The 72,089-nt window shown below is 34.0% G+C and overlaps 4 protein-coding genes across 5 annotated transcripts in view; 3 read left to right on the top strand and 1 right to left on the bottom strand.

Annotated features, from left to right (window-relative positions):
* Nucleotides 1-30,689: 30,689 nt before the first annotated feature.
* LOC133801862 (cyanidin 3-O-galactoside 2''-O-xylosyltransferase FGGT1-like) lies at nucleotides 30,690-32,658 on the bottom strand. Its single transcript, XM_062240091.1, has one exon. The coding sequence runs from the start codon at nucleotides 32,342-32,344 to the stop codon at nucleotides 30,902-30,904; it is 1,443 nt and encodes a 480-aa protein (XP_062096075.1). The 5' UTR covers nucleotides 32,345-32,658; the 3' UTR covers nucleotides 30,690-30,901.
* An 11,941-nt stretch (nucleotides 32,659-44,599) lies between these two features.
* Nucleotides 44,600-47,802, top strand: LOC133800654 (wall-associated receptor kinase 2-like). Its single transcript, XM_062238682.1, has 3 exons — nucleotides 44,600-45,253; nucleotides 45,621-45,770; nucleotides 46,399-47,802. The coding sequence occupies exons 1-3, from the start codon at nucleotides 44,608-44,610 to the stop codon at nucleotides 47,538-47,540; spliced, it is 1,938 nt and encodes a 645-aa protein (XP_062094666.1). The 5' UTR covers nucleotides 44,600-44,607; the 3' UTR covers nucleotides 47,541-47,802.
* Nucleotides 47,803-62,119: 14,317 nt separating this feature from the next.
* Nucleotides 62,120-65,505, top strand: LOC133801535 (wall-associated receptor kinase 2-like). The gene is made up of 3 exons (XM_062239771.1): nucleotides 62,120-63,168; nucleotides 63,314-63,463; nucleotides 64,093-65,505. The coding sequence occupies exons 1-3, from the start codon at nucleotides 62,259-62,261 to the stop codon at nucleotides 65,379-65,381; spliced, it is 2,349 nt and encodes a 782-aa protein (XP_062095755.1). The 5' UTR covers nucleotides 62,120-62,258; the 3' UTR covers nucleotides 65,382-65,505.
* Nucleotides 65,506-66,929: 1,424 nt separating this feature from the next.
* LOC133801097 (disease resistance protein RPM1-like) overlaps nucleotides 66,930-72,089 on the top strand; it is a 5,229-nt gene continuing 69 nt past the window's right edge. The window contains exons 1-2 of one of the 2 annotated variants that reach the window (XM_062239244.1): nucleotides 66,930-70,301; nucleotides 71,522-72,089. The exon at nucleotides 71,522-72,089 is cut by the window's right edge and continues 69 nt beyond it. In XM_062239244.1, the coding sequence (XP_062095228.1) occupies nucleotides 67,507-69,573 (2,067 nt within the window). In that variant the 5' untranslated portion in view covers nucleotides 66,930-67,506 and the 3' untranslated portion in view covers nucleotides 69,574-70,301; nucleotides 71,522-72,089. Of the gene's footprint in view, nucleotides 70,302-71,518 lie in introns of both variants that reach the window. The other variant, XM_062239243.1, reaches the window with a different exon arrangement.

Raw genomic sequence — 72,089 nt, 5'->3', positions numbered from 1 at the left:
CAGGGAAAAAAGAGTGGCGGATAACCAGAAAAGGTAACTTTGGGTATCGTGTACCTGTCAAAGCCAAGGTTTTATACCCGATATCTTGGTGTACAAGAAACGTCTTTTAAAAAATTTAAAACCCAGAAAATAGAAATCTTGCTCAAACATCAAAACTGGATATGAACCAGTGATGTAAACCCAGTATGGAAACTTAAAACGTAAAAGCCTATCAGACAAAAATTCCCTAACGTATTGTGCTATGAGAATGAACCAGTACATTCAAAGACATAGCAAGAACAATATGAACAAAAACTGAGATAAGGGAAAACAAAGATTGGACACTTACACAATAATGGCGATTGCAGAGAAATCGCTGACTGAAGAAGAGGTTGCAAATATGAGCTCACGAACTCGAACAAACCGGAGGTCCTTTGTTTTTTTGGCTGAGAGAACATGCACGAGAAAGAGGTTCTCTGGGATGGCCTCTGGTTTCGTCCTTTCCTTTCTTTTGTCTCTGATGCGTGTAAAATAAGAAGAAGAAGAAGATCGTGAATATATAAAGGGAGAAAAGTGATAAAAAGGATTAGTCTGGGCCATTGGCCAGAATCCTCATGAAATCCAACGGTCAGGGGTCAATGACATGATGGTACCAAAAAGGTGGCAGATGAATGATCGTGGGCAGGTTTCCAAGGTACTCAAGTACCATAAATGAGCAATACCCAAATGACGCATGTCCATTTTCAAGCATATGACGGTACGGTTCCCGAAGAAAGTAGTTCAAAAGTTTCCTTCTCTTAGGGTTCGAACAAATACTTTTGAGGGGGCAAGATGTTATACCCAGATTTCGAGCCATGTTAAATGTGACCTCGAAAGCTGGATTCGCAGCGAATGAATTCGTAAAGTCTGAAGTATGTTCCAAGACTAGACATCGAGCTTGCAAAGCTGAGACGACTTCGAATATGTTGGCCTCGAGATCCACACGATCTCGAAGGGGAGCTCCCGAGATGCATCTATCCTCAGGGATGATCTCGGGTCAGGGGTTCCGAGCCTGACGCGCGTATGATCTCGAAAGCCATGTGACCTCGGGATATGTTATTAGCTCGAAACTTGATGTGAGACCTGGGAGAATAAGGCCTTGAAGATATGTGATAATAACTTTGAATTTATACAAGTGTTGTCCATAAGAGACGTGGTCTACATTTATTAATGTAAATCCCCTAAAATCATGGGATATTATTTGATTAGTTATACGCTCCCTGGTCTACAGGGAACGTTTCCTTTTATATCGGATTATGGGCATTTAAAGCCATTTGATTTTTTTGCAAATAAAGAGTAACTACCCAAAATATGTGGGATAGTATTCTGCATTCTTCTCTATAAATAGAGAGGTCATGCACCATTGTAAAGGACGGAATTTCTGATTCTTGAGAGAAAACTCTGAAGAATTCATCCTTGAAGAATTTTCAGAGATCATCTTGAGCTTAATAAAAAAGACTCGTGGACTAGGCAGATTTAACTGCTGAATCACGTAAAAATCGTGTTTAGTGTTATCATATTTATATTGGCCATCACTGTTTATTGTTTACGTGCTCTTCTTTCACTGTTGACGAAAAACGGCGTCAACAAAAACAGTGTGTCTGAAAGAAAAAAACAGATATGTTATGGAGACAGCAAGAGCTATGCTCATGGAGAAGGGTCTGCCAAAAAGATTTTGGGCAGAGGCAGTAAGCACTGCAGTCTACTTGCTCAACAGATGTCCAAGCAAAGCTGTGCAAGATAAGACACCGATTAAAGCTTGGAGTGGACGAAAGCCATCAGCAAAGCATCCCAAAGTATTCGACTGCATATGCTACTCACATATTCCAAAAGAGAAAAGAGGCAAGCTAGATGAGAAGACTGAGAAAGGAATTTTCTTAGGGCTATAGTACTAAATGAAAAGGCTATCGAGTCTATAGCTTAGGAACGAAGAAGCTCATAATCAGCCGAGGGCAAGCTAGATGAGAAGACTGAGAAAGGAATTTTCTTAGGCTATAGTACTAAATAAAAAGGCTATCAAGTCTATAGCTTAGGAACGAAGAAGCTCATAATCAGTCGAGACATACAATTCGACGAAGATTTTTCACACAATTAGGAGATAGAAGAAGTTGAAAGAAAGACTGTCAACATTCCTCTATTGCCGAGGCAAGAACTTGATCAAAATGATGTTCCAACTCAACCAACCACGGAGGAGCTGACACAAGTCATGGAATCCCCACTAGGCTCACCACCACTGTGAACATGATCTTTAGCAGAGATCTACGAGACATGCAACTTAGCGCTTATGGAGCCAGAAAGCTTCGAAGCATCCCAACAACAAGAAGTATGGAGAAAAGCTATGAATGAAGAAATAAAGATGATTGAGAAGAATGAAACATGAGAGCTTGTAGATCTTCCGCAAGAAAAAGACACTATAGGAGTCAAGTGGGTTTACAAGACAAAGCTCAACCAAGATGTCTCGATTCAAAAGCATAAAGCAAGGTTAGTCACTAAAGGATACTCACAACAACATGGAGTAGACTACAATGAGACATTTGCTCTAGTTTCACGACTGGACACAATAAGGGCCTTAATTTCTCTAGCTGCACAAAAGAAATGGCAGATTTTTCAGCTAGACGTAAAATCAGCATTCCTCAACGGCTACCTTGATGAGGAAATATATGTAGAGCAACCTCAAGCTCAAACAGATTCTCAAATTAAAAAAAAGCTTTATACGGCCTGAAGCAAGCTCCACGATCCTGGTACAACAGGATTGATAGCTACTTCACTATACAAGGAATCAGGAGGAGCAAAAGTGAGCCAACACTCTATATCAAGACTTAAGGTACGAGTGAAACACTTCTTGTCTCTCTCTCTATATGTTGATGATCTCATCTATACAGGCAACAATAAGGAGATGATCAAGAAATTCAAAGAAGACATGATGAAGAGTTTTGAGATGACAGATTTGGGCTTAATGCACTACTTTCTCAGGATTGAAATAACTCAAAAAGAATATGGGATCTTTATTTCACAAAAGAAGTATATAGAGACATTATTGAAGAAGTTCAAAATGGAGGGATGTAAGACAATATCAACTCCACTAGACAACAACAACAAAGCTCTCAAGAAAGAGGACGGCTCACCAAAAGCCGATGAATCGAAGTTTCGAAGTTTAATTGGCAACTTACTCTATCTGATAGCTACAAGACCAGACATTATGTATGCAGTCAGTCTCCTATCAAGATTCATGGACGGTCCAAGTCAAGTTCACTACGAAGCAGCCAAGAGAGTCCTTAGTTACTTGCAAGGGACCAAGAACTACAGAATATGGTATGGAGTCATGCAAGAGTCAAAACTCATTGGCTACACAGACAGTGACTGGGTAGGATCACTAGACGATATGAAAAGCACGACAGGATATGCCTTCACAATTGGATCAGGGATATTTTCCTGGGCATCAAAGAAATAAGCGACAGTTGCACAATCATCAGCTGAAGCAGAGTATATTGCCATAGCAATGACTACAAGCCAAGCTATATGGCTGAAAAGAATACTTGAAGACATGGGAGAATCACAAGACGAAGCTACAAAGATCTACTGCGATAGCAAATCAGCTACCAAAAATCTTGTATTTCACAGCAGAACGAAGCATATAAGCATCAAGTATCATTTCATCAGAGAAGCTGAAACAAACAAAGAAATAGAATTCAAGCACTGCAGGACTGAAGAACAGTTAGCAAATATATTCACAAAGGCATTACCAAGAGGAAAGTTCGAGCTACTACGAGACATGATTGGAGTTACTGAAATGTGTACCAATGAGGAGTATTAGAAGTTGCTACACATTTCTTGAATACTTTAGAATATTTTAGACATTTGTAGAATACTTTACTCAAGAATTTTCTAGATATTTGTAGAATAGAAGAACTTTAGAAATTAATTCTCTATGCATTTGTCTTGACTCAGTGTCAATTTCAGTTTCTTCTTTCCTTATTCTTTTTAAATGAAAGAACAAAAGTATGAGAACGGGTCTTGTATGGGAAGGTTTAAACACCATGGATTTAATTATGTTGATTTAAATGGCCTTCACGCAGCCGTAATATTACCTGGGAGTAGTAGTTCTCTCATAGCTTTACTAATCTCTGTTCGCAGAAATTATGCCTCAAATTCTATTATTTTACTTAATGCGCAATGTATGTGTTATTGCTTTTACTTATTGGGCCTTTGTTATGATTGTGAAGTTAGTCCAGATATTTTTTGTCAAGGGCAGTAAAGGATAGTGGAAAAAGATTTTAAAGAGTTACGTGCTATAGAAAGTTTGGGGCCTATCTTGAGTAACCAAAAAAAGGAATAATGAAGTTTTGGTTTCTTTTTTTAAGACATTTGATAAAGAGGAGTATTGGAAGTTGCTACACATTTCTTGAATACTCTAGAATATTCTAGACATTTGTAGAATACTTTACTCAAGAATTTTCTAGATATTTGTAGAATAAAAGAACTTCAAAGACATTTTCTAGAATACTTTATAGTCTAGAACTTCCTAGAAGCTATATGCTTAAATAGTCTAGACTCTTTATTGTGTAGATTAATCTAGAAGTTGTATTTGTAAATCAAATACACTAGAAGACTCTAGAACAAATAATTCTAGCCACAAATGTAAAGTGAGCTAGCCACTATAAATACCCCATCATGGGTAGCAAATGGTGTAACTAGAAACTAAAAACCATCAATAAAATTCTACTACTTTCTACTATCTTTTACTCTCTAAAACATAAACCTTACTCCTCCAAACCCAAATTTCTTCACTTGTCCACTCAACAACATCAACTATAATATCATAACCCATCATTACTCTATCAACTACTACTACTCATCAAATATTCTAAACTACAACAAATCATCACTATTTTTATTATCCCAAATTCACAAACCATCAGTGGTACCAGAGCCTCGTTTGATCTCAACGCTGGGCGTAATCTTTGCTACTCATCATGAGTACTGAATCCAGCCATTCATCTCTACCTCTTCCAATTTTCCATGGAGAAAACTATGATTTTTGGTCTATAAAAATGAAGACCTATTTTCGATCACAAAATCTATGGAAAATTGTTGAAGTAGGATTTACTATTCTGGAAGACACTTCGTCTTTCCTGGAAAAGCAAAAGAAGGCCATGGAGGAGAATCAACAAAAATATTCTCAAGCGTTATTCTGCTTGTAGCAAGCTATGGCAGATGATATATTTCCATGGATTATGGGCACATCAACTGCGAAAGAAGCATGTGACACGTTGCAGGAGGAGTTCCAAGGAACAGTCAAGGTATGCACTGTTAAACTACAGAAGCTAAAAAGAAATTTTGAAAATCTTAAAATGAAGGATAATGAGACTGGGAAAGACTACTATTCTAGAATTAGAGAAATAGTAAATAAGATGAGAGCCTATGGAGAAATAATTTATGACAAGAAAATAGTAGAAAAAAATACTAATTTCTTGTATAGAAAAATATGATGCAATAATTTCTGTGATAGTGGAAACAAAAGATTTAGAAACACTATCACCAATTGAACTAATGGGCTATCTTGAAGCCTATGAAAGTAGGCGAGAAAGGCATAATGAAAATTCAACTGAAAATTCCTTTCAATCTAAATTAAATTTGCAGTCTCAGAAATTTAAAGCTGATGGGAGAAAATCACAAGAAAATTTTAAAAACAAGAATCATTTAGAAAAACAAAATAACGACAAGTATTCTCCATGTGGTATTTGTAAAAGGAAAAGCCACTTGTAGAAAGATTGTTGGTTTAAAGGAAAACCACAATGCCAAAATTGTAAAAAAAATGGCCACATTAAAAAAACTTGTTGTTAGAATAAATCCCATCAAGCTAATTTTTTAGAAGAGAAAAATGATGAAAATAATATCTTCTATGTCTGCCAAGCTACATCAGAAGAAAAAGATACTTGGTATCTAGACAGTGGTTGTAGTAACCACATGACAAAAAATTAAAGCATCTTTTGTAGTCTTGATAAATCCAAGACTAAAGTCAAAATTGGTAATGGTGACTTCATGGAAACAGTTGGCAAAGGCACCATTGTCATTGACACTAAAAAAGGCAAGAGATACATTAATGCTGTACTTTTGGTACCCAACATCGATTAGAACCTACTCAGTGAAAAAAGGTATCCTTTGCATTTTGAAGAAGATTCTTGCACAATTTATGAAAAGCAAGACAAATCCTTTGAAATTGCAAAAATAAAAATGAAAGAAAACAGATGCTTTCCTTTACAATGGAGATACGCAAGCAATGTCGCAATGCAAGTGCAAGTAGATGAATCATGGCTATGGCATAGAAGGTTCTGGCATTTCAATTTCCACTGGCTAAAGATCCTCCAGCAAAAGAATATGATGCGAGACCTCCCACCAATCAAGGAGCTCAACACAGTCTACAAAGGGTGCATGCTCGGGAAGAAACATCGACAATCTTTTCCATTCGACAAAGCTTGAAGAGCCAATGAGCCACTGAAGTTAATCCACACAAACGTTTGCGCGCCTATGCGTACTCCATATAATGATCAAAACAAGTACTTTATTCTCTTTATCGATGACTTTACTAAAATGACATGGGTTTATTTTTTGCGACAAAAATCGCAAGTTTTCGATATTTTCAAGAAATTCAAAATTCGTGTCGAAAAGCAAAGTGTTCGCAACATCAAGACAATAAGAAATGATAGAAGCAAATAATAAACTTATAATGAATTCAAAAAGTTCTGCAAAGATGAAGGCATGCAGCATCAACTCATACTTGGATACGCACCAGAACAAAACGGTGTGTCTGAAAGAAAAAACAGATCTGTGATGGAGACAGCAAGAGCTATGCTCATGGAGAAGGGTCTTCCAAAAAGATTTTGGGCAGAGGCAGTAAGCATTGCAATCTACTTGCTCAACAGATGTCCAAGTAAAGCTGTGCAAGATAAGAAACCGATTGAAGCTTGGAGTGGACAAAAGCCATCAGCAAAGCATCTCAAAGTATTCGGCTGCATATGCTACTCACATATTCCAAAAGAGAAAAAGGGCAAGCTAGATGAGAAGACTGAGAAATGAATTTTCTTAGGCTATAGTACTAAATCAAAAGGCTATCAAGTCTATAGATTAGGAACGAAGAAGCTCATAATCAGCCGAGACATACAATTTGACGAAGATGCGACACACAATTTGGAGACAGAAGAAGTTGAAAGAAAGACTGTCAACATTCCTCTACTTCCGAGACAAGAACTTGATCAAAATGATGTTCCAACTCAACCAACCACGGAGGAGTCGACACAAGTCATGGAATCCCCGCCAGGCTCACCACCACTGCGAACAAGTTCTTTAGCAGAGATCTACGAGACATGAAACTTAGCGCTTATGGAGCCAGGAAGCTTCGAAGCAGCCCAACAACAAGAAGTATGGAGAAAAGCTATAAATGAAGAAATAAAGATGATTGAGAAGAATGAAACATGGGAGCTTGTAGATCTTCCACAAGACAAAGAAACTATAGGGGTCAAGTGGGTTTACAAGACAAAGCTTAACCCAGATGGCTCGATTCAAAAGCATAAAGCAAGGTTAGTCGCTAAAGGATACTCACAACAACATGGAGTAGACTACAATGAGACATTTGCTCCAGTTGCATGACTGGACACAATAAGGGCCTTAATTTCTCTAGCCGCACAAAAGAAATGGCAGATTTTTCAGCTAGATGTAAAGTCAGCATTCCTCAACGGCTACCTTGATGGAGAAATATATGTAGAGCAACCTCAAGGGTTCATGGTGCAAGGACAAGAAGACAAAGTTCTCAGATTAAAAAAGGCTTTATACGACCTAAAGCAAGCTCCACGAGCCTGGTACAACAAGATTGATAGCTACTTCACTGAACAAGGATTCAGGAGGAGCAAAAGTGAGCCAACACTCTATATCAAGACTCAAGGTACGAGTGACACATTTCTTGTCTCTCTATATGTTGATGATCTCATCTATATAGGCAACAACACGGAGATGATCAAGAAATTCAAAGAAGACATGATGAAGAGTTTTGAGATGACTGATTTGGGCTTAATGCACTACTTTGTCGGGATTGAAATAACTCAAAAAGAATATGGGATCTTTATTTCACAAAAGAAGTATATAGAGACACTATTGAAGAAGTTCAAAATGGAGGGATGTAAGACAATATCAACTCCACTAGACAACAACAACAAAGCTCTCAAGAAAGAGGACGGCTCACCAAAAGCCGATGAATCAAAGTTTTGAAGTTTAATTGGCAGCTTACTCTATCTGACAGCTACAAGACCAGACATTATGTATGCAGTCAGTCTCCTATCAAGATTCATGCACGGTCCAAGTTAAGTTCACTATGGAGAAGCCAAGAAAGTCCTTAGATACTTGCAAGGGACAAAGAACTACGAAATATGGTATGGAGTTACGCAAGAGTCAAAACTCATTGGCTACACAGATAGTGACTGGGCAGGATCACTAGACAATATGAAAAGCATGACAGGATATGCCTTCACAATTGGATTAGGGATATTTTCCTGGGCATCAAAGAAATAAGCGACAGTTGTGCAATCATCAGCTGAAGCAAAGTATATTGACGCAGCAATGACTACAAGCCAAGCTATATGGCTGAAAAGAATACTTGAAGACATGGGAGAATCACAAGACGAAGCTAAAAAGATCTACTGCGATATCAAATCAGCTATTGCAATGGCCAAAAGTCCTGTATTTCACAGCAGAACGAAGCATATAAGCATCAAGTATCATTTCATCAAAGAAGTTGAAACAAACAAAGAAATAGAACTCAGGCACTGCAGGATTGAAGAACAGTTAGCATATATATTCACAAAGGCACTACCAGAGGAAATTTCGAGCTACAACGAGACATGATTGGAGTTACTGAAATGTGTACCAAGGAGGAGTATTAGAAGTTGCTACACATTTCTTGAATACTCTAGAATATTCTAGACATTTGTAGAATACTTTACTCAAGAATTTTCTAGATATTTGTAGAATAGAAGAATTTCAAAGATATTTTCTAGAATACTCTATAGTCTAGAACTTCCTAGAAGCTATATGCTTAAATAGTCTAGACTCTTTATTGTGTTGATTAATCTAGAAGTTGTATTTGTAAATCAAATACACTAAAAAACTCTAGAACAAATAATTATAGCCACAAATGTAAAGTGAGCTAGCCACTATAAATACCCCATCATGGGTAGCAAATGGTGTAACTAAAAACTACAAACCATCAATAAAATTTTACTACTTTCTACTATCTTTTACTCTCTAAAACATAAACCTTACTCCTCCAAACCTAAATTTCTCCACTTGTCCACTCAACAACATCAACTATAATATTATAACCCATCATTACTCTATCAACTACTACTACTCATCAAATATTCTAAACTACAATAAATCATCACTATTTTCATTATCCCAAATTCACAAACCATCAAGGAGCAGTTGAAGATGTACCTTAACTTGGTCAGTAGGCTTTTTATGTTTATTACTAAGATGATGACTGAGAGTTGTCCATATTCTCATCCCTGCTACAGTATTTGGCTCAACTACTAATTTAATTTTAACCAAAGCACATCATAATTTAGCAGTTTACAAGAACTTCAGATAATAAGTCACCTGTGCAGTTGCAGGTGAAGGTGATTGTTTTGGTTTTGGAGAAGCACATAATAATAGCCTTTTGGTTGTGTGATAAAATATCTCTGCTAAAATTAAATGCAAACTGAATGTATTGGATTGTTGGTCAGCTTAGAAAGCTTTCTTTTTCAATTTCATTAATTTCTCACTCCACTATCAAAGAAGTTACATGTTTACAATTTGTTGAACTCTTAATCTCATTGATACTATTGTAACTTGTAAGTTTTGTATTTCTTTAGTTATTTTTGAGTATTATTCATGTTGTTTCAATATGCTTTCTTGTTTGTGTTCTATTATGGGCTGAAATTAAGACATCTTTGTTCAACATAAATCTTGTACTTTCTTCACTATCTTTCTGAAGCCATACGATCTTCTTCAAAGATAATTGCTACTCTTTTTCAGTTGCTGCCATAGTATTTGTTAAACTGGCGAAATCACCTAAATTGAAGATCATTTGCCAATTTGTTATTCATATGAATATTCTTCTTCTTCTTTATTGTATCCCTTCGATGTGTGCTGTAGAATTCAATGTGGGGTACGAGTCGAAATATTTAGTAGATGATTGAGTAACAACCTCAGCGGTTTGTAAAAGCATCATCACTTTTTGTTGTTTTTGTGCTACTTTTGATGTAACTCCATATATTGATGGATCCATCAACATAAGGTCTCACTTGAATAATTTGTGCTTGACAAATGAAAGATTGAAGTTTGTTATCCCAACAGTAACAGTCTGTTTTTATGATGGAGAATTTGTATTTTATTTATCTTGGAAATATCAAAATTTATTAGACATGCACTTATTTAATCATAATCTTTATCATTCATTTATTTGGACTTTGGATGATAGTTCTTGGAACACAGATTCGCAAGAGCAAGAATCAACTAGCGAAAGAGTTGGTTGTTGCCATATAAGGAAGGATTAAAAAAAGATGACTCGAGCGAAGGCACATCTGATTTGGATTACAAGAGTAGAATAGGCATTGGTTAGCCAATCGACGTTGTTCACCTATGACTAAGTCTATGGCATTGCAATTTAGAATATTAACTAAGCCATTTTCTTTGTTTGTTGCTTTTCAGACCAAACCAAATATTTTAAAATGAATACACTTCAAATATTAGATTGTAAATCAATCTCAGCTATTTATTTTTCAGAGAAGAGAAACAAGACTACTTGTTAATTCCCCTAGAAAAGATTTCTAATTAACTTTGGCAACAAGCAAACTTTAAAAATTAATATAAGAAAAACTAAAGAGACATTTGAATGAATAAGTTTTCAATTGGAAAACTAGAAAGAGAAAGTGAAACTAATAACTAATGATCAATCTAATCTGATTTAATCTAAACTAAACTAGTTATCATCACTACATACTTCCTCCAACCTTTTGTTTCTTGTCTATTGATCTCTTATCTGTTTGTCGATCCAATTTAGACCCAACACGCATTCAAGGAGATCAAAAACAAGCATACCATCATCATCGTCGTCGTCCTCAATGCGCTTCAAAATCCCTTCCAAATCTATAATGAGCCAACAAAATTTATAAACCAGGTTATAATGATCACGAGCTCTAGTGGTAGGGGCAGCAGTACTTGTAGCTGGTCTTTTTTTGGTCAATAACTCATTCAACAATGCCAAGAAGATCTTGTTGGCCACCCTAACCTTCACTGGCTTTCGCAATTTTGGCTTTAGAATAGATTTGAATAGAATAAAGATCTCGCCTACTTCTCTCCTGTCGCTGTTGGAAAATAAAGAAAAGAAATCAAACAATAGAAGAGAGAGCCTGGTGATTGTTAACTTAACGGCTTGCCCAATACTACTATCTGCAGCAGCAGAAGTAGTAGTAGTAGTAGTAGTAGTAGTGCTCATCATCGTTTGTTTCTCTATCTGGTAAGTAACAATTTTGATTAGTAGGATATGAGAAAATGTGGGAAAGAAAGATGCATAGAACTACTGAAGAGAACTGAGAGAGATTAATAAGATTTTTTTTTGTGTTTGGTAGAATAAATATAACACGTATCTGTTGAACACCACAACACGTGAAAACGTAATTACTTTATTATTACAAAAGTAATTACACCAAGACTTGAATACAATATTTTATCACAACACACTCTAAATACTTACACACTTTGTTTTGGAGCACTCACTTAATAACTTCTCTCACACTCTTTTTAGACACACTTATATAGTACTCACTTAGACTCACTTTTGGGACACTCACTTTGCTACAACCTTGGACACACATTGCATTTGTATTTATAGGCTACAAATGAAACATCCAAATCTTTCTAGAATTTTCTAACTTTATAATTTATTTAACTACTTTCTACATTTTTCTAAATGTTTATAGAACTCTATATATTGTTTAATTAGTTCTAAGTTTCTTCAAGAATTTTATAGAATGTTTTATGTTCTTCCTAGTATATTTTAGAACATTCTAGAACTCTAGAGCATTCTAGATACGGTAATGACTTTTAACACTCCCCCTCATTACCAAATCTCTAAGCTTCTTCTCATTTGACGAGGTTTAGTTGAGTTCTGAATTTTGAAAACTTGATTGTGTTTAGTCCTTTGGTGAATATGTCATTAACTTGATCATCTGTGTTGATTTGTCGCATCTCTATTTCTTCTTGAAGCACTTTTTTTCTCAAAAAATTATAATGCACTTCCACGTGCTTTGTCCTTGCATGAAATTCTAGATTTTCTGCTAAGCGAATAGCAGACTGATTATCGCAATAAAGCGGTATTGCATTGTCTGTAGATTGGTGTAGATCCTTCATTAGTTGCATTAACCACGTACTTTCCTGAGCTGCCAGTGCTTTTGCTCTATATTCTGCTTCAGTGGTTGACAAAGACACCATTGGTTGCCTTTTGATACACCAAGATATAGCTCCAGATCCAAACTTGAATACATACCCAGTAGTTGATCGACGGGTATCATGATCTCCAGCATAATCAGAATCATAGTATCCAACTATCTTAACCTCGTCACCTTTCTTATATAAGAGGCCATAGTTAATGGTATCTTTGACATACCTCAGCATTCGTCGCATTGCTTCCAACTGAGGTTTCTTTGGGTGTTGCATATATCGACTTGCTACACCAACTTCATACGAGATATTTGGTCGAGTCAATGTTAGATAAATTAGACTACCAACCAGTTGTTGGTACATTGCTCCATCTTGCAAGTCCTTCCCTTCATGTGCGCATAACTTGGCATTAGCTTCCATAGGTGTTGAGATGGGCTTGGACTCGAGCATTCCAAACCTTTGCAATAAATCTCTTGCGTACTTTTGTCGACAGAGAAATATGTTGGATTAGCTTATACATGATCTTTATTTATTTTCATGTATATCTAATATTAAAAAAATTAATACGAGATAGCCTAAAACATGTTGATAAAATTGAATTCAAAGAGAAACAAAGAATAGAATACTTACAGTATACGCAGCGGAATTAAGAGTCCTTCCTTCAGTTTCTCTAACTCTTGTATCCTTTCTGTCGCAGAGTATTATCAAGAAACTGAACCGATCTTATATTTTCTTCACAATCTTCCAATGTATCCTTAGAACCACCTAGACTAGTGTGGGCAATTCTCAACACATGAGATAGATATAGAGAGAAGAAGAGAAAATAACAAAGTGGCTTATAAAAAGACTTGTGTTTAGAGAGAATCTAAAACTATTAGAAAATCTGACTTGTGACTTATCAAACTTATTTTTTGACTTCTCTCTAAGCACTTCTTTTATAGACTCAATTAGGCCATTTAATTTAATTAAAAAATCAATAAAATAATAGCCATTTTGAAGCCCTAGGTCGAAATTATCATGGGCTATAGGCCCGTGAAATTTCTCATTTGATTATAAGCCCATTGGACTTAAAATCAAGGCTTGTATTATTTTCTATTGATTTAATTAATTAAATAATTATTTAAATCATTTATCAAATTAATTATTTATAATTTGAACCTTGATTTAAATTTATTTATTAATTTAGATACCAATTTATTTTAATTAATAAATCTGCCATAATTTCTCTTTTCTTCTCAAAATTACACAACTCTGTAAAACTATCAAAAATTGACCTGGTCAACTTTGATAATTCTAATTGATGATTAAATCAATTAATTGAGACTATCTAGATGATTTTATCCAAGGTACAATGGGGACCATGGGCCTATGAAATCAAGCTCCAATAAGTTACCATAAATCTAACAAATAAATTTACTAACTTATTAATTCATCGTGACTCCACTATAGACTTGGAATTGCACTCTTGAATTCATAGAACGCTCTATAACAAATATAGATACGCTATTAATTATCCATTGTTACAACCATAATTGTCACTCAATCCTCTATGGATGGTTTACAATGAGATAGGACTAAAATATCGTTTTACCCCTCATTGTATTTTATCCTTAAAACACTTAGTTCCTTGTAAATGATATTTTAGTAAACTAATTTAATTACTGAAATGAGATCTCTATCATTTAACACCTTGAACCAAACTAAAAGGAAATCATCGTTTCACTTCTTCATCAGAAGCTATAGATGTCCATATCTATGATTAACACTCCCACTCAATTATACTACCGAGTTCCCAAGATGCAAGTATGGGCTAGTCCGTAGGGTAAGCTGGTAACGAACAAGTCAAAGAACTCAAATGATACAATCAGTTAGAATACTAACCACTCAGAATTGAGATTGAATTGACTTATGGTTAACTATATGATATGACTAGAATAGATAATAACAGTATGTTTACTTATCTTATCAACTGTCAATATCGGTCCAGTCCGATGTAACAAATACATCTGATCTTATCTACTTTGCTAATGTTCTGGAAAGAACATAACACTATAATGTGTAAGTAGATCATATCGTAGATTGGCAAGTCAGTGTAAATCCGGTGCACTGACTAATCTTAGGACTAACTTATTTTGAACATATAATCATATTTATATTCTACTGTGATTACGTCACTATAAATAAGATTAGCTATATGCTCGAGATTTAATAGAAGTTTGTATTAAAAAAATAATCATGAAAATAAAACATATGAGCAAAGTGATTGACCAAGTAAAAAAATGATTTCTATTCTTTTATTGATAATAAAATGAGATTACAAAGAATTTGGGTTTTAATTAGGGCATAAAACCCCAACAAAATAAACCTTCCTTAGTTCAGTCAACTTCTAATCTAAGGAAGTGTTTCAATTCTCCAAGTTCCTTCATTTGAAAGCGAACTGACAGGTTCTCCTTTGTTTGGCAAATTTATGCTTCATCATCGCCAGTGATGATGAGATCATCAACATATATATATATATATACCAAAACAACTGCGATCTTTGCTTCCTTTACTTTAACAAATAAGCTTGAATCTGCATGTGTCATGACATATCCACTCTCCACTAAGAACTCAGCAATTTTTCCATACCATGCTCTTGGAGCCTGCTTCAATCCATAGAGCGCCTTTTTCAGTTTACAAACATACTCAGGTTGGAGTTTATCCTCAAATCCTCTTGGTTGGACCATGTATATTTCTCGATCTAGTTTTCCATGTAGAAAGGCGTTCTTCACATCCATCTTCCAATAGTCTCTAGTCTTTATATGCTGCAACCGCCAGCAGGACTCATACGGTTGTAATCTTGGCAACTAGGATGAATGTCTCATCATAGTTTAGCCCATACTATTGAGAGAATCCACGAGCTACTAACCGGGATTTATATCTCTCAATCGATCCATCAGGACGAGTTTTTACCTTGTATACCCATTTGCAGGAAATGGGTTTTACTTCCTTTGGCTTTGCCACCAGCTCCCAAGTTTGATTCTTCTCTAGTGCACTTATTTCTTCTATCCATTTGATATTCTGGGACGCTTCTTCATATGTTTCTGGTTCTCTGAACTTTTCTTCTTCGGCTACAACAACATTGGCATACTTAGGATTCAACTTCTGTGCTCTTGTTGATCTTCGAGGTTGTGGGCTTACTTCTTCAGGTTGATATCACTTGCATCGTCTACTGCTCTTTGATGCACTCCTGTTTGCCAGGGACTTTGTGTTGCCTCTTTGTTGTCTTCCTCACTTTGTTTTTCTTCATCCATTTCTGGTGTCGAATGTAGCTCAATAATTTGCTCCCCCATCTTCTTTTGCAAATTTTCTTCTATTTCTTTAGAATCTGGCAACTCTTCCTTTTGTGGTGACCACCATGATGAGGCTTCATCAAATACCACATTCCTTGACGTATAACATTTTCCAGTATTAGGATCGCAGCACTTCCACCATGTCCTTTGGCTATCGTATCCCACAAAGATACATCGAATTGCCTTCTTGTCAAATTTGTTGCGTAGATGACTTGGCACTAACACATAGCATACACAGCCAAACACTCGAAAGTGACTTACTGCAGGTTTACAACCCCACCGTTTCTCAAAGGGTGAAATGAACCCTAACTTTGCTTGGGGAAGTCTATTGATCACATGAGCTGCTGTCTTCATACCTTCTGCCCAAAATCTTCTTGGAACATTCTTCGCATGTAGCATGCTTCAACATGTCTTTGCAAGGTGTCGATTCTTCCTCTCAGCTCTCCATTTTATTGTGGTATATTGGCACATGTGAATTGATGGTGTATGCGGCACTCTCATAGGTACTAAGCAAATTCATCTAATGTGTCTTCACCACCATTGTCTATTCGTAGACATTGAATTTTCTTGCCAACTTCTCCTTCGACTATTTCTTTGAATTCTTTAAATTTTGAAAAAGTTTCAGACTTTTCTTTTATAAAGAACACCCATACGTACCGTGAGAAGTCGTCAATGAATGTAACCATGTACCGCATGCCGCTGATCGATAGTTGCTTGACTCGCCCGAATACGTCAGAATGGACTAGCTCCAACGGTGCTTTGGCTTTGAACTTTGAGTCTTCATACGGTAATTGATGTGCCTTACCGTATTGGCAGCTAGCACATACAGTCTCTGTTCTAACTTCGAGGTGAGGAAGAATCTTCATCATAGATTTCTTCATCATCACCTTGAGTTTATGATAGCTGACATGTCCTAGCCTTGCATGCCACAAATCTGTTGTTTCGTTCTTTCGAGTCTTGTCTACATAAGCCGACTCTGCTGACATTACATAGACAGACTCTAAACGTTGCCCTTTCATCGTCGGTGTTCCATAGATCTTAAGGTCTTGATATATCTTGACATCATGAGGACCGAATACAACGTGGTATCCTGATGTCGTAAGTTGCACTATTGACAATAAGTTTTTCTTCATTCCAAGTACATGGTAGACATCCTGGAGTGATACTTCCTTTGTACTGAATCATGGCACTGTTTTTGTTTTACCGATATAGGCAATCGGTAATCTTGAGTTGTTTGCTGTCACTACCACGCGACCACCTTTGTACTCAGTCATGCTTTGCAACTTCTCTTTGTTCCCTGTCATATGATTTGAGCAGCCAGAGTCAATTATCCAATCATTATTGTAGTCGATTGGTCCAGGAACAGTAACTGCTAGAGCTATTTGAACCATTTTACAAAACACAGGGTCCAAAAAATAATTTGTCAAAATACAGGGTCCAAACAGGTAATGAGGAAAAACACATAGTGTAAAAAAGTATAAACCCTTAATAATAATAAGCAAAAACACACCATATGCAGTGAATCCATACGTTTAAATGAAATATTACATATTGGATGGGACAATCATTTTCGTGGGTACTTCAGCTCCGCTTGCCCTTGACTGGCTTCAAGCATGGATTAATGGTCTATGATAATGACTAATAAATTTTTTCCCTATGTTTTTTATTTATTTTATTAGAAGAGATGGCACTGAATTTGTGTGGTAATTTAATGCTCATATATATAGACAAGATGAAGAAAACGATCAGTTTGCCGAACCTGTCTTGGCATTGGGTATTAATTCTTCCAAGTTATAATGAGAAATATTAATTCAACTTATTATGTATATTAGTTGAAAGCTAGAGCTTTAGGTGAATTTTAGTATCGTCAAAGGATATTAGTGGTGTCCAACACCATATCAGGTATCATATTGGAGTCTTATATATTCTTATTTAATAAGTATTATTAGAAATCATTAGCTATTTGTAAAGTATCATCTTATGTAGTGTTGGACACCTTGCGGTGTCAAATAATAATGCTCAACGAATTTTTTAAATATCATACATGCATGTTGTGATGAAGAAAAAAGTCCCAAATTAGGGTTTCACGAAGGAGAGGCGATGGTCAAGTTCTTTAAGAAGAATTTATAATTATTGCTATTTGGTTAGGCTAATTAAGTTGCATCAAAAAAATATAATACGTTGAGTAAATGGATTTTTGGACCCTAGAGTAACGACAAGTCATTGCTATAAACTGTCAAAATTTGGCAAAATTTTCTTGGCGGTCAATATTCTCTCATTTTTTTTTCGGTTCCTTTAGCAACGACTTGTCGTCACTATAAACCTATTATTTTTTCGAGAGTCTGTTCACTTTCCCTCCATTTCGATGGTCAATATATACTCTGACTTATATTGTGTTTATTAGTTGGAAGTTAGAGCTTTTAGGTCAGTAGGTGGTGGATTTTCTAGAGGTCACATGCATGGTGTAAAGGAAGAAATAAGTTCTGAATTAGGGTTTCCCCGAAAGAGATAGAGTTTGTTAGGCTGCATCAAATAAATATAATGATCGTTTGTTTCTTTTGACTCATTTTCCAAGTTGTCATATTAATTAGCACATGCATTGTATGCATGCATCAAATGAATGATGATTGACTTTGGAAGAGTACTATAGAGGACGACCCTTGCTGTATTGTGTTATAAATCTTATTAATAATTTGCTCATAATAATTCATAGTATCTTGTAATATTATATCCTTATATATTAATATGTTCTTAAACGTTGATGATCAAGATGATATATTTGGAAAAAATGTATGTTTTTAGTGAGTGTGAAATAATAAATATGTTTGTGTCCTATTTTTGGAAGCTTTGCTTTTATGCGATAAACGATGTGAGTTAGCAAAAACAAAATAAACTGTGTGAAATAATTATGTAAACTTTGTTGATTGATATTTTGAGATAGACATATCACATTTAGGCCATTTTTATTTTGTTGATAAAATAGAAGCCTAAGTTCACTAGCTTTGCTAAATTCATGCAAATTATTAATAGAGATCTAGATAATTAACAATTGTATAGGTACCTAGAAATATTTATATTGCCAAGAAAATTATACATGTCACGTGGTAGACATATCGGTATGAACTCGAAGAAAAAATAGCACAGTTAATTAATTTGACCCATATTGTTAATTATGGTCCAATATTCAGACCGTTTATCTCATAAAAATAAGGACAACATTTAGTAAGGAAGATGACTTGAGAAACTTATTATTACTTCACACCGTAAACACACCAGGTTGGCTCATTTGAGAAGAAAGCACATGCTTTGCCTATATATATAAACACATATAATTTGCAGAGCAGAGTGTTCAAAGTGGTAGAGTCCATGGCTTTAAGATCAATACTACTATATAACATATATATTCGATCAATATATATATAATATAAATGTACTAAAATAAAAATAAAAAATGGAAGTGAACAAATGCTGTTACTTCTGCCTAGGCTTACTGCTGCTGCTGCTATGGCCATGCATACCGAAGACGAGGATGGCTGAAGCCACAACACAAGTAGATCTAGCGGAGGAGTGGAGGTCCCATACCCCTTCGGAATCGACGAAAATTGCGCCATGAATAATGATGAGTTCTTGCTCAAATGCAACCGTACCATTATTATTGATTCTCCTCCGAAACTAATCTATATGGAAGAAACATCCAGGTTCGCAACATCAATGTTGAGAGCGCCACTATGAGCGTTATTATAGGTAACTTTTTCGACTGTTATGGAGAGAATGGTAACTTCATTAATACAGTCAAACATAACATAACATAACATTGAGTAGGTCATTGTGTGGGTACATAACATAACGTAAAAATTGTATGAGTACATTCAACAATACATAAGAGCATGAGTTATTCTACTGTTAGGCTAATTTTAGCCTATCTTTTCATGTGTCTTTATCAGTGTCTTTCTAATGGTTCTTGTGTTTTTGGAGCGGAATTATGCTTGTTTTTGCTTGATTTCAGGTTAAGCTTATGTTTTGGGCATTTGGAGTGGATTGTGTAGAAATCAAGCATTTGGAATGGATTATGCTGAAAATTCAATTAGGGCCGCGGCGCTAGTGCGTATTAGAGCCGCGGCGAGCCCCTTTCCAGAGACTCGAGATTTTGCCTTTGCCTATTAGGGCCGCGGCGCTAGTGCGTATTAGAGCCGCGGCGAGCCCCTTTCCAGAGACTCGAGATTTTGCCTTTGCCTATTAGGGCCGCGGCGCAGGAATTGGCGCCGCGGCGCTATCGGCCGTACACTTCAGAATTTTAAGGGCAATTTCGTCATTATGGGGAGAATATAGAATGAGGTCTTCATTCTGAAAAGGGGATCGCGATTTTTGGACAGAAAAACACACAAAAAGGAGAGAAAAGACAAGAGAAGACGGACTTTGGAGCAAGCGTGGGCGATCTCCGACAACTCCCCATCTAGTTTCATCCTCTTTTTCTTTGATTTTCCTATGCTATTGTTTAGTTTGATTATGGATTTGAATTTTAAGATGATGAACTAAACTCTTATTAGGGATTTGATGGATATTGACTGAAATTATCCCATGGTTAATGCTATTTGATTATTTCTTCTCGCTTGTCTATGAAATTTGTTCATATTTATGCTTAATGTATGTTTGAGATTGATCACCTCGAGCATGATTCATGATCCTAATGTGAAATCTGAAAAGTGAATATTAGGAATGCTCTAAGTGAATGAACATAGGTTTTGATGCGAAACGAAAGTATTTGCATAGCTTATGTGACTTATAGATTATTACTTAAAGCTAATTGATTGTTGTGCTATCTCAGAAATGCAATAGTTGACAATGCAATTTAGAACCTAAATGATCTGAAAAGAGTTTAGGTAATTTTATAATCTGTCATTTCAGTGAAAGAAGAAGAATAGTCAACTAGCGTTAACAATTGGGTAATCGAAGCAATTGAAATCATATCCCTATCTTCGCATCCATTGTTAAACCCTTAATTTCTTAATTGTTGATTTTGCTTATTTTGTTTCTGCATTATTATTTAAACACCAAATTTTATTGTAGCCAAATAGAAATATAGATCCAATTTTGTTAGTACTTAGCTACAATTCCCTTGGGTTCGACCTCACCTGTGTGAGTACTACTTGTATGATACGTGCACTTGCGTGTATTAAAAATATAAGCAACATCTACTCATCATTATTGATTTTAAGATGAAATCTCATACTTTTTATCATGCACTCCATTTTACCTTTAAACAACTTTTCACATTCTTACATAGTATCAAGAGCCAAAAAAAATTATAACAAGTATATATCCGATCCAAATCCAAAATTGATCCAAAAAAAAAAAAAAGCCAAAACTCTAACGTTGTATCAAGAGTCAAAGAAAACTCATGCTTAAATGTACTCACACACACGATATTTTTCTCTAACAAGGACCTACTCAATGTTATGTTATGTTATGCTTGACTGTATTAATTAAGTTAACATTCTCTCCATAACAGTCGAAAAAGTTACCTATAATAACGCTCATAGTGGCGCTCTCAACATTGATGTTGCGAACCTGGATGTTTCTGTTAGATTAAGATGAAATGTATGCATATGAACAATCCTATATACATATAGGCGTAATTAATATATAGAATGAACATATACAAAAAGAATCGAATATTGTATACCTCCATCCATTGCTATTGATAACCTCGATCTAGCTTTAGATCTACAAAAGAAAATGAACAAAAGTTAGAACGAGTACACGGACTTCCAAGCTCTCACTAACTCTTTTAGATGGAGTTACTGAAAGTCAGAATGAGTAGCGAGCTTGGGGACCGGTACTCTATATTTATAGAGTGAGACTTACCATCAGAGTCTCTGCCACAGATTGAGATATTTCCTCAATCAGTTGGGATATGAAAAATCGGGTAACAACAAAATCAGGTAACAAACAATGTTGACCATTAATTAGAATATTTTGTCAATAAATTAAATATTGACTTTAATATATTAAATCAATTAGTTGATTTTATATACCAAACAAATAATATTCTAACATTCTCCCACTTGGTCAGCATTTAAATTAATGTATTACTTAAGCCCGACGATCATCCCTGTTAGATAATAAACACATGAATCATGGCGATAGGTCCTCTTTTTATGACGAGTATTATCTTCCATGTATTACAATATATTTATTACATAACAATGTGATTTATGTGGCTATGTACTTAAACGAATAAACCTTATGTTTATTCAGGTCCTATGAAGATAAAATTTTCTCAAATAAAATTAAGATGCGCATAAACATGAGAAAACATCAAAATAAGAGTTTCATTGATAATAACTTCAGTTTGTACAATAAATTTACATAAGGGAACCAAGTCCCATGTTCACTACATGATCCTTGAATTTATGAGGTGGCAAGCCTTTCGTCATAGGATCAGCAATCATCAATTCAGTGCTAATGTGTTGAATGACCACTTTATTTTCTTTAACACGTTCTCTCACGGCTAAGTACTTGATGTCGATGTGCTTGCTTCGACTACCACTCTTGTTGTTCTTAGCCATGAATACAGCAGCTGAATTGTCGCAAAACATTCTCAATGGCCTAGATATAGAATCTACAACTCTAAGGCCTGAAATGAAACTCTTTAGCCATACACCATGCGATGTAGCCTCAAAACACGAAACGAACTCGGCTTCCATAGTAGAAGTAGCAGTCAAGGTCTGTTTGTTACTCCTCCATGATATAGCTCCACCGGCAAACATAAACACGTAACCAGAAGTTGATTTACGTGAATCAGTACAACCAGCAAAGTCTGAATCTGAGTAGCCAACTACTTCCAGGTTGTCGGTTCGTCTGAACATGAGTTTGTAATCCTTAGTACCCTGAAGATACCTCATAACTTTCTTTGCAGCTTTCCAGTGGTCTAATCCCGGGTTACTCTGAAATCTTCCTAGCATTCCGACAGCAAAGGCAATGTCGGGTCGTGTGCACACCTGAGCATACATCAATCTTCCAACAACAGAAGCATATGGGATGTTCTTCATTTCTTCCTTTTCAAAATCATTCTTTGGACACTGGCTCAAATTTAATTTATCACCCTTAACGATAGGAGCAACACTTGGTGAACAATCTTTCATCCGAAATCTCTCTAAAACTTTGTTAATGTAGGTTTCTTGAGATAGACCTAAGATACCTTTGAATCTATCTCGATGGATCTTAATGCCAATGACATAAGACGCATCACCCATATCCTTCATCTCAAAGTTCTTTGAGAGAAATTGCTTCACCTCATGTAGCATGCCCTTATCATTGGTTGCAAGAAGAATATCGTCCACATATAAAACAAGAAAACAAATCTTACTCCCACTGACCTTCTGGTATATACATTGATCCATGACATTCTCTTCAAATCCAAAAGAAGAGATGACATCATGGAATTTTAAATACCATTGGCGGGACGCTTGTTTTAAACCATAGATGGACTTCTTAAGCTTGCACACCAAATGCTCACCATCACTAGAGGAGAATCCTTCTGGTTGTTTCATGTATACCTCCTCCTCTAGGTCACCATTTAGGAAGGCAGTTTTCACATCCATCTGCTGTAGCTCTAAATCGAAATGAGCAACTAATGCCAGGATAACTCTGAGGGAATCTTTCTTAGATACCGGAGAAAAGGTCTCCGTGTAGTCAATTCCTTCTTTTTGAGTGAATCCCTTAGCAACGAGTCTCGCTTTGTGTCTCTCAATGTTGCCTAATGAGTCTTTCTTTGTTTTGAAGACCCATTTACACCCAATAGCCCTCGCTCCATTAGGAAACTCAACAAGATCCCAGACTCCGTTGCTTTTCATAGAATTCATTTCTTCATTCATGGCATTGTACCATAGTTCCGATTCTTTGCTATTCATAGCTTGTGAAAACGTTTCTGGATCATTTTCGGCTCCAATATTGTAGTCAGATTCTTGTAAATACACAATGTAGTCACTAGGTATCGCCGATTTTATTGTCCTAATGGATCTTCTTAAGGCTACACCAGCAGGCTCTTGAGGAGCGGGTGGTTCAGCTTGTTGTTCAATAATTATAGGCAACTCTTGAACAACTTGATCCATTTGAACTTCATCATTGACTTGTGGATCTTCAACAATTGGTTGTGGTGGTTCAACATCCATTTGGACTGCAGGGGTGTTATCGACCATAATCAATCTTGCTCTTGAGGTGGAGGATTCTGAAGGATCTTTCTCAGAACCTAAGTCCTTGGATTGATCACTCCCACTAATCAAGGCATTTTCAAGAAATTTTGCATTCCTTGATTCCACAATCCTAGTGCTATGAGATGGACAATAAAACTTGTAACCTTTAGACCTTTCAGTGTAACCAATAAAGTATCCACTTATGGTCCTTGGGTCCAGTTTCTTTTCTTGTGGATTGTATACCCTAACTTCAGATGGGCATCCCCAAATGCGTACATGTTGCAAACTCGATTTCCAACCTTTCCATAATTCAAAAGGAGTTTTGGAGACTGCATTGGTTGGAACTCGATTTAATATGTACACGGATGTCTTTAGAGCTTCAGTCCACAAGGATTTAGGAAGTTTAGGGTTGCTGCTAAGCATACTTCGCACCATGTCCATCAATGTTCGGTTTCTCCTTTCTGCAACACCATTTTGCTCGGGTGTACCGGGCATGGTATATTGGGCAACAATCCCATTTTCTTGAAGAAACTTTGCAAAAGGACCAGGTGCTTTTCCATCTTCAGTGTATCTACCATAATATTCTCCACCTCTATCTGATCTCACTATCTTAATTTGCTTGTTGCATTGTTTCTCTACTTCAGCTTTAAATATCTTAAAGACATCTAACGCTTCGCTTTTGTTATGAAGTAAGTAGATATACATGTAGCGTGAGTAATCATCTATGAAAGAGATGAAGTATTTTTGACCATATGAGTCCATGTCTGGACTACATATATCAGTATGTATGATTTCTAATAGGTCGGAACTCCTATGGACACCACTTTTCTTAGAATTGGAGATATGCTTTCCCTTAATGCAATCCACACAAGTATCAAAATCAGTAAAATCTAAGGTATTGAGTACCCCATCATTTACTAACTTTCTAATTCTATCAATAGAGATATGTCCCAATCTCCGGTGCCATAATGTAGAGGAATTCTCATTCATAACACATCTTTTATTACCAGCGTGAACGTGCACAGTATTATAAGCGGTATTGTTTTGTAAATTAAGGCAGTAAAGACCATCAGACAAAATACCATTTCCAACACATTCAGATTTATTATATAAATTAAAAGATTTGTCTGAAAATGTAAAGGAAAAACCAAAAGGTACAAGTCTTGAAACGGAAATCAAGTTTCTAGAGAAACTTGGTACATAAAATGTCTTTTCTAACTTTAAAACAAAACCGCTACTTAAAACTAAATGGCACGTTCCTATAGCCTCCACATGTGAGCCCATCTTGTTTCCGGATAAGATGCTTTGCTCACTTCCCACTGGTTTCCTTAGGTTTTGTAAACCCTGCAAGGAATTTGAAATGTGAATTGTCGATCCAGAATCAATCCACCATGTGTTAATATTAACATTAGCCATATTAGATTCATAACATACGAATGAAATTGGATTGCCTTTGTCGTCCATCCATTTCTTGAACTTGGCGCATTCCTTTTTCGCATGTCCCTTCTTTTTGCAGAAGAAACATTTGATGGAATCCTTCTTTATATCGCCTTGGGGAGGCACTTTATTTTTCCCCTTGTCCTTCTTGGATGGTTTGCGTTTCTTGCCTTGGGTGGCCATGTGAGCACTTTCACCTTGTTCCTGCAGGAGCCTTGCTTCTTCTTGAGCACACATGGTTATCAGTTCATTGATACTCCATTTGTCCTTATGTGTGTTGTAGGAAATTTTGAAAGGCCCATATTGAGGTGGAAGATGGTTAAGGATGTAGTGGACCAAGAAGGTTTCAGGAATGACTACATCGAGTTTCTTTAGTTGAGCAGAAATGTCCCTCATCTTTGAAATATGTTCTCTAACTCCTTTGACACCAGTGAGTTTTGTGGATGAGAACTGGTGGATGAGGTTGTTGTAAAGTGGTTTGTCCGAAGTGTCGAACTGCTCATCGATCAGTTTGATCAAGTCTTTGACTTTCTCAGGTTGCTCCACCGATCCACGCATTCCCAGAGGGATCTTGGACATGATGAACATGATGCTGAGGCGATTGGACCGCTCCCATTTCTCATATAGTGCGATCTGAGCAGCAGTGCTAGTCGCAGTGATTGCAGCAGGTTCGTCCTTCCTTATTGCGTAGTCCATGTCGGCGCAGTCTAAATGAAGAAGAACTCGTTCCTTCCAGATTTTGAAATTATCACCCCTAAGCTCAGGAATTTCGGTAAGGATTTCAGCGAAACTAGAGGATGATGAAGAAGCTGCATGAATAGGATTACAAACTTAGATTTAGAAGATTGAGGCTTAATGAAGTCATGTTTTACCAATGTATAACATGCTGAAGATTGAAATTTTATTAAACAAAAATTGCCTGTGGGCTAAATTTTTAATTTAATAAAATTGGATGTAAAGGATGATAGATTATTCAAACGAATTATTTGGGATAAAGTAAGGTTTGATACTTCTATCTTTATTAAACTTTATGATAAAACTATTAAATTAATTATCATAACTCCTGTGGGTAAATTAAGAAAATTAATTTAATATATTATCCTAATTGATTATATAAATTTAATAAAATCCCTGTGGGGTAAAATTGTTATATTTATATAATCAATCACAATTTTGTCCATTATGTGATCCTTTCAAATTAATATATAATTTTATATAATTAAAGATGCTGTGGCTACTCCCTAATTATGTAAAATTATATGGTTCACTAGACATTATGTTTTAGGCTCTAGGAAGACCTAAGAACAATTTCGTTATAACATAATAGGCAATCACAGAGAGTAGTACTCCTAGTGTGGTCGTCCGAAGATCATTAAAAACCGTTCTAGATTTGAGCATTTGTCTCAGTTTCATGCGTTCTTATGTCAACCACAAAATTGTTTATGAATTATTCATAATTTTATTCACCCTAAATGTTTTATGAATATTTTATGAATAAATTATGAAGATTAATGTGCTAAATATTATTCAACCTATCTTAATGTTTTGAATATAATCTAAATATATCTAGCACAATAATTGAATATATATAATGTATTTAAAATTATAAAGGCATACATATAAAATTAAAGATAATTATACTCAAAATAAATTTTGCATGAATAAGAACAAAATAATCATACAAATTAGTATAATTAATTATATGTACGAAAATACAATAATTCCATATATATACTTAATGGCAGAAAAAATCATGCTTAATAAGACAATAACATCATTTACTGATTTCGTGAATTAATAAAATAATTGCACAAACTTAATTGTAAAAATTTATTATATTCTTAAAATAGCACAATTATTTAATATTGCATGAATAAAAGAAATATACCATACACCAAAATCAAGTAAGTGCACATTTTAATTAATTTCCAAATATATAATTTACCAAAATTATATGTTTTAATTAAATTGGCAAGATAAAATTTATTGTCCAAATTGGTTCGAAATTCATGTCTAAAGAGATTCATGACGTTAGATTGATTAAACAACAACAAAAAATCGAACTTTAATATCAAAATTGTTTTTGGCCATAACCGGGTACATGAAGGTTGCAAAACTGATTTTGGATTCTCAAAACTTGATTTGGAAACATAGATCATTAGAAAAAAATAATCTGAAGGATTTCTAATGGTACTTATGTGGAAAATTAGTTTTGAAACAAAAAATCAAAAAATATGAGACATTAAAACTCTCTATCAAAATAAAAATTAAAAAAAAAATTATGAATATGGCCCTCCAACAATATATAAAACTATATACACAGATATATAATATATGTGTATAGATGAAGACATAGGCACATCTATAAATCATAAAAAAATATATGTGTATAATTTGTTTATATTGCCAAAATATGTTAGATATAACATATATGTAAACACAAAACAATACAAAAACAATAAAACTACCAAAAGAAATTTTGTTAAATGTAGGCCAACAAAAAAAAACGTAGATATATGTATATATATATATATATGAATATGAATATGAAGACATATATAAATCAAATAAATATATATGCAGATAAAATTAGCAAGACAGAGATGTAGACTGGCGACTGATACCAAATGTTAGATTAAGATGAAATGTATGCATATGAACAATCTTATATACATGTAGGCGGAATTAATATATAGAATGAACATATACAAAAAGAATCGAATATTGTATACCTCCAGCCATTGCTATTGATAACCTCGATTTAGCTTTAGATCTACAAAAGAAAATGAACAAAAGTTAGAACGAGTACACGGACTTCCAAGCTCTCACTAACTCTTTTAGATGGAGTTATTGAAAGTCAGAATGAGCAGCGAGCTTGGGGACCGGTACTCTATATTTATAGAGTGAGACTTACCATCAGAGTCTCTGCCACAGATTGAGATATTTCCTCAATCAGTTGGGATATGAAAAATCGGGTAACAACAAAATCAGGTAACAAACAATGTTGACCATTAATTAGAATATTTTGTCAATAAATTAAATATTGACTTTAATATATTAAATCAATTAGTTGATTTTATATACCAAACCAATAATATTCTAACAGTTTCTTCCATAGAGATTAGTTTCGGAGGAGAATCAATAATAATGGTACGGTTGCATTTGAGCAAGAACTCATCATTATTCATGGCGCAATTTTCGTCGATTCCGAAGGGGTATGGGACCTCCACTCCTCCGCTAGATCTACTTGTGTTGTGGCTTCAGCCATCCTCGTCTTCGGTATGCATGGCCATAGCAGCAGCAGCAGTAAGCCTAGGCAGAAGTAACAGCATTTGTTCACTTCCATTTTTTATTTTTATTTTAGTACATTTATATTATATATATATTGATCGAATATATATGTTATATAGTAGCACTGATCTTAATTATTTTTGAGATTATATATGCCAGTGGGTGATCTTACTTTATTTTATTATATATTATTATTCTATATTTTTAAATAGTACATAAATATTATTTTCACATAAATAAAGTAACAAGGACCACTTAGGGCATCTGCAATGGTAGTAGCTTCACCGTATATGTCAGAAAAATTAAGAAGTGAGACTTTTATATATTGTGGCCAGAGATGTAGCCCTTGCATGGCAACGTTGCCCATTTTACTTTTAAAAAATTAATAATATTTTAATATAATTTATGTACTCTTGGCAACAAAATAAATGACTTGCACTGCTGATGCTTTTATAAATATTATTATAAACAAGGATTGAATATTGATTTTTCGACTACCAAATTTATAATTATTATACTTCTGGCACAAGTCCTCGGGCAATTTATTGGTAGTAGTTATTTAAAGATTAATGCTGCACACCTTTATTTGCACTCTAATAAATTAAGTACTATACATGTATTTAATCTCATTGAATATTTTTAAGTAAGGACCACATTTTCTTTAATTACATAGTTGATATTTAGTCTCAACCATAAATACTTTAAAGTATTTAATTACATAGTTAATATTTAGTCTCAACCATAAATACTTTAAAGTAGAGAGCGCATCAATTTAAATTTAAATTAAATACATAGTCTGTAAATTGGTTTTCATTACTCTTATTTAAATGGAATGTATTTAATAGATAGTAACCATTTGATATTATGTGTTTTTATAAAATATCATTTTGGTACCCTCTGTTTTCAATAATGCTCATATAGCAGTACTCTGTATTTTAAAATCGTACATATTTGGTACCCTAAATTCAAATTTAATTAATAAATTTTTACCAATTTAATCAAACTGTTAATTACATATAACTGATACAGTTTGATCATATTGACAAAATTCTATCTATCAAATTTGAATCTAGAGTATCAAATATATATAATTTTAAAATATAAGATATGATATGAGCATTATTAAAAATAAAAGATACCAAAATAATACTTTGTAAAAATATAAAATACCAAATAAGTAAATTCCCTAATTTATACGAGATTAGGAAAATAAAAAATACACATAAAAAGTCTCGTTACGAAAATAAAAAATACACATAAAAAGTCTCATGACTCCCCACATAGGAATAGAATTATTTTATTAGATGAGAAGGAGATAAATGTTGAGCCGTTCCTAGGGAGACGTGAAAGACTTACAAAATTACAACTTTCTATCTCTTAAAGCAACTCCAACACACTAGTTAGAATTAGCCATTTAATTTTTTCATACTCCATCCACAACCCCATGAGACTAGCTAGAATAATAATTTACTATCATGCTAGCCAAATATATAGCTAGTGAGAAATTACTAGCCAATTAATAATATATTATTAAAATAATAAAAAAGTAATGTTGGGAGATAAAAAAACAAACTAATCAAAACTTTAATTTAATATATGTTGGAAATTAAATTTGTAAAAATTATTTGACAGTGTACACACTTTAAATGGATCGTTTTTTTAAAAAAAAAAATGAAAAGAATAATGCTGGCGGACATAAAGAAGATGATACTGTATTTAAACTCGTTCAAGAAGATCTCCAAGCTAGATGAGCCAATAAAATGAATACTGTACCAAAAATGACTCATTTCTTGAACTAATCCAGATTGAAGTAAAAATATTGGTTATTGAATCAGTAATAATTTGGCATTTTCTCTCTCAAATAGAAGAACAAAATTGTTGATATATAACAAGTGGTATAAATAATCCACAATAATCAATTAGTAACGATTCATTTCTTAAGTTAAGAACTAGAAGAGAATCATTGAATTAAACAGTTAATAATGGCATGAACAAAAATGAATAAATGATGAAACCGGAAAAAGTCAATATTTTACTAACTAATAATAATAAGGTCTCAAAGACAAGGCATAATTTAGATCAGACCACCCTAATCGTAAGAAAGAAAACATAGAATAGAAAAGACAAAACTGGTATTTGAATACTTGTTCAGGACTAGGTAGCAGTGATGAGAGCATGTAATTTTTTGATAAAGTCATCAATATAAGAGTCCTCAAGCCCTTTGCTCAACAGAAAATCTCTCCATTTCTTATGATTAGCCCTCACTTCCTTCCCCACATGGCTCTCCTTCACCATTACAGCCTCAACAGCCCTACAAACACCTTCTTTCGTAAAGAACCCATCTTCATCTCCTTTCTCAACCTCGACTCCAACTTTGAGATCATCACTCATAATCCTAGCATTGATAAACTGATCTCCAACGTTTGGGACCAAAACCAATTGACACTCATTCACCATGCCCTCAAGCAAAGACCCACAACCACAGTGAGTCACAAAGCACCCAACCGAACCATGGCTCAGTATCAGCTGCTGCTGCACCCAACCCCCATGGACCAGCCCCCTACTCCCAACTCTCTTCTTGAACCCATCTGGCAAAGCTGACTCCACTGTTTCGGACCCAGCTGGGGGTTTCAGCGCCACTAGGAACGGTCGACCGGTTAACTCAAGGCCCAGAACGAGTTGTTGGAACTGCTCCTTTACCAAGACACATTCGCTTCCAAATGCGCAGTACACCACACTTCCCTTCTCGAATCTCGAAAGAAACGCCGCCGTTTCGCCTTCCAACACCGACTTCGGTCGTTCCGGAACCACCGGGCCAGCCAGGATGACAGCTTTCCCCCACTTCTCGGCCACGTAATCGGCGTAGACTCCCTCCATCTCTCTGGAGGTTTTGAAAACGATGGCGTCGCTGTCGTCTAACCCGATTTTCTGTCGTTTAGTGAATGTGATGCCGTTCCCGAATTCCATTACCGTTGCTTTAGCCAGGCGACGAGCTTCGTGAGCTCGAAGCTTAATGCACGATGATGGGAAACCAGGTAGAGGCTGCATCAAATCGGCTTCGGTTAAGGGAAACTCGTCCAATCTTCTGTCGGGACTGATCAGGTAGCCGTGCGTTGCCGGGCTGACGGTGCAGTAATGGAGGGATTTGATCCCAAAACGACGTGCGGCTTCAGGTAGCCAGTGGGTGAAATCGAAGAAGATGATTTGGGGTTTAAGGTTTTGAAGAGAAGCTTCGAGTTGGGGACGAGTGAGATCCATGGCGGTCATGAGAAACGAGATGAGATGGTAAGGAACGTCGGCGGTGGTTTCGGCACCGGGTGGGAGGCCGTCGACGTGAGGGACGTGGATGGGGACGAAGGAGATGAGGTGTGGGTGGAGGTTGAACGACACTAGTTTGGACTGCGTTTTGGTTGGTATGTAGAAGGAGATTCTGTGGCCTCTCTCGGCTAACTTGTTGGAGATGTGGAGGAATGAGGTGAGGTGTCCCATGGCGAACCATGGGTACATAGCAATGTGAAGCTTCTTTTCTTCTTCTTCTCTCATTTTCGCTGCGTTTTTCTTTGACTTGTCTGAACTAAATCTCTTATTCACACACATATATATAGAAAGAACTAGGCTAGGGTTTGCATGCTTGTGTGTTCTTTGTATTACGAAAGGTTCAAAGCCAGTCTAAAATATCGTGGCCAACTCAACAGTATATAGTTCAACAAATTAAAGATCACTAACGAGAAACCAGGGTTCAGTTTCGATTTTACTAGGTATATCAGCATAGTATACGATTTCATTAGCAATAATTTTTTTTTTTTTTTTTAAAAGGTTATTTTTTCCATTATTTTAGAGTGTTGCTCTATGTGACGGTGTCAAATATCACATGAGTTGGTACCCATGATTGATAAGCTATACCCTGTAATACTTATTAAATTCAAATATTAGATTGCACTAATAGCGATATGAAATGCCCTTATCAATTATTTTTCTTTTAATGCTGTTTTTATTTTAAAAAATATAATATATATTTACAAAGTGATATATTTTATCACTATATATATTACATCACTAATTTTTTTATTTATTTTACATCAAACTACCGTACATTAGCTTCTTTATTTTACATCACCAAAACTCCACTTTTAAATATTTTATTCATTTTAAATATTTTCTCACTTTCAATAATATCTTTATATATTTTAATATTTATAATATTTATCCATTTATAATATTAAATATAATTATACTCTATAAATAAAAAAAATATAATGATAATATATTTTAAATTAATCCAAATTTATAAAACAAACTAAAGTATAAATTAATTCAAAAACATAAAAATAATAAAAATACTCATTCTAAATATTGTAATAACAAAATATAAAAAATAATACATGCATTCTAAAATTTAACAAATACCTAAATAACAAAACAACTAACTAATAAATCATAAAGAATAATAATAAAATACCTAAAATAATATTATATAAAACACACTATTTTTTTTTTAAATAAACAACACACACTATATATATTTCTTCTATATAAAAAGTGTGTTGATAACAAAAATTATTGGTTTTAACCGTTTCAGAATATTCTAAATATTTAACGGAATATACTTTTAAAACAAATTAAAAAAAATATATTTATTAATTATATTAATATAAATTCAAATATTATAAAATATTATTATTATAATTAGATATTTATCAATTATATTAATATAAATTTAAATATTATAAAATATCATATTATAATAGTATATATAATACAATACTAAATATTTAATAATCGTATTAATATAAATTAAAAATTTACAAATATTATTATAATAATATATAGCGCACATGTAATATATAATCCTAATTTTTCCTCAAAATATTTATTTATATATAATGCTGATTTTTATAAAATTTTGCTAGAATAAATATTTAGTAATTATAATAATATAAATTCAAATAATATAAAATATCATTATTATAAGAGTTTTTTTCAGCTGCAGTCATCATTCTTTATACTTTGTAATACTTAGATCCTGAAAGTTGATTTTGTATTAGTTATGTCTCAAATATTTTCAAATCTTATCATTTAGGTCCCTAAATGTTATTTTTTTATTTCAAAATACATAAATAAAATATAAAAAAAAGGTGAATCAATCTAAAAAAAAAAAATGACCACTTAATTTTTGATAATACCAAACATGACATTGAAAATAATTTTTTTTTCATGTCATTTTAAAAATTATTTAATAGTTTTACAAAATTAAATTAATTTTTCATTAAAAAAACATTACCTATATATTTTTTAATATTAATATTTGAACTACCATGAGATTATCAATATTTATCATGTACATATTTATTTTTATTTTGTAATTTTTTTCTATAATGCAACTTATAATAAATCATATATATGTATATATATGTGTACATAAATAACTTGACATACACTATTAAAATTTAAAAAAGTATGAAATAAAAACAAGTATAAACATAATAAAAATTGATAATATCAAGATAATCGCGATAATATATAGTTATTAGTATTAATTATAAAACAACAATGTATGTCATAATATTTTTTTAATGAAATATTAATTTAATTTAAAAAATACTATGTATTTTTACTAGGTATATCAGCATAGTATACGATCCCATTAGCAATAAATTTTGGTTTAGCGTGTTGCTATTTGTTGTGACTCGTAATATTTATTTAATTCAAATAAGTAGCACCGATATTGAATTGCACCAATAGAAATATGACACATGCTTGTGATGTTGGACTCCACCAGTATTACTCCTTAGGAGTTCTTTGTTTTTTTTTTTTTTAAATATAATATATATTTACAAATAAATTGTTAGAGCACTCGATGCAGGTGATGTATTTTATCACTATTTTACATTACTATTTTTTTTTACATCAAACTATGATACATTAGTTTCTTTATTTTACATTACCAAAACTCTACTCTAATATATTTTATTCATTTTAAATATTTTCTCACTTTCAATAATATCTTTATATATTTTAATATTTGTAATATTAAATATAATTATACTCTATAATTAAAAATATATATAATTATAATGTATTTTAAATTAATCCAAATTTATAAAACAAACTAAAGTATAAATTAATTCAAAAACATAAAAATAATAAAAATACTCATTCTAAATATTGTAATAACAAAATATAAAAAATAATAAATACCTAAATAACAAAACAACTAACTAATAAATCATAAAGAATAATATTAAAATACCTAAAATAATATTATATTAATATATATAATAAAATATTATATTATTATTATATAAAACACACTATTTTTTTAAATAAACAACACACTATATATATTTCTTCTATATAAAAAGTGTGTTGATAAGGAAAATTATTAGTTTTAATGGTTTTAGAATATTCTAAATATTTAAGAAAATATAATTTTAAAACAAATTAAAAAATATATATTTATTAATTATATTAATATAAATTCAAATATTATAAAATATCATATTATAATAATATATATAATATAGGATGTACGCCCTGATTTTCCCACAAAAAGTCATGAAAATATTTTTCTCATGTTATGTTTGTTATTATCATAAATTAAATGTCCAAATATTTAAGAATGATTCACCATTTATTTTTTATGTATTTTAAAAGATAAAAGAAATAAAAATAACATTTATGGACCTAAATGATACGATTTGAAAATATTGGAGACCTAACTAATACAAAATAGATTTTTGGGACCTAAGTGTTACAAAATATTAAGAATGAAGACTACAGCTGAAAAAAATCTTTTTTTTTTTGATGAATCAGAAGCTATTCATTACTCCACTTACAAATTTACAACCTGTAGGCACCTATTGATAAGGCCCGTTCTCTATACAAATATAGAAACAAAAGCTATAAAAATTCAAAGCTATAAAAATTCAAACCATTCCCTATCAATTTGACCTATTTGCTTAGGCTTTTATACAAGTTATCCTAGTTTTAAGTTGCCATTTGGCTTCCTGAACTAACAACGTGGGAGAAATAATGTTTGAATGCCAGAGTTTGGAATTTCTAGCCTGCCATAAGTGATAAACCAGCGAGGCAACTGAGGCAGCCAGAACTTTCTTCTGAAACTTGCTTCTCCTGGACCTGTTTATCCATCTAAGAAGTCCCTTCAATGACTCTGTATGGGCTTTCCATCCCAGCCAAGTCTTCATTTGATGTAAGCATTCAAAAAATAGATGAGCCCCTGATTCTTCTGCTCCATTGCAGAGGATACAAGTTGATTCCTCTGAAATATTGAACCTGCAAAGTCTGTCTCTGGTTTTGAGTCTATTCTGTACTGCTAGCCAAAGTATAAAGCTATGTTTGGGTATGTTAAACCTGCCCCATACTTCTTTGCTCCAATGGATCTTTTCTTGCACCTGAATAAGTATTTTATACCCATATGAAATTTGATAAACCTTCTGTGTAAATTGCCCAGGGTCCATAATATTTTTGACTTGATCTTTAAGCATCACTAATTTCCTCCAGTACCAGCTACTAAGGGGCGAAGCCTTGTAGCCCCACCACTCCTCATTCTTTATATACACACTATGCACCCACTTAACTCATAGATTATCTTTTTTTGTTGCAATTGACCAGACATTTTTAAACATAGCTGCTTGGTTCCACGCTGAGATACTCATGAACCCAATTCCTCCAGCCTTCTTAGGCTTACAAAGCCTACTCCAAGCCACACTTCCAGACCCAACCATGCTACTCTGCCCTTTCCAGAGGAAACTTCTACAGACCCTTTCAATCTCAGACATAATTTCCTTGGGTAGAATCATGATTTGACTCCAATAGGCATGAATAGAAAGTAGTACCGAATGAATCAATATTGATCTACCAGCAAATGATAAATTCCTGGTACTCCAACTCTTAATCCTAGCTGTCATTTTCTCAACCAGCAGTTTACAATCAATAGCTTAAATTCTCTTGGCACAGATGGGGATACCAAGATAACTGAATGGTATAGAACTTCTACTGAATCCCGACATATCTATCACTCTTCTAATTTCCTCCTCACTCATAACACTACAGTAGATAGCTGACTTTTTGATGTTTGGGATCAATCCAGAGGACTTTGAGAACAACTTGAGCCCCTGCAACATTAGATATATGCTCTTGAAATCACCCTTGCAGAACAATAACACATCATCGGCAAAGCTGAGATGATTTAACTTTAAATCGCTGCATCTGTCATGAAACTGAAACCCCTCCTTCTCCCCAACTTTTTGCATGATCCTACTCAAGTACTCCGTTCCAAGTACAAAAATCAAAGGGGACATTGGGTCCCCTTGCCTCAAATCTCTTTTCGACGCAAAGAATCCATGCATAGATCCATTAAACATGATAGAATACTTAGGTGTAGATATGCAAGCCAAAATAAGCCTAATGAATTTGACAGGGAATTTAAAGGCTTGTAGCATCTCTTCTATGAATCCCCATTCCATGGTATCGTAAGCCTTTTGTAAATCCAGCTTTATCATGCAATTGGGCCTACTTGATTTCCGTCCATAATGTCTAATGAGATCTTGATAAATCATAATATTATGAGAGATTATTCTGCCTTGAATAAACCCCCCTTGGTTTTGAGCCACTAGATCAGGAAGGATGACTTTCAGCCTACTACAAATCAATTTTGTAGCCACTTTGTATAGAACATTGCAGCAAGAGATAGGACGGTAATCACTTACAGAATTAGGACATTTACATTTAGGGATAAGAGTAATCACTGTAGAATTAATCTCTTTTAACAGCTGCCCTGTATGTAGGAATGATAATATAGCTTCACTTATCTCATCACCAACTAATTCCCAATTATCTTGAAAGAAGTAGCTGCAATAACCATCAGGTCCTGGAGCTTTCATACCAGGGATGCTAAACACAACAGCCTTAATATCTTCCTTAGTAAATTCAGCTGAAAGAAAATTTGCTTGCTGCCTTGATATCACAGGTCCATAAGCCATAACAGCGTTTTTAACTCGATACCTCTTGTGCATTTGGGTACCCAACAATGACTGATAATAAGAGAGAAAGGCTTCGGTAACCTCATCAGGAGTCTCCACTCTAGTCCCTTCTGCATTAATAATAAAACATATCCTATTCAGGCACCTTCTTTTTTTGATACTAGAGTGAAAAAATGCAGTGTTTTCATCACCTTCTTCGACCCAAGTAACCTTAGCTTTTTGGGACAAATATGAGCTATAATTTTTCTGTACTGCTGCATAATGATGTCTGGCTTCCAATTCTTGACTCTATAGAATCACATTCATAGGGTCACGATGCATTTTATTTTGACAATCACTTAACTGCTCTTTAGCTTGCACATAGGTCATATGAATCTCTGAATAACCCCTCTTGTTCAGCTCTTTAAAGATGGACTTAAGATTCTTCAGTTTAGACACAATTTGATACATTTTTGTCCCTGTAACCTTTTGATGCCACCCCCTACACACTTCTTGATGATATTGAGGATGAGAAGACCACATTCTAAAGTACTTGAATGGTTTCTTTCCACTAGGAACATCAGGATGCACTGTAAGAACTGCTGGTGTGTGATCAAATAAGCCTTCATTATGGAAAATAGCTTCAGCATTTGGAAATTTGTCCATCCAAGCTTGATTCACCATAACTCTGTCAATTTTGGAGTATATTTTATCTGGGCCTTGCTGCTTATTACTCCAAGTGTAGAAGTTCCCACTATATTTTACATCATGCAACTGGCAGCTAGATATACAATTCAGAAACTCAATATTCAAGTTGTGTCGTGCTCTATCCCCAATTCTCTCATCTCTGTTCAAGATATCATTAAAATCCCCAAGCATAACCCATGGGTCCATTCTAGCCATCTCTTGTAATCCTTTCCATAAACTTTTTCGCCCCTCCTCATCATTAAATCCATATACAAAAGTGGTACAAAAGCTATGCTTATTGTCCACAGTAGTAACAGCCAAATCAATAAACTGGTTTGAACAATTTAGTATACTTACATTGTATCTCATAGGGTTCCAAGCAATTATAATCCGCCCCTCTTTATGCCACGCACCATTGGACGTGAAACACCAACATGAGAACATGTGAACATGTGAACATACAAGGCTCCAAGCTTTGGAGCCTTCACTTTCGTCTCAAGCAGACCAACTAACCCAGCTCGCTGATGAGCAATAAATTGCCTTACGACCTTTTGCTTATGCTGGGTATTGATCCCTCAGACGTTCCAGCATATAACCCTATCCATTGGACAGAGGAGGCCCTCCCCCTCCTCCCGTTTTTCCCAATTCCTCCACTCGTTGGTGGTTCTCTTGGATAAGTTCATTCTGGCTCTCCCCAGTCGGAACACTTGATGAAACAGTAGGCTCTGCTAATGCCTGAAAGGAGTTCAAAGTGGATGGACCAGCTATAGAAGCCTTGTCTTTGACCCTCCATCCTTTCGTAATAGGCTGAAACCCATCCTCTGATTCTTTAATTACCTCCTTTTCTTTTTCCTCTGGTTTCTGAACTACCTCTTTAGCTATCCACTGTTGCTTCCTACTTTCTTTCCTTCTGCATTCTTTAGTAGCATGCCCCATACCCTTGCAATGTCCACAAATGATTGGTTTCCATTCATATGTGACACCTACCGTAACATTAGATTCAAATTCATCCTCAAATTCAATACAAAACTAGATATTTAATAATTATCTTTTATCAAGAATAAACAAGTTTTTTCTCCAATTATTGATGTGTGATTTGAATAATATCATGAATGTGTGATATTATTCTTGATAGAATAATTATCTTCTATAAAAAATAAACAATTTTTTTCTCCAATAATTGATGTGTGATTTAAATAATATCATGAATGTTTTGTATCTTAAATAAGGTAGTTTGTAATCTAAAAAATTATCATATTATTTTTTTTTTTAAAATTTCTTTTAATATGTTTATGTCATTTTTATATGTATATATAATATTTTTTATTTATTTAAAATTTATATAAAAAATTAATAAAAATAATTAGTAAATTTTCTAAATAAAAATAAACGTGCCCGTTGGTTCTACCTAGTATATATATATATATATATATATGAAATACATACTAAAACATACCCATATTACAGTATATATATATATATATATAAATATGTTACAAGAGAAAATGTGAAAGAAAAAAAAAAGACAAAAGAAAAGAGAAAAAGATAATAATAAAATATGTTTACACCAATGAACATTGTTCTATAAATTTAGCAAATTACTGTAGTTATACAACAGCTGCTGTAGTGCTTTTTTAGGACTATTGAGTATAATTTACATAGAATAAAGCTATGTTACCAATGCTAAGATATATAACAAGAAAATACAACATTACTCTTTAACTGTACAATTTCACCCAAGAAAAGAGATGGTTTGTTACCAGCTCCGGCTCACTATTCCTGGTCTAACTGCCTAGGGCGACATTTTGGAAGCGGGTCATGTATATTTATTAGTACACTTTTTTATATTTATAAATATATATATTCTGAATAAATACAAATATATAAATAAAATGAAGAAATTTTTTTCTTAAATACACATTTTTTTTGTTTTTTTTTTTATATTTTTACCATTTCTAATTTTTTTTTTTAAATATACACTCAAGTTTTCAACAATATCATTTTCAAAATTTCATAATTACGAAAATACACTTTTTAGGAAAATTCAGCTAAAAATCAACTTAAAAATAACTCACTAGATCAATAAAAAAAACTAAAAAATAATAAAAATAATATATATATCATATCAGCTAAACATCAACAAAAAAAACATGAAAACAACGTAAAAACATAAAAAAATAGAAAGAAAAAAAAACCGTAAAAATATAAAAATTTCCTTAAAATTGAAAAAAAAATATTTGACCATAAAAATATAAATTTAATAACGAAAATTAGTATTTTATGTAAAAATTTCTAAAATAAATCATACCTTAATTATTTATCGATCTGCCATGTGGACCAGAATTTACCATAAGTTTTGGCCATAATAAATTTCGAGTTTGAAATTTTTTGATATTTCTAGAACACGTGGATTCACCCACAAACCTGATTTCACGGTGGGTATAATATAAATTTTTATTTTACAACATAACAAATATTAAGAGATATAGTATAGACTTAATTTAGTACTTAAAAAAACAAATGATATACTAAAGTAAAATAATTTGAACTCATACATTTAAAGTCGTCAAGCATATACATTTAAATTTGTCTGGACTAGTTCTCATATTTTGAAAACGTTGGATGAAAGACTCATTGTCAATAGCATTAAATACATAATTTTAAAGATACACAGTCAATCAACCATTCAACCACTGATCTCCCATTTTGTTAATGCTCCTTCTATAGAACCTGTTGTAAAGTGTTAATGCCAATTTACTATCATAATAAGTAAGAACATCTTAATCAATCTATGTGTATAATGAAAAATAGTGTATATATATAATACAAGTACAAACTGTATTGTATTTTTTGCAATATTTTACAAATAAGAAAAATAAAGAGCATATTTTACTTTCAAAGATAATATACTTTTAGTGTGACATTATAGTTTAATTAGTTTGGAGATGAAAAAAAAAGAAAGCAGTTTGAAGAAACTAAGAGATGGCCAAGTATATTTGGAGAGATGGCTAAGTATACAATAACTACTCCTTTGGGAATTGGAATTAAGTCCAAAGAATGATCAAATAAGCCCAGTGAAATAATGTTTATAAGCATCAAGTAAATTTATAAGCAATTGGGAATCAAAGGAGGCTAGGTCAAAAAATGGCAAAATAACATACTTTTTGGAGAATAGTACTGATCACATTTGAAACTTTCTTAAAAGCTCTCAGTATTCAAAGATCAAACTATATATCATCAATTCTTTTGTTTAATATTTGAAGAGAATTAGAAGATTTCTTGTATCTCAGCTGTTCTATTTCCTTAATTTCTTAAAGCCCTTAAGCAATACTAGAGGGTGTGGAAACATATAGAATTTGGACAAAGTCATTCTATAACTTATTCAATAGCCTCCGTTTTTTTTATTGTGTTCCGGGCCGCAAATCAGAGTTGACTATAATTAAAGGAAACATCAAGAATATATACGACCTCACAAATCAAAGAAATTTTCAACTAATTTTTTAATAATAGTTTTTTATTCAACAACTCCAACGACTGATCAAAACTAGGTCAAATTGGAAGACTTACAATAATATATTCAACACTAAAATATGTGAGAATAACGTAACATCATCTCCAATCTCCAATGAAGTGTGAGAAAGCTATAGTGTACTGTACTTAGTACATCTTATAAAAATATAACTTCAATATAGTTCTAAAAAGTGTGTCAAATTTGGCACATGCTAAAAGTTGTGCTAAATTTGGCACAAATTATAACAAAAGTCAAATTTGACACATCAATAAATGCTACTTTTTTATTTATCAGATTGTCATTAATTATTATAATTGAGTAGTTGACAATTAATGATCAACCATATATTATTTTATTATTTTTTTTAATGGAAAATTTCTTTGAGTACATAATTTGGATAATAAAATATAATAAAAACTTAATTTTTGTATGTTTTTAATAAATATTAAATGAATTATTGATTTTTTTTTTATATTAATTTGCATCTTGTGCATTGGAGCACAATTGCAAATATTTGGCCAAATATAACATTAACTAATTTTTTGTACTAAATTTGACACAAAATTTATATCTTGCATTGGAGATGATCTAATTGCTTTATTATTATAAAAGTTGTTGACCGCGTTTTTAGCCAACGACGTGAGAACGTCAAATAACGACAAACCTTCAAGAGAAATCAAAACGACAACAAACGGTATAAACAAGAAAAGTAAAGAACACATGAGATTTTTATAGTGGTTCAGCCCCGATTGTCGGTAATAGCCTAATCCACTTAGAGATGTGATTTATAAACCTGTACTCAAGATCAGATGGACTGAGCCAACTGAGTTTCTTCAGTACAGATTGTGAAAATACAAGAATTCTCTCTAATTTCAGCACTTTCTCTCTCTAGAATAGACAGTCCCGATTTTCTCTCTCTAGAAAGAAGAAGCAGAAGGAACCCCTCTCTCATCTCATAAGCTCTCTATTTATAGAGATGGGATCCTCAACTGATATCCCCTTATAATAGGGATATTTTATTATATTTATTACATTTATATTACAAATAAACATTCAAAATTCAAAATGTAACAAACTCCTCATTTGTGGGAAGAATGAGAGATTCCCGCGCATGTTGTTGAAGTTGTGTCTGACTTAGTCTCCTCTAGCTAGTTGGTCCACCTCCTACTCACTACCCATGCAAGTGCTGGTTGAACATGCATGGTGGTAGGATATGCATGGTGGTAAGTTGAACGTGCATGGTGGTAGGAGATGCACTTCTCTCCTCTAACATGCACTCTCCTCTAGCATGCCATGTTCCTCCTTGAACCAATCTCCTTGGCTTCTCCTCGGACCACCTTGGCACCTCACCTTGAACAACATTGGGGCAACCTCATCTTGGACAACATTGAGGGAACCTCACCTTGGACAACATTGAGGGAACCTCACCTTGGACAATATTGAGGCAACCTCACCTTGGACAACATTGAGACAACCTCACCTTGGACAACATTGAGGCAACCTCACCTTGGACAACATTGAGGCAACCTTCTTTAGCATCTCCCAAACATGTCCGATCGAACATTGTATAGACTTTCCTTATGAAAGTTTAAGTCTACATTCTCTTGCATGAGACTCCTCCTCCTTAGCTATTTACCTTGGACACGTTCGAGCCAACACTTAGAAAACCTTGGGAGGCTTACCTCCTACACACCCTTGGGGTCTCCTAGGACCACCTCCTCCTTGGAGTCTCCTAGGACCACTCCCCTTAGCTCTCCTAGGAGGCACTCTCCTTTTTTTTGGGTATAACAAAAGTAATTACACCAAGAGTGTTGAACACTTCAATGATTAAATTAAATTAAAATATATCAAAAAAATTAAATTATAATGTTATTTATAAATTTTTAAAAAATAATAATGTGATAAATTTTTAGAACAAATAATCATATTTAAAATATAAAAATTTATAATATTATTCAAATCACACTTCTAACAATTAAAAAAGTAGTTTGTTTTTTTATAGTAGACAAATGTTATTGTTTATGTATTTACATAGTCACAATGATTCGTTATTATTTAATATAAATATATATATTTATATAAGTTATGTAAAAAAATATCATATTAATAAAAATTAATATTATGTATTATATATTATTATATTAATATAATTTAAAATATTATGTTATATTCAACTGTATATTTACAGTTTTAATTTGTTAATAGAATATGATGTTGACAGATTCTTAAAAAAAAACAAAACTTTCATGGCAACGGGCTTGACGAAGTCACGAAGACTACTGTTGTTATTATTAGACTACTGTTGTTGTTAGTAAAGGAGCTTAGAACAAGTACAAAGCGCGTTACTAGCTTATTATATATACTTCTAACTTATACAATTTTATTAAGAAATAATAGTAATGGAAGTGAACAAATGGTTTTACTTCTGCTGCGTAGCTTTACTGTTATGGCCATGGATTTCGATTCCGACGACCACAATGGCCGAGAAAACAAGTACTACGGCGGGTGGTACTATAGTAAGGGCGCCAAATTGCAAGGCAAGATGCGGAGAAGTAGAGGTCCCATACCCCTTCGGAATCGACGACGAAAACTGCGCCATGAACAAAGACTTCTTGCTCAAATGCAACACCACCGTTATTGACACTGATTCTCATCCTAATCCTAAACTAATAGTTGGCGAAATGATCGAAGTTCGCAGCATCCATGTCGACGATGCCACTATGAGCGTTACTATACCCTACTCCTTTGACTGTTATCATAAGAACGGTAGTTTGGCTCGCCGCCTCGACGTGGGCGTCGAGTTGAGGAGCCACTTCACGTTCTCAAACTCCGAGAACAAGCTCTTGGCCTTCGGCTGCGACACGCAGGTGTTCATGAACGCCACCGAGTACAGGTTCGGCAGTGGTTGCATCTCGCTCTGCGGTGAAAACTTAAACATGTCGACCGAAACCTCGTGCTCGGGCTTCGGCTGCTGCCAGACATCTGTACCAAAGCATCTCAAGAATTTGTCAATAGTCATGGGCAGCATAAATAAGCACATCGATGTCAACTCGTTCAACCCTTGTGGGTATGCGTTCTTGGTGGACCAGAGGAGTTTCGACATCTCCAAAATGCGCCTGGATTTTCTGCCCGAACAAGTGGAGAATTCTAGCGTTCTGCTTGATTGGGTTGTGGGAAAGCAGACGTGTGAGGAAGCTAAATTGAATACATCTTCGTATGTGTGCGGCGACAATAGTGATTGCCACTATTTGGAGAATGGTGGTGGATATGGTTGTCGGTGTTTGGAAGGATATAAGGGAAATCCTTATCTCAAGAATGGATGCCTAGGTACGTAAATATGTAAAATGTGCTAGTGAAGAGAAATTGATGAAAATTTAATTTTTTTTTTAAGTGATTTTGCTCTCTTATCTACTTTTGATAATTTTTTGCAAAATGACTTGTTTAAAATTTGACCAATTGTCTAAATATTTTAACTAACTGTTTAAAATTTTCGACCAACTGTTTTAATTTTTCGACCACTTGTTGAAATTTTCGATTAACTGTCCAAATTATGAGAGGTCATTTTGCAAAAAATTATTAAATTTATACTAAAATGTAAAATAATTTTAAAAAATAAGTCATTTTGCTGAAAGACCCTAATTAGAATATCTATATTGTTTTAGTGTTTTAGACTTTAATTTATCTTTGGTGTTAGATATCAATGAATGCTTGGAGCCAGAGAAATACAAGTGCAGTCGATGCCAAAACACAATGGGAGGTTACAAATGCAAGTGCCCGCTTGGGATGCATGGAGATGGAAAAAATGGAAATTGTAGAGGATTTAGCTTTACCACAATTGCTACAGGTAAAACAATAGTATTGAATTAACCCATGCCCATTCATTAATTGTGTAAATTTTGGTCTCATAGTATCTACGCATATCTTATCATGCAAAATAATATATATGTATGAAATATTTTTTAATCGTTACCTATAAATGTCTATTAATAATTATGATAATGTAACAACATAGTAACTTGTTATACATATAAATATCTTTTTGCTATAATTAATGTTGTTTCCAACTAATGAAATATCAGTTATATTTAGAAATATTAATTAATAACTATAAATATAGATTATTGATCATAATTCAATAATTAATATTAAAGTAACTATTCATAGTGAATAATAAAGGTGCACCCATATATATATTTGTTTTTCAAAATATAATACAATTCCAAGACCGAGTAATGTTTTCATGCTATTTGAGAGGGATTCACACATCTCTTGATGATATTTTTTTTTTCTTTCGAGTAGTATAAATATAGGTAGTGTGTTCAGTCTATCTAACAATAATTATATATTATAATATGTGTATAAATGTCACCTCAGGTGCGATTAAGCAAATTAAGGTGCCTTGTAACATTATTTTTTTTCTTATTTTGCTTAGGAGATTTTTAATCATAATTTATTGTTGTTGGCATTTACAGTTATTGGGGCAAGCATTTTTTTGGTTATAATAGCTTTACTCCTTTTCTACGACTACAATAGAAGAAAAAGGGAGAAAATATTTAAACAAAATGGTGGTTTGGTGTTAAAGCACCAAAGAGTGAGAATCTTCAGCAAAGCAGAGCTGGCCAAAGCAACCAACAACTACAGCCAATCTAATTTCATCGGCCAAGGTGGCTTTGCTTCAGTTTACAAAGGAGTTGTACTAAATGAAACTAGTACTACTGCTACAACTACTCAACAAATAGCCGTGAAGAAACCGAAACTTGATAAGGACGATCAAAACAAGAGCATACTGATGAACCACCAACAATTCCATGAAGAAATCGCCATTGTTTCCCAAGTCAACCACAAGAATGTTGTCAAACTCTTAGGCTTATGTCTTGAGACAAAGATCCCACTTCTAGTTTACGAATTGGTACCAAACGGAACCCTCTCTCAACACATCCATACTAAAAGATCATCTTCATCATCAGCCATGTTAAGGCCTTGGAAAACTCGATTAAGAATTGCTACAGAAACTGCTCAGGCCATTGACTATTTGCACTCTTTGGCTCACCCTCCAATCATTCATCGAGACATAAAGTCGACCAACATTCTCTTGGACGAAAACTACACTGCCAAAGTGTCTGATTTTGGTGCCTCGGTGTTGATACCTCCAGGCCAAACTGGTATAGCCACAACAGTTCAAGGGACTCTTGGTTACTTAGATCCAGAATACTTGACTACTGGTACACTGACTACGAAGAGCGATGTTTACAGCTTCGGTGTTGTTTTGGTGGAGCTAATAACTGGAGAAAAACCAATCTCAAATGGGGTTAGAATTAAAGCCAAGAGTAATAATATCATTCAATATTTTGTTTCAACAATAAGAGAGAACAAGAGTGAGAGATATGTGGAGAAGATAGTGGATCCTGATGTTATTTATGACGAAGATCACGAAAAAGAGATAGAGATAGTTGCCGAGCTTGCAATGAAGTGCTTGGAAGGACATAGTGAAAGAAGGCCATCAATGAAAGAAGTGGTAGAAGAGCTTGTGGAGCTTAACAAGGTTAAAGGAAATAATAAAGCTCAACAAAACGAAGAAGAGACATATCAGTTACTCATCGTTGATCATGATTAGTCATTATTTTTCATTAGCCATGTGAATATTAGTTTAGAATGATCAAGTCGTCAAGTATACCATATTTATTAGGAATCAGCATTATTTTATCTTTCTTTACTGTTATTTACTTTGTTACCGTTGGTTGGTTGTTACCGTTATTTTGTCTGTTAGCTAAAGTGGTTATATGTTATAACCAATTCTGTTAGACACAAACAGACGTTTTAGTACGTATATAACTTTGTATCCAACTCTGAGTTTTTCTCAATTCAACATCAATAAAGTTTCTCCATTCTTTTACTTTCATTTCGCAATAAGGTACCAGAGCGGGAAGGTTAAGCTTTCCCCGTTCGATCCAGATTCCAGCTACCCGTGTCCTTGTTCCGGCGAAGCTGTGCACTTCTTTCTGACGAATCTTCCTTCTTCTTCTTCATCTTCCGCTGCATTTCATTTTTCTGGTAGCTCAATCGTGTTCGATTCTTTGAGTTCCAGAAATGTCGACAGATCCTCAAGTTCAATCTCCGTCCGATCAAAGCACGATTCCACCTGGTGATCCTCAAACACCTTCAGCTCAAAGCAATCCAAGCCTTAATCAAGAATCCCCTTGAAGATCCGGCCAATCCTTATTTTCTGCACCATGGAGATAATCCAGGCAATACTCTAGTCTCACAACCACTCACGGGGCAAGAGAATTACGTATCGTGGAGCAGGGCAATGCAACTTGCCATTTCAGTCAAGAACAAGATCGGTTTTCTAGATGGTTCTATCTCTAAACCCTCAACTTCTGATCAAAATCTTTATACTGCTTGGATTAGAAACAATAACATTGTGATTTCTTGGATTTTAAACTCTGTTTCAAAAGAAATCTCTTCTAGTATATTGTATGATGAATCTGCTTCAGCTATTTGGTCAGATTTGAAAGTTCGGTTCCACCAAAGAAATGACCCTCACATTTATAATCTGAGAAAAGATCTCATGAATTTGAAACAAGAAAATCAAACTGTTAGCATGTATTTTACAAAACTTAAAACTATATGGGAAGAGCTAACCAATTACAGGCCGAGTTGTACATGTCACGGATGTACTTGTGGAGGAGTCAAGAAACTCCAAGAACACTACCACATGGAGTACATCATGTCCTTTCTCATGGGACTTTCAGATTCATACTCACAAGTTCGTGGAAGCATCCTTCTCATGGATCCATTACCTGAAGTGAATAGAGTCTTCCATCTTGTGACTCAAGAAGAACTTCAAAAGGGCAATGTTTCTACTAGTACAGATTCTAATCATGCTATGGCATTTGCTTTTAAAGGTGAGAAGAACACTGGTTCTAAAAATGGCAACCAAGCTTCCAAGGGTCATCCACAAAAGAGGAATAGGCCATTCTGTAGTCATTGCAACATGCTTGGACACACCATTGAGCGTTGTTACAAGATTCACGGCTATCCACCTGGGTACAACAAGCAAAACAAGCCTGCTGAAGCTAGTGCAAATCAGATACATACCAATGATTCTCTTAACACTGTTCCTGCGGATAATCATACACTCCTGCCACAATTGACAACTAGTCAATATCAACAGTTGCTGAATCTCCTTGCATCTCAACAAACTGGTATGAATAGCACAGAACCATCCACTTCGATAGGTAACTCAGGTATCATTTTATCTCATAATTCCAAGCTCCCTTTAAATAATTCATGGATCATGGATTCTGGAGCAACACGGCATATTTGTGGTAATATGAATCTGTTTCAATTCTTATGTAAAATACCTACCACTAAACTAATTCTACCAAATAATGATTGTGTTTTTGTATGTCAAAGTGGATCGGTCTGTTTAAATGATGATATCATACTTAATGATGTATTGTATGCCCCAAATTTCAAATACAATATCATATCAGTGAGTTGTCTTACTATCAATGCACCTATTGTTCTGCATTTCACATCTGATTCTTTCTTTATACAGGACAATGTCAACAAGAGGACGATTGGAAGGGGTAACAATATCAACGATTTATACATCCTTGATACTGCACCAACACCCTCTTCAATACTTTCTGTTTCAGTTGAGACCTGGCATTCTCGCCTTGGTCATTTATCAAATAAACGCTTAGATTTACTCAAAAATGTTTTACATTGTAATACTTCTGTTTTGCATAAACTTGAGCCTTGTTATGTCTGTCCTAAAGCTAAGCAAAAGAAACTCCCTTTCAATAATAATAACAGATTTGCAAGTCAGATTTTTAATCTTGTTCATTGTGATGTTTGGGGTCCATATCATATTACCTCACACACTAATCACAGATACTTTCTTACTTTAGTTGATGATTACTCTAGATTCACATGGGTATATTTGATGCAATATAAATCTGATGCTTTGACCATTATTCCTTGTTTTCTATCATATGTTCAAACTCAATTCCATTGCATTTTTAAGACATTCAGATCTGATAATGCACCTGAACTAGTATTTAAGGAAATTTTCTCTAGACATGGCATATTACATGAATTCACATGTGTGGAAACACCTGAACAAAATGCAGTGGCTGAAAGGAAACATCAGCACTTGCTCAATGTGGCCCGTGCATTGTATTTTCAAGCTAAAATCCCAATAAAATTCTGGTCTGAATGTATTTTAGCTGCTGCATATCTAATTAACAGGATTCCCACACCCTTGCTGAAAAGAAAAACACCATTTGAGTTACTTTTCAATAAAACACCTGCATATGATCATTTAAGATCTTTTGGCTGTTTAGCTTTTGCTTCTACATTATCTGCTCATAGAAATAAATTTTCACCAAGGGCTAGAACTTGTATCTTTATGGGATATCCACAAGGAGTTAAAGGCTACAAACTTTATGACATAAGTAACAAACAGTTTTTTATTTCTCGAAATGTTGTGTTTTATGAAAATATTTTTCCTTTCCATAAACTCAACAGTGACCCTCCTCACTTGGATCCCTTCTCTCAATTGGTACTGCCTAATCCTATAATTACTGATTCTGCGTGTTGTGATTTCCCTCCTATGCATAGTACTACTGTGACTTCTTCTCCTCAGGAACGTGAGATAGATACAACAGGAGAACTAGAAATCGATTCTGAAGCATCTCCCAACACTTCAGATACATCGCATCAAGATCAAATCCCTCCTGTTCCTAGACGATCCAACAGAGTCACTAAACCTCCAGCATACTTGAGAGATTTTGAATGCTCTTCAATCATTCAAGACAACTCCTCCATACCTCATCATTTATCTAAATTCATTTCATACTCTCATTTATCTTATTCTTACAAAATTTTTATTTTTGCAGTATCATCTCACAAAGAACCACAACATTATTCTGAAGTCATGCAACATGAACATTGGGTGAAGGCCATGCAACTGGAACTCAATGCTCTCATCACCAACAAAACTTGGACTGTTACAGAATTACCTACCAACAAAAGAGCCATTGGGTGTCGTTGGATATATAAAGTCAAGTACAACAGTGATGGGAGCGTAGAGCGGTACAAAGCCCGACTTGTTGCTCAAGGTTACACGCAACAAGAAGGGCTTGATTTCTTTGATACCTTTTCCCCAGTTGCTAAGATGGTTACACTTAAATTATTGCTGGCTATTTCTACAATTAAACAGTGGCACACCTTACAATTAGACATTAATAATGCCTTCTTAAACGGATACCTTAATGAAGAGGTCTACATGACTTTACCTAAAGGACTGACTCTACATACTTTTCCTAATGCAGGTTCTAATCTAGTCTGTAAGCTGCACAAGTCCATTTATGGACTCAAACAATCGTCCAGACAGTGGTACAAGAAACTCACGGATGCGTTGCTTCAGGAAGGTTTTCAGCAATCACAGGCCGACTATACGCTATTCACAAGAGGCATCAAAGACTCCTTCATTGCTTTACTCGTGTACGTAGATGACATAATCATTACAGGGCCCAACATCTTTGTTTTACACAAGCTGCAAGACTCCCTGCATAAGAAGTTCAAGCTCAAGACACTCGGCAATCTCAAATATTTTCTCGGATTCGAAATTGCCCGAACAAAGGACAACCTGTTTCTTTCACAGCGTAAATACACACTGCAACTACTTGAAGACACTGGCTATACAGGCAGCAAGCCAAGTAAAACTCCCATGGATCCCAAGCTCAAACTTGACAATGATCATGGAGAAGCACTTGACAACCCCTCTCACTATCGACAACTCATAGGACGTCTACTATACCTCACTCTATCTCGGCCAGACATAACGTTTGCAGTCAATTGCCTCAGTCAATTCATGTCCGCGCCTCGCACAACTCACCTCCAAGCCGTTCACCATCTCCTTCGATATCTAAAGGGAAGTCTTGGCCAAGGACTCCTGTATTCTTCTTCTTCAACTCTGCAACTCCGTGGATTTTCTGACTCAGATTGGGCATCTTGTCCAATTACCCGGCGTTCCACAACTGGTTTCTGCATATTTCTGGGTGACTGTCTCATTTCCTGGCGCACAAAGAAGCAGCCCACCATCTCTAAAAGCTCTGCAGAGGCCGAATATCGGGCATTAGCAGCCACCACAAGTGAAATCACTTGGCTCCAGTATCTCCTTCATGATTTCCATATCCCTCAACCAAATCCTTCCTTCATTTACTGTGATAACCAATCCGCAATACACATAGCAAATAACCCCACATTCCACGAAAGAACCAAACACATAGAGTTAGATTGCCATTTTATCCGAGACAAGATCAAAAACTCCACCATTAGACTTATACCTATATCTAGCTCTCTACAATTAGCAGATGCCTTTACAAAGCCACTCTCCTCAACTGTTCTAACTTCACATATCTCCAAGATGTCCGTATATACATATACGCTCCACCTTGAGGAGGGGTATTAGGAATCAGCATTATTTTATCTTTCTTTACTGTTATTTACTTTGTTACCGTTGGTTGGTTGTTACCGTTATTTTGTCTGTTAGCTAAAGTGGTTATATGTTATAACCAATTCTGTTAGACACAAACAGACGTTTTTGTACGTATATAACTTTGTATCCAACTCTGAGTTTTTCTCAATTCAACATCAATAAAGTTTCTCCATTATTTTACTTTCATTTCGCAATAATATTTAATGTATCTGGATACGATATGGAATCATCAGTTTCTCTCAGTTAGTTTTTGTCATTAATGGCAACTAATATAACTATGTGTGATCCCACTTATAAATATATAATTGATTTAATTTATATTTATTTCACAACTAAAGCAGTACAACCTTGCCTCATTTCATTTAGTCACTCACTACTATAATATATTTCTTCAAGGGAAATTCTTAGTTTTAAATTTTTTTAAAATTTTTTTAATGTTAATTTTAACTGAATATTTTTATATTTAACAAAATATTCTTATATTTAACAGTAGAGTATAAACATCACTTAAATTTAAATAAAATAAAATAAATAATTTAAAAAATTAAAATAGGATATTTTTGAGATATTTTACAATGATAATTATTTAAAAATAATAAATAAAATAATTAATTAATTAAACAAATTAAAATATGATATTTTTGAGATATTTTATCATGATAATTATTTAAAAATAATAAAAGCACATGTTTTATAAATTAAATAAAATTTAATTAAACTTAAAATCACTTCTTAGAATAATATCATATTAAAAAATATAATATAATCTACTGTTAATTAGCAACAACATGCTTTTAAAAAAAAAACTAGCAAGAAACTTAAATTTAAAATCCACGTATAATATTTAATATTACATTAAACATATAATATATAATCTCTTATTGTCACTCTCAAATTAAAAATCTAGAACAAACATAAACTTAAACAAAAATAAATAAATTATTAAATTAAAATAGTATATTTATTTGAAATTTATATGATATTAATATAAATTTAATAAAAATAATAAATAAATTTTATAAATAAAACTAAGGAAAATGACATTGCACGTTATTTGTATCTAGTAATTATATATATATATATATAAATATACTAGGTATAAGCAACGTGCAATGCATGTTTTTGCTTAGTTTTAAAGTTGTAAACAATGTTTATCATTTTAATAAAATCTAGTTTACTGTTTTTAAAATATATATATAATAATAAAATGAATTATAGTTCTATAACAAATATAGATACGTTATTAATTATTCATTGTTACAATCATAATTGTCACTCAATCCTCTATAGACGGTCTACAGTGATATGGGACTAAAATACTGTTTTACCCCTCATTGTATTTTATCCTTAAAACACTTAGTTCTTTGTAAATGATATTTCAGTAAACTAATATTAATTACTGAAATGAGATCTCTATCATTTAGCACCTTGAACCAAACTAAAAGGAAATCACAATTTCACTTCTTCATCAGAAACTATAGATGTTCATATCTATGATTAACACTCCCACTCAATTATACTACTGAGTTCCCAAGATGCAAGTATGGGCTAGTCCGTAGGGTAAGCTGGTAACGAACAAATCAAAGAACTCAAATAATACAATTAGTTAGAATACTAACCACTCAGAATTGAGATTGAATTGACATATGGTCAACTATATGATATGACTAGAATAGATAATAACGATATGTTTGCTTATCCTATCAGCTGTCAATATCGGTCATGTCCGACGTAAAAAATACATCCGATCTTATCTACTTCGCTAATGTTCTGGAAAGAACATAACACTACAATGTGTAAGTAGATCATATCGTAGATTGACAAGTCAGTATAAATCCTGTGCACTGACTAATCTTAGAACTAACTTATTTTTAATATATAATCATGTTTATATTTCACTGTGATTACGTCACTATAAATACGATTAGCTATATGCTCGGGATTTAATAGAAGTTTATATTAAACAAATAATTATAAAAATAAAACATGTGAGCAAAGTGATTGACCAAGTCAAAAAATAATTTCTATTATTTTATTGATAATAAATGAGATTACAAATAAATTGAGTTTTAATTAGGGCATAAAACCCTAACAATAATAAGGATCCGTCAAGACAGAAGTCTCAAGAATCTATTGTTCAACAATTGACTGTTGACTGTGAATTTAGCCAACGACGTAAGAACGTCAACTACGACAAACCTTCAAGAGAATTATAAACGACAACAGACAGTTTTTATCAATGAAAGTAAATAACACGAGATTTTATAGTGGTTCAGCCCCGATGATCGGTAATAGCCTAATCCACTTAGAGATTTTATTATTGTATTCACACTCAAGATCAGATGAACCGTGTCAACTGAGTTTCTTCAGTGTAAAATAGTCCAGAATACAAAAAAAAGGGTTCTCTCAGGGAAAATGCTTTCTCTCTCTAGAACACAGGTTAACTCTTGATTTTTCCGAAAAAAGTCCCCTTATGATCTTCCCAACTCTCTATTTATAGACCTGGGATTCTCAACTGATATCCCCTTTAGATAGGGATATTTCATTATTTTCCTAATATTTATATTACAAAATAAATATTCAAAATACAACTGATCCCTAAATTCAAATGATGATTGAGAGATTCCCGGATGCTTGGACCAATTCTCACTGAAGTAGTTTCGGGCAGTTTGACGTAGTCTCTCATGCATGCTGACTACTCTTCAAGCTTTACGTAGGTCAAAGGTGGTATGTGCATGGCTCTCCTCGGACCAAGGTCGTCCGAGGGTACTTACTTTGCTTCTTACTTCGGGCAAATTCGAGGCATCCTCCTTCATTGTGCCCGATCGGACACAATGGTTGTCTTCTTTGGCTTAAGGTGGTTCAAACCACCCTATTTTGGCTCCTTCAGTCAAGGTCCGATCGGACCTTGCACTCTCCTCCTCGGACCAAGGTGGTCCGAGCCATCTCTTCTTGCCATCTCCTCGGAGCAAGATGGTTCAAGGCACTCCCATAGGTGTCTTGTTCGATCGGACACAATGCCCCTCTCCTCGGACCTAAATGGTTCGAGCCTTCTTCGTTCAACCAAGGTCTGATCGGACCTTGGACCTTTCTCCTCGAACCAAGGTGGTCCGAGCCACCATTTACATCTCCTTGGACCAAAATGGTCCAAGGTACCCCATAAGCATCATGTCCGATCGGACACAACTTTCTTCTCCTCGGACCAACATGGTCCGAGCCTTTCTTTGTTCAACCAAGGTCCGATCGGACCTTGGAATCTTCTTTTACATACCATCACCTTGGACCCAAATGACCCAAGGTATCTCCTATGAGTATGTCCGATCGGACATAGTCCTCTCCTTTTCAACTAAAGCTCGATCGGACTTTAACATCTTCTCCTCGAACCAAAGTGGTCCGAGGTATACTTTTCCTCACCTCATTCAAGCCCAAGTGTACCTCTTCCACATCATACCCGATCGGCCATTATGTGGCTTTCCCCTTGAGTAAAACTTGAGCCTTGGTCATTCTCTTTGAACTCATTCGAGCCAAACTTAACAAGAGGTCCCCTAAGCTTAGGTCCGATCGGACCTATTGCTTTTATACTTTGAACCAAAATTCAAACCTCCCCTTCAACTTCTTGGACTTGGCTCCAATTTAATTATAAGGGTCTTCAAACTGAGGTCTGAGCCAAGCAACCCCCAGTCCAAATATTCTCTTCGATCGGGCGTATTTGGCTTGACTATCTGTCCAATTCCTTAACTAATGTATTAGGCCATTACTAAGCCAGATCACCCCACTAACTCATGCCATGTGTCAATTTTACTGCCACGTCATTCTTTTCAAATTTTTGGGATAACACTGACGATGAAGACATTGAAGAAATTATGAGCAAGAACTTGAGCCTCTTGATGGTGATCATAATAATGATGGGGATGATCATTATTGTTCTGATGAGAGTAGTCATACTAAAAATGCTGCTCAAATTATGAGGATCGAGTTTTTTGTCAAGGAAGCTCAAATTGATTAAGTACTAATATTTTTCAAATTCTTCCTTGCAGATTCCATTGGAGGCATCAACACATGACCTTAGTTAGCTGGACTTTTAAAAGATGCTTTTGGGCTTCTGAAGCTTCAAAAATACTTCTGCTGCTGGTTGGGTAACCACTGAGTTTCAACTTTTACTTTTAAAAAGCTCTTTTAATAGAAGCCAACTTTAGAAGCTTTTTCAGGAAGAGCTTCTTAAAAAGCTAAAAGGAGAAGCAGAAGCTCAGCCAAATGTTAGGACTAGTTTTGGTATGTTTTAAGATGTAATTTTAGTATTTTATTTGGTTTTGTGCGATATTATATCGGTGTTTATTGTGTTTTTAGGATTAAGCGTGGTTATTAAGGAAATAGTTTGAAATTGGAGGAAAATCGCTTAATTCTTGAAGAAACGATGTTAAACGGGCTAAGGAATGGAAACTAGGCGAAACCGGGAGTTCAATTGATGATTTGGTGAAAATTTTGAATTAGAGCCGCAGCCCTAAGTGTTTCAGGGAAGAAGAAAAGAATCCATCAAAATTAGAGTTGCAACACTATCAAACAGAGCTAAGGCTTTAATAAAATCAGAATTAGAGTTGCGGCTCTATCAGATAGCGCGCAGTGCTACAAAATCCAGAGACAAAATTTGGATCGCAAAATGCATTAGAGCTGCGGCTTTATCACATGGAGCCGCGGCGCCAGTCCGTACAGAAGCCAAATTTAGGGCATTTTTCAAGGGCAATTTTGTCCTTTCGCACAAAATTAATTAGGGATTATAAAAGCTTTCTTAATGACGTTTTTAAGAAGGAGATGAACCCTAAAAGACGGCTGGAGGCACATTGTGGAGGATTGCAAATGGAATCAAAGAATTCATCACAATTTTCTTCTTTTCTACTTTGAATTTCTGTATTTTTGGATGCTTTTCAATTCTTCTATATTATGAATTTTGTCATGAACTAAATTCTTTTTCTAGGGTGTTAATGGATTCTCCTGGAACTTTATATTGAATTAATGCAAGTTTTATGATTTCTATTCTATCTTGTGATCTATTCAAATTTATGCTTAATGCTTGTGATTGAATGTCCATCTATTACATGATTTATATGATTTTAATTCGGAATCTGAGAAGTGATAATTGATTATGCTGTAATTGAATAGACATAGATTTCACGAGTGTACCTATTTGGTCTGTGTAGCTTTAGGGTTGTCTTGCTTAATGCCTATCTTATGTTCATTTATCACAGAGATGTAGAAAATTTACATAAATTTGAGACTTGTATATCCTAATAAGAATATAAGTTACTTTTGTTGACCTGCTATCATGAAAGAGAATTGAATAGTATAATTTGTGTTACTAAAATATAAAGTGGATGGTAGATGAAGTTAATTTCCCTAGATCATTTAATTATTGAATTCTATTTCCTTTGTTATTTTTATTCCTGCAATTACATTCTTATTTCAATAGTTTTCTTTAATTATTACAATCAAATTATTGTCAACCAAATAGAATATTAGGATTAATAATTGGTACTTGGTAACAGTCCTTGTGAGTTCGACATTTCTTACATTATATTACTTGTTAAACGAACGCGTATACTTGTGTGTAGAAAATCTGTAACACCAAACAAGGCCTGAGTAACAGTTCTTCATCCCAACTCAAGTTCAACTGGGTGAAGGTTGGAAGAGATGAAGAAATGTTCAAAAAGAAAAGCTCGACTGTTGTTGATCTATGTAAAATCCTTTATTGGCTAAATTTAATTTAGACAAAATATTTTAAAGTTATTGAGGAAAATCAGTAGCATATCCTTAATGATTTATGATTTAATTATCAATTGATTCAACTGATTTTTAGTGTGAAAATATCTTTTAGTGTGAATACAATTTTTACCATATTTATCACAAATAATATTTATTTGGTAAAAATATGTATTTCAATTATCTTGAGAAATTTTTTAGGAATCATGCTTCTTCCAGAGATAAGCAAGTTTTTAAAAATGAATATGGTCAAAAGAAGTGACCAAGCCAAATAAGTCTAATGTCGATGCTGACTCAACAGTTTCCTTTTCTGTCGACACAGAATTAATCTAGCTGGCAGATTTTCTAAATCAAAGAAATTTGTAAATATTCTTGTATTGATTATACAAGATCTCAGAAAGAGCTGGCCTTGGACGATTTCTTCACCTATAAATGCTTTGCCAAGGCCTTTGGAAATTTTAGCTCCTCCATTTTGTATTTTGTAAACATTTGTTGTTATTTTTTAGGAGTGTTTCTTTCTACAGATTAAGTTTGTTCACCTTAATCTTTGTGAGAGTGCTGAGTGTACTTGTGAATATCTATTTATTCCCTTGTAAACAGGTAGTGTCTATTGTGAACGTATTCATAAGGATCTTCGGGAGATAATTCTTTCAAAGTCTCACTTCAGGAGGAAGTGAGCACTCGCTATTCTTTGAAGGAATTTCAAGAGAATCAGCGTTTCATCAAAACCAGGTTCTTAGAGAAGAGTACAACAAGATTGCGTCAATAGTTTAAGAGAGAGTCTTACATTGTTTAAGCCAATGCTTTTGTACACATTATTTCTTTACTAATTGGCTTATTCTCTGGACGTGGCCCCGTAGATGTAGGTTATCTAAAAAGATTTCTGAACCACGTAAAAATTCTCGTGTGTTGAATTTTTACCTGTTTTTCTGTTTTCGTTTAAACATTTGCATAAATAGTGTTAACAAAACTAAAATCTGTCTAAACAACTTAATCAGTATTTCACATTTAATTAAGTTGTTTATTTTAAATCACTTGGTAATATTAAAATATAGAATTTCAATCTAGAATTGAGACATGGAGAATAAGCTAGAATGGGATAATATGTAGGATTTTTTTAAACATCCTATTATTAATCATTATAGGTATACTTCAATAAAGTATGCTAAAATATTTTATAATAAATTTCATAGACTATATAAATTGATTGGATAGATTATAAATGGACTTTTGATGAGAATGTAATCCAGCCGTCAGTTAATTTTTTGTTTTTCAATTAAATTAATTCAATTTTAATTAAATATTTAATTACAGTGCATGTTATTTGGCGGCCTTAAAACAATAGTTTATATAATTTATTATACATCAACCTCACATATTTAAATTTAAAATAAAATATGTGGTACTGATATTAAATTACACCATTCAATCTCATGTTGTATATATATAATATAATATTAGACAATATATGATTTCCCATAACAATATCATTAAATTATTATTTGGATTATTGTATTCCAGCAATATGTTCATATAATTTTTAACTGAATAAAAAATACTATATATATTGTGTACTAAATACAAGTCCAACTGTCGACTGTATTTTTTGCACTATTTTACACAACATATAAAATATTATAAAGAGTATATATAATAAAAATTAAAGAGAATATATATTTTATTTTAAGAGAAAGTATATTTTTAGTGTGATATTAGTATAATATAGCTGGAGATGAAAAAAAATAAAATAAAATAAAAAGTACATTATTGGAGTGGAAATTCTCTTCATATTAAAGTTGTTTACTTGATGAGAATTAGAAGACTTGTTGTATCCCAAGTTTATTTCTTTTATAAAAAGTCGCAAGCAAAATAATAGTGTGTGGGAAAATAGCACTTAGAAAAAATTATGGTAACTCTAGTTCAAGTCTTCATTTTTGTTTACCATTCCTTTTGTTCTTTCTTGGTCATACCCACATATTTTCAACATGGCAACCATCACTGTTGACTAAATCAAAATGAAAGGTTCATGGAACAAACGGTGGAAAAGAATACACATAACATAAGAGACCTAACAACTCAAGGAAACTTCAAAGTCGTTTTGTAATGTAGTCCATATCATTCAACATCTCTAGAACTCATCGACCTGGTCAAATTGAAATATCTAAGAGAGGAATAATCCACAAAAGACAAAAAGGTATAATCTAATTATTTTTGTTATGATGGCGTACAATATAATTATATCAGGCATCTTATTAATTTTTGAGAAATTTATATTGCCGAAATTCAAGTTCATACAATATGATGCATGTATGCCTGATTTTTTTTTTATGATTGTAGAAAACTGACTGTTTAAACTCTAATTTTTGCACTGTAAATTATTCGAAATTTTTCAAAAATTAGCGGGATGCTTACTATAATTATCATGTATGTCATCATATAAAAAAATTAGGTTATAATTTCTTCAAGTGCCGAAAATAGAAAATGCTCCTATTATAGGGGCAAAAGTAGTGCCCCTACCTAAGAAGCTCCCTATATATAGAGAAATTCGTAGGCAGGGGCATCATTATTGCCCCTACCGTAGAGGCATTTTTTTTACGGTGAATAATTTACGGTGACGAAATTCAAGTTCAAACAGTTTGTTGCACGCGTGCATGATTTTTTTTTTATTTGCGTGGACAACAGACTGTTTGAATTCTGATTTCAGCATTGTAAATTATTCAGAATTTCTTGAAATTTGAGGGGAATAAATGTACCATTTAGTGACAACATTTAATCACAACATATATTTTGTGTGACTAAATGTCACTTTTAGTCACAACAACAAATTATTTGTGACTAAAAAATCATACTTAATCACAAGTTGTCACTAATGTAGATTTAGTCACAACCTATTATTTTTAGTGATAAAGCTTGTTGTGACTAAAAATACATTTATTGACAACAAATTGTGATTTTTGTGACTATAACTTTAGCCACAGATTTTTTAGGGATAACATAGGAAAGATGATTTTTCTTTAGTCACAAATTTTTTACTTGTAGTCACAATATTTACTGTGACTAAAACTAAGATTTTTTTATAGTGAATGCCTACTATCTTTGTCATGTATACCATCATATAAAAATAATTAGATTATAATTTCTTAAAGTGTTAAAAATAGAAAACGCTCCTATTGCAAGGGCAAATATAAGGACAAAAGTAGTACCCCAACCTAAAAGCTCCCTATGTATATACATATAATATTTTACATGCAACATAATTATAATATTTTCTCACTAAATACAATAACTCCTTAAAAAAGAAATTCAATTCAAAGTATTATGTTGTATTCAACATTTACGAGTATGTTGATATTTAACATTATATTTCCCTTTTTATTTGTAAAATCTAGTTGTAATAAATGAGCTATTAAATATTACAAATACAAATAGTTTTCTTGTCCTAATACACATAGTTTTATTACATGAGTGTTGCTATCTAGCACCTTAAATTGCTAAACAACATATAAAGTGTTATCATATAATTGATTAATGATACCTCATAATATTTATTAAATTAAAACGTGTAAGACTCGATATTAAATTATACTAATATACCTTAACAAATCTCTTAGAGTATCACAACGCTTGTAGCCACAGAAGTGGCTTGACCATATTTGTCAGACAAAATGCCAATATAGCATTGCTAAGTAAGATTTTTATTTGTTGTGGCTTGAGAAGTTAATACTGAAAAGCAATGTTGCCTATTCTGGATTTGAAAAATTAATAATATTTTGTACTTTGCTTGCACGGCTGATGCTCTTAGTATATTACGTACCAATTCAACAGCCTGCCAGCATAATAATTATATAAAATCTCCAAATTTGGTGGGAAATTTCTTGGAAAACATATAATAATAATAATAATATAGGGCTTGACGAAGACTACTACAGTGGTTAGAAAATGAACTTTAAGAGAAGGTACAAATTAATCTCGTTGGTGTTGAGTAAGACACTACTTCTATTTCATAACCGAAAATAAAATCTAATTCTAACTTATACACATGTAATATTATTATTATTATTATTAATAATGGGAGTGATCAAATGCTTTTACTTCTGCTGCCTAAGTTTACTGATGCTATGGCCATGGAATTCGATTTCACCATCACCGACGACGACCATGGCAGCGAAGACGACGGGTCATGTTGTAAAGGCGTCGAATTGCAACCGAAGATGCGGAGACGTGGAGGTCCCATACCCCTTCGGAATCGACGACGAAAACTGCGCCATGAATAAAGAATTCTTGCTCAAATGCAACCACAGCGATGTTGATTCTCCTCAGAAACTAATATATGCAACAAACATGGAGGTTAGCCATATCGATGTTGAGAACGCCACTATGAGCGTTATGATACCTCACTCCTTCGAATGTTATGGTGAGAATGGTAGCTTAATTAATAAAGTCATATACCGCATAAACTTGACTAGGCCCTTCACGTTCTCAGAATCTGAGAACAAGCTCATTGCCTTCGGCTGCGACACGCTGGCCTACATGAGCGACTTTAACCAAAGTTTCGGCAGCGGCTGCATCTCGATCTGCAGTGAAAATGTAAACATGTTGGCCGAAACCTCGTGTTCGGGCGTAGGTTGCTGCCAGACCTCTGTTCCTAAGCATCTCAAGACTCTGGTCATAGCCATCGGCAGCATAAATATTCACTTAAATGTGACTTCGTTCAACCCTTGCGGGTATGCGTTCTTGGCGGACCAGAGGAGTTTCCAAGTCTCCGAAATGCGCCTCGATTTTCAGCCAAAACAGGTAAAGAATCACAGCGTTTTGCTGGATTGGGTTGTAGGAAATGAGACATGTGATAAAGCTAAATCGAATCCATCGTCTTATCTGTGTGGCGAAAATACTGATTGCCTCTATTCGGAAAATGGTCGTGGATATCGTTGCAATTGTTCAGATGGATTTAAGGGAAATCCTTATCAAGGCTGTGAAGGTATATATTATATAAATATATGTTTATATAAGAGCGTCTCAAGTAATAAATGTGAGATATTATTATGTTTATATCATATATAATTACAATATACATACGATATAAGGTGTATTAATGTTTTTGACCTTTTAATTTTTTGTTGTAGACATCGATGAGTGTTCAGAGCCAGAGAAATACAAATGCAGAGGATGCAAAAACACACATGGAAGTTACAAATGCAAGTGCCCACTTGGGATGCAGGGCAATGGAAAAGATGGAAATTGTGAAGGATTTCGCATCACCTCAATTGCTTCAGGTAAACAATAATATTGAATTAAACCATAACTGTTCATTAATAAATACACACTGATTAAATTATAATAAGTTATTACAATTTAAGATGAAATCTCAACCCTACTCAGCAAGTTCGACTTCCGTTTCATTCTACTCTTGACATCGGTTTATGACATTTTCTAATGTATGTTGGATTCTATGACATGTTTCAGATGGCGTGTATAACCACAAATTTTCTGACCAACTTTGTGATGTGCTATATTTCCACAAATTTACTGAGTCGGCATTGTGACATTCTATCATATCTAATGTCTTTCATAATGTCCATACTTTTAGGCCCAAACGTTAGACATATTAGATGTAAAAAAAAGTCACACGTGAAAAATATATGTGAACAACAATATAAGAGAAGAGTTACTACACTTAATACTAATTGATTTTAAAATGGAACCTTAATTCTAGTACTAGTGATGTTTCTTCCCTCAAATTGTAATATAAGTGACACCCGATTTTAAATTCAACCGGTCTTTAAATGCATATTAGCAAAATTATGGTGCCTTATATAGCATTATTACTCTTTTTTTTTTTTTTATTTGAAGAATTTGATATCAAAATATATTGTCTTTTTTTTTTTTTTTTTGGCGTGTACAGTTATTGGAGCAAGTATTTTTTTGGTGATTATAGCTATACTCCTTTTCCACGACAACAATAGGAGAAAAAGGGAGAAAATATTTAAACAAAATGGTGGTTTGGTGTTAAAGCACCAAAGAGTGAGAATCTTCAGCAAAGCAGAGCTGGCCAAAGCAACCAACAACTACAGCCAATCTAATTTCATCGGCCAAGGTGGCTTTGCTTCAGTTTACAAAGGAGTTGTACTAAATGAAACTAGTAGTACTGCTACTACTACTCAACAAATAGCCGTGAAGAAACCGAAACTTGACAAGGACGATCAAAACAAGAGCATACAAATCAACCACCAACAATTCCATGAAGAAATCGCCATTGTTTCCCAAGTCAACCACAAGAATGTGGTCAAACTCTTAGGCTTATGTCTTGAGACAAAGATCCCACTTCTAGTTTACGAATTGGTACCAAACGGAACCCTCTCTCAACACATCCATACTAAAAGATCATCTTCATCACCATCATCATCATCATCAGCAGCCATGTTAAGGCCTTGGAAAACTCGACTACGCATTGCAACAGAAACTGCTCTTGCTATCGACTATTTGCACTCGTTAGCTCAACCTCCAATCATTCATCGAGACATAAAGTCGACCAACATTCTCTTGGACGAAAACTACACTGCCAAAGTGTCTGATTTTGGTGCCTCGGTTCTGATACCTCCAGGCCAAACTGGTATAGCCACGACAGTTCAAGGTACTCTCGGTTACTTAGATCCAGAATACTTGACTACTGGTACATTGACTACGAAGAGCGACGTTTACAGCTTCGGTGTTGTTTTGGTGGAGCTAATAACTGGAGAAAAACCGATCTCAAATGGGGTTAGGAGTGGAGGCAAGAGTAATATTATTCATTACTTTGTTTCAACGATAAGAGATCAGAACAAGGGTGAGAAATATGTGAGGAAAATAGTCGATCCTAATGTTGTTTACGATGAAGATCACGAGAGGGAGATAGAAACTGTTGCTGAGCTTGCGATGAAGTGCTTGGAAGGACATGGCGAGAGAAGGCCGTCGATGAAAGAAGTGGCAGAAGAGCTTGTGGGGCTTAACAAGCTTAAAGGAAATAATAATAAGCAGTACTATAAGCCTCAACAAAATAACGAAGAGACATATCAGTTACTTGTCGTTGATCATGATGATGATCAGTCATCATTTTCTATTGGGGATGCAAATATTAAGAACGATCAAGTCGTTGAGTATACCACATTCGATGTGTCAGGATATGACGTGACATCATCAATTTCTCTAAACTAGTACACTAGTCACAATGTAATGGTAACTAATAAAAATTTTGTGATCCACTTATGGATCGTAATATGTTGGGATGCACATTTGTAAAGTATTATAATATAAATTTAATTAATATTGTTTTCGTATAGATTAGGCTCATGTTCTACTGTTCCTACAAAGTCTACATTATTACGATGTTAATTAGTGAACACAATGTGAGCCTCGTAAATGCTCAAAACAGATTCTACATAATCAGTTAATACTCACAATAGATCCAATTACACATTTTATCTAGGACATTAATTAAGCAAAGAAGAAAGCATACCTCCTATATTGCCAATCCCATCTTGAGCCATTTCCACCCTTAGAAATCTGCCAAAATCACACACAAAATCAAGTGTAAATGCAAGAGGAAGCTTATGGTTAGCCAACCCTTACCGCAATACCACACTACCCTCAATTGCCACCCATACAACATATATATTATGCTCTTCTCATACTTTAAGAGGTATTAGTGAGTAATTAGGGCTTATTATATTATGAAGTGGTGAATTGTAGTTTAATGGGCTAACACATAGTCATTAGAGTGCTATCATGTGCCTCTAATACAATTAGTAAGTGTGAACTATCCTATTATGATTATTGGTAATTAATAAGCACTTTAGTTAATAGTTATGATCATTGAATAATATTTGTTATTATATTAGTCCATAATAATAATTCAAACATACGAAAAAGTATAACAACTCTACTTTTTCTAATAATAAATATAATTTTAGGTCCAACTTAGTGTTTTTTTTATATGTACAACAAGCAGTAACAAGCTTTTTATATGCATGAGAAGACTTAGGCTGATCACTCCTAAGGCTATATATGGAGAATAAACAGAAGAGAGAAGAGAACCATCACTGTAATAAAGTGATCATAATCTACTTAATAAATAAGTATTTTCCCAAATGCCAAGAGAGCTCATATGATTGAATCACCAACAATTTCATCTTATCAAAACAGATTATTAACTCATATCTTTTTATCTTGTACAATAAATCCTCTGATTGAGGATATAGATATAATGATTTTGCTGTAACCAAGTTCTTCATTGGGAGAATATTCTTGGCTATGCTATATAGCCTCTTCTCAAGAGGAGCATTTATAATCAATCTATCATGGAGCTTTGATTGCCAAAGTAGTTCTTTCCAAATCAAAATATGCATTCAAAGCCCACATGGATCCATGTGTGCTTCAAACATCTAGCTTTGAAAACACCTTAATTGATTGTCCACACCACACTGAATTTACTGGTAAAGTTGAGCTAAACACTCTACATTGAGCTAATTAAAGCACATAGATTTATTCTGCCATGTTCTGCATGGAAAGATGATCTAAACTAACTTGACCACAATCAACTCTAATTAACTACACAATACTATATTTCAATACAGCTTTGCTCCAACTAAAACAGAGAATATATATATACAACATAATAGTGTATCAAGGTAGTAATAGTCATGGTCAGATCAAATTTTGCATCACAAACTTAACTAATTGCAGCCCTCCATCTTTTCTTTTTAGTTTACTTTTCTCACCTGAAATGAAACTTAACTAATTAGTTTATTTGGTATACTCAACTATATCAAAGTATCCAAACCCCAAAGTTTAAGTAAGATGAGTTGGTTCTTCAACTTTTTTTTATCTTTCTTACTTTCAGATTTTTAATTAAATTAAGGGTTTTTTAAATTAACTTTTTTTTTGGGTTGGGGGGAATAATTATTTGAAACTTGTTCTCTTTTTTTTTTTTTAATTTTTAAATTGTTTTTAAAAATATTTAAAGACCACCGGCGGGGCTCCGAGTCCGATCTAAGACGCACGTGGTATAGACTTTTTTTTTGTGTGCATTTGTTTGACTTTTAACGTTGACCTTACTCGTTCTCTTTCAATATCTATGTACCGTAAACGTCAACTTTACTCTAAACTCTGAGTTCATCTTCTTCTTCTTCTTCCATCTCTCTCACCTAATTTATTTCTCTTTCATCATCTCTACCGTCATGCATTTGAAAATCTTACAAAAATTTCAACAACAAAAAAATCTGCTTTCCCATATTATGCATAATATTTTTCTTCTTCTTCAGTACTTTTGATCGAAACAAACATGGCGGACAGTGCGGTGAGCTTTCTTCTGGACAATCTTTCGTCCTTGTTGGAAGGTGAGGCGAAACTCTTGAGTGGATTTCGAAAGGAAGTTGTTTTCGTGAAAAATGAGTTGGATCGTATGAGGGCCTTCTTGCGATCTGCTGATGCCATGGAAGATGAGGATGAGGAAATCAAAGTGTGGGTTAAGCAAGTTAGAGAGGTCGCTTACGACGCAGAAGACATCATCGATGATTTCTTGTATAGATTTGAGCATCCCAGGCGACATGGATTCTATGGTTACTTATGGAAGTTGGCTCGCGGAATCAAGAACTTGAAAGCTCGCCATCGAATTGCCCACCAATTGCAGAGTATCAAGCTCAGAGTTACTGATATTTCTGAGGGGCACCAGAGATATGGCTACAGACTGAGTATTCCACAGATCGGGTCGAGTTCTGGAACTAAACCTTGCTACTTTTCTGAGCTTAGAAGCGATGCGCGGTTGCTGGAAGAAGCTCAACTAGTGGGCGTTGAATCAGAGAAGCAAGATCTTTTGAGTTTTCTTGTGAATGATACCTCTGAACTACAAGTGGCTGCTGTGGTCGGAATGGGAGGGCTGGGAAAAACCACTTTGGTGAGTACAGTTTATAATGATTTACAAGTAAAGCATCATTTTCATCAACTCCAAGCTTGGGTCACTGTATCACAATCGTTCAAGCTAGATGAACTTCTGAGGCAAATTATCAAGCAATTGTTCAAAGCTATCGATCAACCACTTTCTAATGAAGTTGAGAATTCCACTGACAGACACTTCCTAAAGACAACAATTGTTGACTTTCTTAGTGGGAAAAGATATCTGCTTGTGTTGGATGATATATGGGATGTGGATGCATGGGAAGCATTAAAACTTTCATTTCGGAACAACAACAACGGTAGCCGATTGATGATCACAACTCGTACTGAAGATGTGGCCTCTTCTTCTACCAAATATCTTGGAGGTTGGATCTTGCCCTTAAATCCGTTATCTTTTGAAGATTCTTGGACTCTATTTTGTGCAAAAGCCTTTCAAAGTAATCTATGTCCTCAGCATTTGGAGAAAATTTCACGAGACATTCTAAAAAGATGCAAGGGATTACCTCTTGCCATTGTGTCAATAGGAGGTATGTTGGCCACAAAGGACATCAACAAGGTAGATGACTGGGAGATTATAAACCGTTCTCTACAGGCTGAATTGCAAGGCAATAGAAAACTGAAAGGCATGCAAGCCATACTTTCTCTGAGTTTCAATGATTTGCCTTACAACTTGAAATATTGTTTCATGTATCTGAGTGTATTCCCTGAGGATTACTCGATTAAACGCAATGTTCTGATTCGATTGTGGATTGCTGAAGGTTTCATAGACGAAATAGAAGGAAGATCATTAGAAGAAGTGGCAAATGGTTGTTTTAACGAGCTTCTTAATAGAAGCTTGGTCCAAGTGACTCATAGATACACAGATGGAAGAGTAAAAAAATGTCGAGTGCACGATATTTTAAGGGAAACTATGCTTCTTAAATCGAAAGACCAAAGCTTTGCAGCAATAACTAATAAAGAGAGTTGTAGAAAGTTGCCAGAAAGAGTACGACGACTATCTGTGCATGAAGGAACAACAATAGATGCATTTGGGGACAATCAACTATCTCAACTGCGCTCCTTGCTCTTATTCACCAAAGAAAGTGATGTTTGGAATATATTCATGTCTTCATTTTCTAACCAGGAGTCTAGGCTTCTTAAGGTGTTGGATTGTGTATCTGCTCCTATGACCACATTTCCACAGGATATCACAAAGCTATACCAACTGCGATATCTATGTTTAAGAGATACCGATGTGAGTTCCATTCCACCCTCTATTGCGAATCTTCGACATCTTGAGACATTAGACCTTAAAAATACTCTTGTGCAAGAGTTGCCAAGTGAAATTTTACAATTACAACGTTTGAGACATGTGATAGTTTATGCTTATAAAAGTTCTTCATATTTGGGGGTGTCAGTGCAAGGCTTTAAAAGGAATAGAATCCCTTTCTTCCTTGAGAAAACTCTGCTATGTTGAGGCAAAACTGGGTGAGACTGAGCTTCTGGCATCCATAGGAAGGTTGACACAACTGACGAAGTTAGGCATCTTGAAGCTTGGAGTTGAGCATGGAGATGCACTATGCTCTTCAATTCATGAGTTGAAATTCCTTCATTCGCTACGATTGACTTCAAAATCAGAGGATGAAGCCCTTAGTTTACAGTTCAAGTCATCTTCATGCCTTCAATTACTTCAGAGATTATATATAGAAGGACGCGTGGAGAAATCACTAGAGGGGCTACAAAACCTTACAAACTTGTCTATGTTATATTTATCTGGTAGTAAGTTGCAGGTAGATCCGTTGGAGTCATTACAAGCTTTGCCCAATCTAGTATCACTCTACTTTCAAAATGGAGCTTATGATGGGCAATCACTATGTTTTAAAGCTGGGGGGTTTCTAAAGCTTAGAGAACTCTATATTAAAAGAGCAGAAAACTTAAGAAGGGTGGCAGTGGAAGACGAAGCATTGTCTCATCTCGAACTTATGTATTTGCATTATTGCAAATTGCTGAAGGAAATCCCATCAGGAATTGAAAGCCTAAGAAACCTTCAATACCTTCATTTGATAGAAATGGCCGTAGAATTAACAGCAACTTTACATCGTGGAAGTCAACATGAGAACTACTTAAGAGTAATGGACATTCCAGGAGTTTACATCGGCCAGTGGAATATTGAAACGGGCTATGATGGCCATTGGCTTTAGAGATGTAAGTTTCATTCTTCTTCCTTTGAAATGTTAGTGAGCTTTTTTATTTGTTTATTTTATTCTCAGTTTTGTAGATTATATTTTGAAATTCAATCATGAGGAAACCTATTTATTATTGAACTTTCTAAATTAAATATCACCTCCTATAACATAGATATTATAAAAATAACTATGGTGTAGGTGTAGCCAATCATTTGTGCACCATTGACCTAGCTCAAATTCTTGAATTTTAGCTTAAAGAGACATTAAAATGATTAAAACAAATAAATGGGACAATTCATACTTCAAGGCTACTATTTCAGGCTTTTTCATTGCTGAGCATCAACATGTCTTTGACTTGGGTGTGTGCTGTTTTAAGTAAACATTTTTTTATTTTCGATTTCTTCCTTAAGCTCTGTCAGATTCACTTGCCCTTACATGAACCAGTATCACTTGCTCTGTCAGATTCATTAATTGGCTTCTTAGTTTGTTAGTGTAGAAGATATTTGGTTATTAGTTTGTTAGGAGTGGTAACTCTTGTTAAATAGAGCCAATGATATGAATAATCTGAGCTTTTATGGTGTAATTCAACCTAAAATAAAAATAGATAAAAGATAAAGCTTTCCTATTATTACTCAAACTATTTGAGCATATAGTATTAAACTTCTTTAACACCAAAGCTGTTATTTTTAAGTAGACATGCAAACAGAACACATAATTCTTCACAGACAAACAAACTATAATTCAGACTTTTGAAACTTCTATATTGAAAAAAAAAACTAATCAATATCAGATTTATATAAATTAATATATAAAACATTAAATATTCCAGAGATATTTCCATACTACCTTTGCTACAAATTTAATAGTGATAGAAAGTATTTTTCATATTCAAATGTTCACATCTGATCTAACTTTGAGTTATAGTATGGTAATGGCTGATTCTTTGCTCACATACTAAAGACATAGCTGAGATCTCAGCTTCAATAGCAGACCTTTTGGAAAGCAGTGTTTTCTTTTGCTTTTTTTTTTTTTCATGGCTTATAAAACAACTAACGAACAGTTCTGAGATTGTGTAAAAGCATTGTTTTAGTTTCATAATTGGATTAATTGTTTATAGAATTAAAATTTAAGGTGGTTAAATTCAAACTTTAAAGACTTAAGTATAGTGAGTAGTTTAAACATTAATCTTTTTACATGAGCTTAGAAACTTAATCATTCATTCTAAATTATTCTCAGTAGCATACAAAGCAATGCTGGGCTGTCAAACCGGTAGTTTTCCAAACCAAACATGTTTGTTAAATCAAAATAGCAAGATCATTCAAGTCTTTGTTTTGTTAACTTTTTATCAACAATGGAGGACTTGGAATCAAAACCAGAGGACATAGCAGCAAAGTGTGAAACATTGGCTTCAGAATATTCATCAGTAACGACGATCAGTCTACAATTACATTTTCTTCTGATATCAACAAACAGAAGAAAATTGAAGAAGTTTTTAAAGAACGAGTGGATGAATTTCAAACTGAATACTTTTGTTCAGATGAATCAGAAGATGGAAAATGGCAGCCATACCACCAATCTCAAGATTTCACCAAAGCTGAACCGCAACAAGATGATACTCATTCTGTTGAAGAGAAAGATCCAAAAGTTCAAGAAAGAACAAGCAAATCAGATCAATGAGTTGGGTGCTTTCGAATCTAACTAAGTTATAATAGTAATTAGAACATTCATGTAGTAAACTTTCTTTTTTAAACCTTTTTTTTTCGGTTATGCCTTTAATTTCCATGTCAAGATTTGTAACATTGGTGTT

Source organism: Humulus lupulus, chromosome 9 (genome assembly GCF_963169125.1).
Source record: "Humulus lupulus chromosome 9, drHumLupu1.1, whole genome shotgun sequence".
NCBI lineage: Eukaryota > Viridiplantae > Streptophyta > Magnoliopsida > Rosales > Cannabaceae > Humulus > Humulus lupulus.
This window is presented reverse-complemented; position numbering and strand designations above follow the sequence as displayed.

Bases quoted from the DNA above. Each gene is read 5' to 3' on its own strand.
- LOC133801862 (XM_062240091.1), bottom strand. From the start codon at position 32,344: ATGTGTGTGAATAAGAGATTTAGTTCAGACAAGTCAAAGAAAAACGCA.
- LOC133800654 (XM_062238682.1), top strand. From the start codon at position 44,608: ATGATCGAAGTTCGCAGCATCCATGTCGACGATGCCACTATGAGCGTT. The intron at 45,254-45,620 runs GTACGTAAATAT...CTTTGGTGTTAG, and splicing joins TCTCAAGAATGGATGCCTAG to ATATCAATGAATGCTTGGAG. The intron at 45,771-46,398 runs GTAAAACAATAG...TGGCATTTACAG, and splicing joins CTTTACCACAATTGCTACAG to TTATTGGGGCAAGCATTTTT.
- LOC133801535 (XM_062239771.1), top strand. From the start codon at position 62,259: ATGGGAGTGATCAAATGCTTTTACTTCTGCTGCCTAAGTTTACTGATG. The intron at 63,169-63,313 runs GTATATATTATA...TTTTTGTTGTAG, and splicing joins TCCTTATCAAGGCTGTGAAG to ACATCGATGAGTGTTCAGAG. The intron at 63,464-64,092 runs GTAAACAATAAT...TGGCGTGTACAG, and splicing joins CATCACCTCAATTGCTTCAG to TTATTGGAGCAAGTATTTTT.